Raw genomic sequence first — 72,089 nt, 5'->3', positions numbered from 1 at the left:
CATTTTCCAGTCAGCATTATTATAGGAAAGTGTTGGACTGCAATACTGTGAATTAACTTGGTGTCAAATAGAAGTGCCTGCACTAGATTGTATTACATTACTTAACACTCTGTCATATTGAGATGAGCAGATAAATCTTCTTAATACTCCCTTTTTACAGAAAAGCTGTTTATATTTCAGTCCAATGTCTGATTTGGGTGCTAACAACTGTAATAATTTGTGTGGATGGAGTTCCTGGAATTTGGTAGCTCTGTGAGTTGTCTGATTGTTGCATCTAAATGTAACACACTGAAAGCAGTTTTCTCTTTTAGTCACACTTTACTCATTAAATTAGCAGATTGTGTTTTCCACAGTACTGTTGTTCTCATTTGACTTACCTTGTCTTACAGTAATACTACTTAACTTTGTAGGATGTACCATTCTCTCATGAACATTCAATATTGGTTTCGGAGATTTGTCAATTTGGGAACCTATTAAGCACAAATACACATTCAGGACACTAAGAAAGTAACTCTGACATTCAACTGTTAAGATTGTGCTCTAACTTTCAGGTGTTCTCTGCTCATGCTGAACCATGATTATAGCGATGAATATGCCCATTTTTCTGGTTTGGTGTCTGTATTTTCTTTACAGGTTGGTGCCTGTATTTTTTTTATCACATTTGATTATTAAGCTTCATTTACTATGGCGAACTTGTGCTGTGCCACTCTGCCCAGAGATAGAGAGTTTTAATGCGGGTGGAAAAGACAAATTTCATCTCCAAAATTTGTCTGACATGGAAAAGAGGCAGGCTAGTGTACAGTTCTAGATCATTAGGCTGTGCACATGGATTAAATTTCTAATCTCTCTACAGGGTGTTATGAAGTGAGGGCATGGAACATTGTTCACGGTCAGTTGTCTGCCAGTTGGGAACATCAGTATTTTTAGAGATAAGTAGGGTATGTCCTAGCCCCAGGTTTCAACATCTTCCTTCCCTCACCATCAATATTGATAAATGAAGTGTTATAAAGTGCATGCACATCCACCTACATAGAAAAGTGGCACAAACTACAATTGCTTGCACCAAGAATGAGCCAGTTCAGGAAATTAAAAACGTCAGTTAACAATCCATACAATTACCAGTTTGAAACTTTGTTATTAATATGTGTGTTTTTCATTTATGTTACAGGACAAATGGCTTTAACATAATATTGCCTTACTATTCTTCCCATCTGCTTGTCATATTGTGATGGCAATATGTATATGTGTGCACAAATATTTCACTTTCCTGTCAGTAGCCTTCATATATTGTATTAAAGGTCATCAACAGAAGAATGGCAACAATAATACAATATCCCTTTTAGTTTTCAGATTTTCTTTTGAAGTTGGCAATGTGTCTCTAGAATTGATGCACCACCTGAGAGTCTTTAATAATAAAACTGTATCTGTACATGCCCATTTTTCCCTTCCTGCCTTTGCATGATGATTAGTTTTCACAATCATATACCTCTATATTCAAGATCCTTTGTTAATGCACATTGTTTTTTTTTTTTAATTTTAATTTTATGGTGGTTATAACAGCAAGATTTTACCAACATGATGATGTACTTTGTCACAGGGTACATGTTATGTCAATGACTTTTTAACATTTGATGGTACAATACTTCAGATTCCTTCAGCCTGTTCATGAATGAGATATGAATCAAACAGGCTTCAATTCCACACAGCAATAATTATGAAGCATATCACTTCATACTTCATTGGCATTTGTGTGACTGTAGATCAAGAGTACAAGTACACTGTTTCAGTGTTTGAAATGTTGATCACCCCCAGAAAAAATTCCTCTCACCAAGTTCCAAGTATTTTACTAGACAGCACCCTGGCTATTTAGTGTACCAATGTTTTTGGTGACCATAATGTGCTTCATACCAAATGAATTCGCAATTGCAAATAAGGACTACCATCAGCTGTAGAATGGAATGATGACAACAAAAATTTGTGCTGGACCAGAACTCGAACCCGGATTTCCCACTTATTGCAAGTGGTTGCCTTACCATTTGGCTATCCATGCATGACTCATGGTCAGACCCAGATTTCCATATGTCACCCACCATGTGTCTGTAACCGCTCACCATAAGCAGGAAATCCAGGTTCGAGTCCTGACCCGGCACAAACTTTCATTGTTTTCATTCCATTCTACAGCTGATGGTAATCCTTATTCGCAGCTGCAAGTTCATTTGATATGTTTCATTACTGATGTCACCACTGTGCCTAGGGCCTTTCCATCATCATCAGGATAACACAGGCATTGCAATATTGTATAATGTGCTTCAGTCACCACAAAGGAAACCATTGCCAAAATCCATAATATAATAATGTAAGACTGCTGAATAAAAATTAGTAAGATTGTTGGGATTTTAGACATCTCATCTTAGTCTGGGCACAATATCGTGCACAGAGAATTGGCTATGATGAAGCTGTGTGCAAGATGGGTGCCACGACTGCTCACAGTCAACCAAAAGTGCTCTGGCACATTCATTTCAGTACAATGTCTGACTATGTTTAGTGGCAATCTGTAGAACTTTTGCATCTACCAATTTGTGGCTGCGATGAAATCTGGGTCCGTAATTACACACTGGAGTCCAAATGGCAGTAGAACCATGGACAAAAGCTGGTGAAAGTGCACCAACGAAGACAAAGACCATTATTTCAGCTGGTAAGATGATGACCTCTGTTTTTTGGTTTCTCAAGGAATGATCTCCAAAAATTACTTGGTAAAAGGTGAAACCATAAGTAGATCATACTGTGCTTTGTTGTTCAATCTTTTGATACCTGCAGTGGCTGAAAAAAGACCAAGATTGAAATGAAAAAAGTAATCTTTCACCAGGATGTTGCATCACACCACACGACAGTGGCAACAATGGTGACAGTGCATGAACTGGGTTTTGAATTGGTTCATGATCCACTCTGTTCACAAGATGGAGCCCCAAATAACTTCTTCCCATTCACTAACTTGAATCTTTGGCTTTCTGGGATGAAATTTTCATCAAACGAGGAAGTGATAGTTGTAGTCAATGAATACTTTACAAAGTTTGACAAAGCCTATTTTTCCAGTGGGATGAAAAAACTGGAGGACAGGTGGACCAAGTGTATATCCATCAAAGGAGATTATGTTGAGAAGTAAAGTGAATTGCTTACCATACAAACATTTGTTTTTGTTCCCTACCAGACTTGCAACCATTACAATGGTTCTTGCACCAAAATTAACTATTGACCATGATAATTTTATCAACACCATTCAGCACATTTTGAAAAATTACTTTAACTACAAACTGAAATGTTAGTTTCATCATGAAAATGATTGAGAAATAGATGGTGACTAAACAGATCAGTTGACATATTATGTGGAGTCAGAATCTTTGTTTAGAGAAATCTGATGCATAACCCAACAAATTGTACAGTTAGGTATTAGGTGATGTTATTCTTCTACTAACAACCTCAGACTGCTGGTTAATGTATTTTAAATAAGTCCATACCTTTACTTGTGAAAAGAGTAAGTCAGATGATGTGTCCACCCAAGAGCATAAGTTGAAGGTTAATACACCAACTGTTTTTGTAAGGAAATATAAAGTAGTGCTGTATAAACTAACAGTGATGTATGTACATCATATACTACAGTAATCCATTCACCATTACACAAAATTGCCATACCATCAATGTTAATGACAATTATGGCTGCAAGTGGTGTTACAAACTGACTAAACCCAAGTGAACATGGAGAGCCAGTTGACTTGTAATGGTGCATTGGCCTAATTATCTGCATTCTGTCATAAATGGTCATGAAATTATTATTATGAACTAAAAGTCCACATTTGAAAGCTAATTAAAATTTACCCATCCAAGGAAAGTGCTTATAAGTCTTTTGTTTCCCTTGTTGTATGTTTCTGTTTGCCGGGTCCTTGGAACCACCAGAGTAAGTTATGAATAAAGATAATGATTGTGTAGAAGGAATGACTGAAGAAAGTTTGAAGAATTTCCTTTAGAGCTGTCACATTCAGCCTCTATAAACATTAGTACCGAAACATTTGCCATATTTTCTATGTTATGATTGTCAACTATCTGGTGGTATTAAATTTTTGAGCATAAGGGTATGGTCAAGAGCCTAATTCTCTGGCTAATGTTTTGTATTCCACTGCCGGAGACATCATCAGAGGCCTTAACAACTCAGAAAGCTGTTACAAACTCAAGCAAGCCCAACAGAGTTGGCTCTTTATATGTATCCATGCAGAAGTTGGTTCATGACACCATCAGACAGCTGTCTATGATCAGAAAGTTGCGCTAACAAGCACAGTGCTTGTAGTTTGGAAGAGTTGGTGCTCTTTGTTTTATTTAACACCAAGTCCCACAACTAGCATAATGTCAGTTCTTCTTTTCTGTTGAAACTGCTCCAGTACTTTTTAATTTCTACAGCCCTGTGTACTTCCTGGCGTAGTAATTATTAGATCTTGCCAAAACCCCAGTGTCAGAGAAAAGAATTTGATGGTTTCCCAGTCCTAGTGCATGATATCCTGTAGCTGATTTATCCATCTCACCAAGGTGACATATGCTTTTGTGTTTCTTAAGGTGGGTGTTAATGCTTCTTTGTAATTCCTCTGTATGCTTGGCCGCAAATGCAAGGGATTTTATATACCCCTGCTGTGGCAAGTGACAAATGTAGGTTCTTTGTAGTGTTCAAATATTTGTGATACTTTTTTGTTAGTTTAAACACTGTATAAATACCATGTTTACTGAGTACTTTCTTGTTGTGATGTATGAGAGTTTTTACAAATGGAAGGCAGCATTTCCCTTTAGTTAGTTATTTTTCATTAGGAGCTCTAGACCTTTTAGGGTGTGGTGCCATATTATCTGTTTGTCAGAGTAGCCATTTCTTCTGCAGACAGTCCTTACATGACCAAGGTCATCCACCAAGTAGTGCAGTTCACAGAATCTTTTAGCCTGGTTCAATAATGTTTTGGTCACTCTTCTTTTCTGCTTGGGATGGTGACTGGAATTCTTGTGCAGTATCATTCCATGTGAGTGGGCTTGCTGTATACTTTTTATTTTAAAGTTCTGTTACACTTTCTAATTGCTTGTACATCTGAAAATGAAATTTAATCATCTTTTTTTTATTCCAAAGTGAACTTTGCATTATAGAATAATTATTATGTAGAAAATTTAGAAATTCAGATATAACAAAAGTATCATCCACATACAGAAGTCAACATGAGGGTTTCTTCTTCATTGTTTGAAAGGCCTTTGCTAAAATCCTAACTGCTGCTCCAATGAGAAAAGAGTGGTGATTAAAACATTAGTGGACTGGGCTACTGGCTTCAGAAGAAACAGCTACTCTAAAAAAGAGATATACAGGGTAGCATATCCTAAAAACTCTAGTGCTTCTAATGAAACATAATCAAGTGAAGGGAAAGTTATCAGACCATTTACAAAAAATTTTGCATATCGCATCATAAAAGTCCTCAGAAAACACAGTATTGATACAGTACTTAAACCAACAAGAAAGAAGTGTGAATATTTGAACGTTGGAAAGGGCCTTCCTTTGCTGTTTGCATAAGCATATACAATCCCTTTAAATTGTGTCCAAGTGTACAAATCAACTATAAATAAGCATTAACACCCACCTTAAGGAACACAACAACAAATGTCACATTGGCAAGATGGATAAAGCAGCAGTAGTAGATCATGCAATAGGACCAGGAAATCATCAACTTTGTTTCTCTGACACAGGCACAGTCTAAAGAAATATCTGTAAATATAATCTTTGACAATTGTTAAGGGAGAGCAAAATTTCATTGTGGTGGTGAACTGGTATTTGAAAGAAGGAAAAGAGAGAGAAGAGAAATAATAGAAGATGTACTGGGGAAAGGAATGTAATAAATGAAGAAGGTAAATGGGAATACACACATGTAAACAATGAGATTAGCTGAAAGTAAAAAATGGCATAGCAGGAATAACTAGAGGAACATGGAGAAGCAGACATACCTATGGGTAACATAGCTACCACATATAAGCTAATTAAATAACCATTTGATGAAAAGAGAATGGCCTGTATCAGTATTAAGACCTCAATTGGTAAGCCAGTGTTAAGCAAAGACGGGATGGATGTAAGCTGGAAGGAATATATAAAAGGGATATACAAAGGAAACAAACTAAAAGGCAATATTATGGAAATAAAAAAGGAAGTACATGAAGATTATGTGAGAGATACAATACTGTGAGAAGAATTTGACAGAGCACTGAATGACACTGAAATAAGGCCACTGGAGTAAACCACATTGCCTCAGAATTACTGAGGTCCTTGAAAGAACATAACAGGATTTAACCATCAAATTTGGTACTCAAGATACATGAGAGAGGTGAAAGACAAACACTTCAAGAGGAATGTAATAATTCCAGTTCCAGAGGAGGCACGTGATACCAAATGTGAATATCATTGTATTACCTATCTGATGAATCATGGTTGTAAATTGCTGACATGAATTATTTGCAGGTGAATGAGAAAACTGGTAGAAGCTGACCTAAGGAAAGACCAGTTTGGATTTCAAAGAAAAGTAGGTACATGTGAGGAAATTCTGAGACTATGACTTATTTTAGGAAATAGACAGAAGGAAGGAAAAACTACATTTGGCTTATACCATTAGCAAATTTGAGCATGTTTTTGACAGTGTTGACTAGAATACCATCTTTGAAATTATGATAGTAGTAGGAGGAGAACAAGTACAGGGAGCAAAGAGATATATATATGCAACTTGTAAACTAACCAGAGTCAAAAAGTTGAAGGGCATGAAAGGGAAGCAGTCTCTGGGGAAGGAGTGAGACAGTGCTGTTGACTATGCTCAGTGATCTTTAATTTATACTTTTATCAAGAAGTAAAAGAAACTAATGCTCAGGAGAAGATATAAAAACTTATGCATTTGCTTATTATATTGCAGTTCTGTCAGAGACATCAAATAATTTTGTAGACCAGTTGGATGGCATGGTTAGTGTCTTACAGAGAGGTTATAAGATGAATGTCAAAAAAAGCAATGGAATGTAGTCGAATTAAATCAGGTGTCACTAAGGAAATTAGATAGTAAATGAGACCAGAAGTAGTAGACAAGTCTTGCTATTCTGGAAACACAATAACTGATGATGGCCAAAGTAGAGAGGATACAAAATGTAGGCTGCGAGTAGCAAAAAAAATAGTATTTTTAAAAATGAGAAATTTGTGAACATTAAAACACAAGTTTAAGAATCAGGAAGCCTCTGTTAGAAGTGCTTATCTGGACTCTAGCCCCCATAGGAAGAGAAACATGGATGATAAACAGTCCTGAAAAGAAGAGAATAGATGCTTTTGAGGTGTGTTGCTGCAGAATAATGCTAAAAATTAGATGGGCAAGGCAGAATATGAACGAGAAGATAATGAATTTTATTTTGTGAAAAGAAATTTATGGCATAATGTGACTACAAGAAAGGATTGGTTAATATGATACACCCTAAGGCATCGATGAATAGTTAATTTGGAAATGGGGCTGGGGGTAAAAATTATAGAGGGAGACCAAGGCTCTGCTACAGTCAGCACACTGAAATGGAAGTAGGTTGCTTTAGTTCTGCTGCTATGAAGAGGCTTTCACTGGATAGAATAGCATGGAGAGGTGCATGAAACAAATCTTTTGTTTCAAGAGCACAACAACAATACCAGTCTTTGCCTCAACTGACTTCAGAGCAGCTGATTGAAAGAACCTAGTTTCCCTGTCTTAACTAATAAAGTGTGCAGTTTGGAAATGATCAAATATCACCTCTACAACTATATACTGAACCTAAAGTCACCCATGTAATTCTGTAGTGTTGACATTTTGGAACTGATAATAACAATAACTGTATATTGCAGTAAATCCTTCTTGGTGAATTACCTTTAGAACTATATACTGAACCTAAAGTCAGTCTTGTAATTCTGTAGTGCTGATATTTTGAAAATGATAATAACAGTTGCATAGTATAATATGTCCTTCAATATGGACTGACACATTTCATACACACAGTTATGTATTTGAGTACATTATTTAATAGTCTTTCTTCTGTTTTTCTTAGGGAATAAACTGAGAGCAGTTGTCTCTGAGTATGTGGTAAGTCAAATAAAAATACTATTGTTCTGTATTATATTTATTTAAGAATACTTGATATATATTGTGGAAAGAGTTTGTAAAACTCTGAGGTTTTGTTCCTTATCATAAACAGTGGCAGCTTAGCCATTACACTATTAATAATAATGAGACATCTACATCTTATGTCTGAATTTGGCTACATTTCTATCAATAAGTTCTTTTTTCTGTCTAAGAAAACGTCTATATTTCGTTTGTCTAAAGCTGAAACATAAAATGTGTTTATCTTTCATTGTTTAATTATGAACAGAGCTGTACTGTAATTTTCTATAATATAAAAAAAATCCTGGTCAGTTCCAATTTTGAAGTCAATTTAGTACTAACAGACTCCTTTGTTGTCTGTGTTTTGTTAGATTAAATTAGATGTACTTTTTGTTCCAACTGATCCATAGTGAGGGGTTCCTTCAGAATTTAGAAAATGTCAGAAAAACAAGAATACACAATAAATATATAGAATGAAAAAGAAATATGCTAATGTACCTTCCACAGATTAAAACTGGAGAGATTGTCATGAATGTGGAATAAGTCAAAAAAATTGTAAACTTATTTTCATTTATGGAGTAATAAACACTAAATATAAAAATCATTTTACAATGGTTATTTACAATAATTGTATTATGGCACTGAATGTGTACAGAAGTCAGTATGTACTAATACTCACATTAATTTAATATTATTAGTAACACACAAGCACATGCCAGTTGGTTTTGGTAAGAAATTCATCAGTGTTGTAGTGGGTGGCCACGCCACCAAGAAATTCCTTAGGCTTCTCTTAAACTGAAAGTTACATGTAGTTAAAAACTGTATGGCTGCTGGCAAGTTATGGAAAATCTGTGTTTCTGATAATGGCCACCTTTTTCCACCAAAGTAAGTGACTTTAAATGTTTCTGAAGATTATTCTTATTTTTGGTTCTGATTCCATGAACTGAACTGTTTGTTTGAAAAATAGATACGTTTTCAATGACATTTTTCATTAATGAATAAATATATTGTGAAGCAGTATTTAACATCCCTAGTTCCTTAAAAAATGTTCTGCAGGATGTTCTAAAGTTCATGCCACAAACAATTGTTAATACATGTTTTTAAACCAGGTAAACAATCCCATATGACATTATGGAATGAAACTAAGCATAGTATGCCAGCTTTTGCTTTTTTGCACCCCAAGCATCTGAAAACATTTACATTGCAAACATAGATTTTTTTAGATGCTTCAGAAGTTCTGTGGTGTACTGCTCCCAGCTAAGTTTATTATGAAGCTGTAATACCAAGAATTTAACACTGTCCACTATTTCTATCTGTTTGTCATTGTATTTTACGTATATACTGGTGGGAAACTTCTTACAAGTTCTGAACTGCATGTAGTGTGTTCTCTAAAAGTTTCGGGGCGAAGAATTGCCTAGGAAACATTTATTAATCTCCATAACAATTTCATTAACCAATCTTTCTATGACTACATTTTATTTGCTATTTATTCCTATGTTTGTATCATCTGCAAACAAAACAAACTTGGAATCTGGTAATGTTACTAATGAAAGGTAGTCTGCCCCATTATCTGAGTTGAAAGTGCATCTGACTGTCATACAGCAAGCCTAGGTTAGATTCGCAGAGTGGTCAGAGATTTTCTCCATTTGGGGACTGGATATCTGGATATTGTGTTGCCCTCATTCTCATTTCAACATCGTAATCATGCTAGTCACCCAGAATGGCAACAACTGAAAAGACTTGCAACTTAGCAGCCGAACTTTCCCAGCTGGAGACTCCTGGCCATCAGTGCCATATGATCTTTTTCTCTAATGAAAAGTCATTATTATATACAAAAAAAGTAAGAGCCCTGACATGGAAGCTTGTTGAACGCCAAGTGTAATTAGTTTCCAGTTGCTTAATGCCTGATAGTATAAGACATATGTCTTTCCTAATGAAACCTTTTTTTCCTGTCAGAGATACTGTATTTGAACCATTTTGCTGGGTTTACTGAGACACTATAATATTCAAATCTACTTAAAAGTATATTGTGAATTACAGTGTCAGATGTTTTTGGTGGTTCTACATCTACATCTACATCCATACTCCGCAAGCCACCTGACGGTGTGTGGCGGAGGGTACCTTGGGTACCTCTATCGGTTCTCCCTTCTATTCCAGTCTCATATTGGTCGTGGAAAGAAGGATTGTCGGTATGCTTGTGTGTGGGCTCTAATCTCTCTGATTTTATCCTCATGGTCTCTTCGCGAGATATACGTAGGAGGAAGCAATATACTGCTTGACTCTTCGGTGAAGGTATGTTCTCGAAACTTCAACAAAAGCCCGTACTGAGCTACTAAGCGTCTCTCCTGCAGAGTATTCCACTGGAGTTTATCTATCATCTCCGTAATGCTTTCGCGATTACTAAATGATCCTGTAACGAAGCGCGCTGCTCTCCATTGGATCTTCTCTATCTCTTCTATCAACCCTATCTGGTACGGATCCCACACTGCTGAGCAGTATTCAAGCAGTGGGTGAACAAGCGTACTGTAACCTACTTCCTTTGTTTTCGGATTGCATTTCCTTAGGATTCTTCCAATGAATCTCAGTCTGGCATCTGCTTTACCAACAATCAACTTTATATGATCATTCCATTTTAAATCACTCCTAATGCGTACTCCCAGATAATTTATGGAATTAACTACTTCCAGTTGCTGACCTGCTATGTTGTACCTAAATGATAAGGGATCTATCTTTCTATGTCTTCGCAACACATTACACTTGTCTACATTGAGATTCAATTGCCATTCGCTGCACCATGTGTCAATTCGCTGCAGATCCTCCTGCATTTCAGGACAATTTTTCAATGTTACAACCTCTCGATATACCACAGCATCATCTGCAAAAAGCCTCAGTGAACTTCCGATGTCATCCACAAGGTCATTTATGTATACTGTAAATAGCAACGGTCCTACGACACTCCCCTGCGGCACACCTGAAATCACTCTTACTCCGGAAGACTTCTCTCCATTGAGAATGACATGCTGCGTTCTGTTATCTAGGAACTCTTCAATCCAATCACACAATTGGTCTGATACCCCACATGCTCTTCACGGAATATACCAGCAGCCTTTAATTTATTGTCAGATGAATTAAGTTCATTGTAGGTGCAGATAGCTTTCTCACTATCAGGGCTCTTTAGAAATATGAGAATGCTTGCAGAGGTGACATTGGATAGATTTGATGGTACTTCTTTATCTTCTTTCTTAAACAAAGGCTTAACTGCAGTATATTTCAACCATTAAGAAATTTTTCCACTGATAAAGAACTTGTTACACAGATTACTTAATGTTTACTAAACTGAGAAGCACAAACTCTAGTTAACTTTGTTCTATTGTATAATCAGCCTACTTTTCCTGTCTTATTAATAAATTAGCTTGATTGTTTATCAGTTATTTACTGATATTATCTGTCCAATTACAGTGGTGACGGACTGATAATTGATTAAATGCCACAGTGAAATTGCTGTAGAATACCACAGAAAAGTATGCAACTACTAAAGGAAAAGAAAAAAATTACCTGTGATCTACTATTTCATTATGCACTGTTTAGAACTCTATGGCAAAATCGTCAGAGAATAATTCGACAATTACTGTCTGTTTTATCCAATGATACGCTAGCACTTTGAAAATCCTGATCATAAGTGATGAGTAGGCCCTAGCTGCATCTGGTCCAGCCAAAAGTTGACCCCTTCCAGATTTACGACCACCTAAAAATGAACCTGCACAACATATGAGGTCCCTTCAACAAATTGGTCAGGTCTGTTTAAAGGTAAAAGTGTCTCTCATGATGGTTTATTCCTTGGTAATACTATACAGAGACATTAAAGCAATTGTCTTCAGTTATCCATGATTGTGTCGAAAATACAAATAGCCTATGCTGACTTTTGAGTCCCATAAAACGCACCTTAATTGAATACTGATTACACACCTTCATTGTGTTTAATACAAAATCAAGTCTGTGCTGTCACATTAAATGTCTCATACAGTCATAAAAATTGTGACATTGATGACTTGTCAATACATATTATACATAACTTGGATAAAATCTAAGCTATGTTTGCTGTCATGATGCCGAGCTCTCAAAGAAGTCAGCAGGATATAGAAATGACTGTCTTGTACTTGGTGTTTGTTTTAACTTGAGATAACTAAATACTCAAAATAAACAAAACACTGTACAAAAAAGTGTTGTAGGTGAAAGGTTAATATTAGTTAAGGAGACATCAGTGTATGCTAAAACTGGATACCTCCTAAACAGCCCCCATGCATGGGTAGGATCAACATTGTATTTTCAAATGGGAGACCCCCCTCATTTTTGTTGCATGTTCAGATTCTGTGTCAAAAAATACATATCGTTTACTCAAACCATTGTTTCCCACTCTTGACAGATGACACTGTAGTTGACAAATTTCAAGTATACCTGTTTTTACAGTTAATAACTAACATATTTGATTCTATAGTTCATTTATGATATAAATGTAAAGCTTAGTGTTATAACAGTTGATTTTGATGCTCAAACATTACTTGCATGTTGGAAATGTGATTGTACAGTACAAATAATATGGCTAGCCATTGGCAGTTCTGGCATATAAGGTACCTGTATGGTAACATAGTTTTGCAGTGAGTTCTCAAAACATCACAATGCTTGTTTTTTCATTGCTGCCCTTGAACCCCACCATCAGGATGGCTGATTTTGTGCATGTTTCCATCCAGCTCCCATAACTCTCACACTGGCTGCTACACAACTACTGGCACAACACAAACCACAACCATTGTCATAAGATAAAATGCCCATGAAGTGATCGTTACAGGTGCACCTGCCATGGAAATGCACCAAAATGAAGCACCCCAGTGGTGAGGGGTAAGGGGACTCACCAAATACAAGCACTCCAGTGGCGAGGAACAAGGCAACTCACTAATATCATACTTCCCAATGGAAACACAAACCCATTGCATGCACATTGTTGTCCTTGGATCACAATAGATGTAGATTCTAACCAGAAATTTACCATGTCTTACTGTACAATCAAATTTTGCAACACTAAAGTACATTTCAAACATAAATATCAACCAGTAAAACACAAAGGTTCACATTCATATTGTAAATGAACTGTAGAATCAAATGCGTAAGTTGATATTTGCAAAACAGGCACACTTGATATTTGTCAAATACAGTGCCATTTTCCATGATTGGGAAACAGTGGTTTGAGTAAACAGTATGTATTTTTTGGCATAGAATCTGAATATGCAATAAAAATGGGGGGCTCTCATTTGAAAATGTGAAGTTGAGTCCTACCCATGCAGGAGGGGGTGCCTAGGAGGTATTCAGTTGTAGCACAAACAGATGTCCCCTTTGCTAATATTGACTTGTTGCCTATAAGGTTTTTTTTTCATACAATGTGTCAGTTTTTGAGATATTTGTCTGAAGTTAAAATAAAGACCCTTATACAGATTGTCCAAAAATTTTAGGGTGATGGAGTGCCCTGAACAAAATATTTTTAGATACAGAACTAGTCATCAGTGATAAAGATTACAGACAATAGGAAGTCTTGAATGAGCAATACTGTGAGGAATGTGTTTGAAAACTGCTTTTGTTTTATAATAAATTTCCTGTTTTATTACCACTGTTTGCACTACCTCAAAAATCAATATATAATTGTTTTTAGTGTGTCAACTTTGGAACTGAACTTTGTCCAACCTGAAGGATTACACATTAAGTTTATCAGAATGTAGTACTAGGAATTCAAATTAATATATATAGTGAAAAATTTTCAAACAGGTGTTATCTTACTTAGAAAAATACCAATAGACAGCAACCTATGAGACAGTATACCATTCAAGCCAGAAAGAATTGGCCACAGTTCTCAAAAGAACTATTCACAGAGTAGAATTTGTGGCAAATGTGTTGGATAGTGTAGGAAGTGATTCATCACTAAGCACATGTCAACCTGCTTGTGAAATACACACTTCAAACAGTACATTGTGGAGACTACAGGTGGAGGACCAGTTACAACCATATGATGAAATACAAATATTTCGCATTTTAATCTCTATATTATGAAAAAGTTTTCACACCAAAGAGAAAATATTTTGAAACTGACTGCAGCATCATAATCAATATAAAAGATAAAAACATCAGTTTTCACACATACAATATATAGCTCCAGGTTATCCAGTAAAAGCACACACATTTATTTAATACAATACAATGAGACAATCATTAAAAACATTCTAAAAAACTTTAAACTGTATCGGTCTGATGACACCTGCTGAATGTAACTGATTTTTTAATGGAGTAGTCTGTTTCTTAATGTTGCTTAACATGAGCAAAAGTTAACCTGCATACTTTGGATGATGCAGGACTTAATTTTGTAACATTTTTTTATTATTTGCTTATGTACTCTCTGTCACAATTTTCATGTGCTTGGTACTTACATTTAGTGAGGGGTAAAATATGATCTTTCAGTGAATCATGCTAAGTCCACACTAATCTGCCACAGTTCACAGTCAGCAGTACAATATGTAGTGGTATCTGGATATTGTAAAACAGTTAAGATCCTTAGACGACAGTAAGGCTTCTGGCCCAGACGGTATCCCCGTAAGATTATCTGTTGACTATGCTACAAATATAGCACCATACTTATCCATCATCTATCAGAGATCATTGGAACAGTGGAATGTTCCACGGGACTGGAAGAAGGCCCAGGTCATAGCAATCTATTAAAAGGGTAGAAAATCAGATGCACATAATTTCTGGACAATTTCACTGACTCGATTTGTTGTAGAATCATGGAACATATTTTGTATTCAGACATAATGGCCTTTCTAGACTCTGATAAGCTCATCTGCAGAAACCAGCACGGTTTTAGGAAACAGTGGTCACACGAGACACAGCTGGCCCTCTTTGTGCACGATATACAACAGGCTCTAGATACCGTCTCACAGGTTGATGCCATATCATATTTCTCGACTTTCGAAAGGCGTTCGACTCAGTTACGCACTGACGCTTGGTCCAAAAAGTGCGCGCTTACAGTCTGTCCGATGATATATGAGATTGGATAGAAAGTTTTCTAACAGAGAGAGAGCAATATGTCGTCCTGAATGGGGTGACTTCAACAGAAACGAGCGTAACTTCAGGTGTACCCCATGGTAGCGTAATAGGTCCGCTGCTTTATACATTTTACCGTCCACCCCTGGTAGCTGAGTGGTCAGCGCGCTACGGTCGCAGGTTCGAATCCTGCCTCGGGCATGGATGTGTGTGATGTCCTTAGGTTAGTTAGGTTTAAGTAGTTCTAAGTTCTAGGGGACTGATGACCTAAGATGTTAAGTCCCATAGTGCTCAGAGCCATTTTTTGACAGATTGTCAATCCTAAGGGCCAGGGTTCGATTCGCGGCTGGGTCGGACGTTTTCTCCGCTCAGGGACTGGGTGTTGCCCTAATCATTATCATTTCATCCCCATCGATGCCCAAGTCGCCAAAGTGGCGTCAAATCGAAAGACTTGCACCAGGCGAGCGGTCTATGCGACGGGAGCTCATCGCCACACGCCTTTTTTTTTTTATTTTTTATTTTTTTTTTTACGTAAACGATCTGGTAGTATCAGACGAAAGTTGTGATTAAATCAACGAGGATTTGTAGAAAATAAATGTGTGGTGTAATGACTTAATATTAGTAAGTGTAACCTACTGCGTATAACAAGGCGAAAATCCCCATTAATGTACAAGTACAAGCGGTAGACCTAACATCCGTCAAGCATCTGGGTGTGACTATTCGAAAGGATCTCAAATGGAATGATTAGATTACACAAGTAATGGGCAAAGCGAACACTAGATTGCGATTTATTTGTAGAATCCTGAAGCGATGCAGTCGTTCAGCAAAGGAAATTGCTTACAATACGTTAGTTCGTCCAGTCTTAGAGTATTGTTCGTCTCTATAGGACCCTTACCAGTTGGGTCCGATTCAAGAGCTAGAAAAGGTCCAAAGAAGAGCGGCAAGATTCTTGACTGGTACATTTAGCCATCGCGAGAGCGTTACAAATCTCATAGAAAGTTTGAAGTGGGACACACTTGCAGATAGACGACGCGCTAAACGGAAGGAGCTGCTCACTAAATTCCGAAATCCGATCTTCGCCGAGGATGTAGAGCATATATTATTACCACCAGCTTTCAAATCGCCCAATGATCACCATTTGAAGATAAGGGAAATTAAAGCTCGTACTGAGGCGTTCAGACAGTCGATTTTCAATCGCACGATCCGCGAGCGGAACAGAGGGAGGGGGGGGGGGGGGATATGACTTTGGCGCGAATTGTGCCCTCCGCCACACCCCGCTTGGTGGCTAGCGGAGTATATATGTAGATGTAGACGGTGTTCCGCTCATATACCATCTAAGCTATTCAATTCATCAAATAATAGGAGCACTCCCACTGGAGTTAATTAAGTTAATTAAGGCATGTTCTTGTGAGTTTAGTACAACTCCAAGTTACTTGTGTAACCAGTCAATTATAACTGGGACATTTCCTGACTGGCTAAAAAAAGCAGATATTAAGCCTCTATTCAGGAAAGGGGATAAAAAGATACCATCAAACTACAGACCGATTTCACTTTTGCCAGCATTTTCAAATTTTTTAGAAAAAGTAATGTACAGGCAGCATCTCCACCATCTGACCACAAATAACATATTATCAAGAACACAGTTTGGATTTCTGAAGGGCTCTGATATCGAGAAGGCTATTTACACCTTCAGTGAAAATGTACTTAATTCATTAAATAACAAATTACAAGCAGCAGGTATTTTCTGTGATTTGTCAAAGGCATGTGTGAACCACAACATCCTTTAAATAAATTAGAATTCTATGGTGTCACGGGCAGTGCTGCAAAATGGCTCAAGTCATACCTCGCTAACAGGAAACAAAGGGTGTCAGTGCAAGAGTCTAGTGAATTAAGTCATCAGTCGTCATCAGAATGGGAAGAAATTATATGTGGTGTCCCACAAGGATCCATCTTAGGGTCATTGCTTTTTCTTGTGTACATTAATGATCTCTCATCAGTTACACTGCCAGAAGCAGAGTTCATTTTGTTTGCAGATGACACAAGTATTGCAATAAATAGTATGTCGAGTGTAGTTCTAGAAAGATCTGCTAATGATATTTTCATGGATATTAATAAATGGTTTGAAGCCAACTCACTGACATTAAACTTCGAAAAGACTCACTATATGCAATTCAGAACTTGTAAGAGGTTTCCACCCAGCATATGCATAAAGTATGAAGAAGAGCAGATAGAAGAGGTTGACAGTCTTAAATTCCTGGGATTACAACTTGATAATAAATTCAGTTGGGAGGAGCACACCACAGAACTGCAGAAACGCCTTAACAAATCTGTATTTGCAATTCGAGTGTTAGCTGATATAGGCGACATAAAAATGAAAATGCTTGCATACTTTGCCTACTTTCATTCCTTAATGTCATACGGTATAATATTTTGGGGTAACTCTTCAAGTCAAACAATAGTTTTCAGTGTATTATTTGTGGAGCAAATTCACGGATGTCCTGTAGAAACCTCTTCAAAGAACTGGGTATACTAACTTCTGCCTCTCAGTATACTCCTCAATGAAATTTGTCCTAAATAATATATATCTCTTTCCAACAAACAGCTCAGTTCATACATACAATACCAGGAACAAAAATGATCTGCATAAAGACTTAAAACACTTACTTTAGTTCAAAAAGGTGTCCACTACTCAGGAACACTTATCTTCAATAATTTTCCAGCAAACATAAAAAATTTAGTTACAAATAAAGATCAGTTTAAAAGGAGCCTGAAAGACTTACTAGTGACCAACTGCTTCTACTCCACTGACGAATTTTTTTAGTAGAAACAAATGATGAATTGTATATATTCATACTATTAGTATTGTTATTTCAGCTTAAAAAAAAAAATATTGACATGTTCCACATCCACGAGGATCCACGAGGATCTCCTGAGTACGGATCTATGGAACGAAAAATTAATCTAATCTAATCTGGAACACAACAGTTATCTGTAATGAAAAAGCCATTAGAAATCACTGACAGCACACTGTTGTGATCTAAAGTTTTTAGAAACTAAGCTGCAAGCCTTTTTCAGTGGTATTTCAGTGATATACCTCTCTGATCTTCTTTTTTAATAGAAATATTTTCTATACATCTATTGTATTTTTCCAGTAAGATGAATATGAATGAACAATACATTGTCCTCATAACTGTTTAGACACCATACTTAGCTATTTTAAGGTTCAGAAAATCTCTCACCTTATTTTCGAAAACTAAGTATCTATATCATCCCCATGGTTTTTTATTATTCTTTGTTTAACAGAGTTATTATTCATTGATCTGTCTCCTTTACAAATTTTATATTAACTAGCAAAGGACAGTTAATGTTGAGAAATGTATCAGTGATGATAAGGGTGTGATGGCAACTATGACAACAACTATTACAGGAAATGTTAAGAAAGTTGGGAAGAAACTTTTACTTAGCAAGAGTGACAGGATACAAGCTGCAGAGTATCTGAAGAGTCAACATTACATATTCAGTAATGAGAACGAAGATGTGGAGCACAAATGGAAATAAATTCAGAACCATCTTTCAATATGCCTTAGACAAGTATGTTCCAAGCAAGGTCTTAGGGGATAGGAAAGACCCACTGTGGTTTAATAGCCGTGTTAAAAAACTGCTCTGTAAACAAAGAGAGCTTAATCTTAGATCCAAGGGAAGTCAAAACTTAGATGACAAACAAAAGTTGAAAGAAACGAAAATGAGCACAAGGAGATCAATGAGAGAATTGTTCAACGACTTTGAAAGTAAAATTTTGTCAACCTATCTAGTAAAAAACTCTAAAACGTTTTGGTCTTACGTGAAATCAGTAAGTAGTTCAGAATCATCTATTCACTCACTTAAAGACCATACTGGCACTGAAATGGAAGATAACACAGAGAAAGCCGAAATACCGATTTCAGTCTTTCACCATGAAAGATCGTAACACAGTCCCTCCTTTCAGTCATCATACAAACGTCACAACGGCAGTTATTAAGATAACTAATCATGAAACTGAAAAGCAACTACGGTTGTTTCATAGTGGAAAGGTATCAGGACCAGATGACGTGTCTATAAGTTTCTACAAAGGTTATGCGAAAGAACTTGCTTCTAACGGCAGTTTATCGTAGATCACTTGAAAAACAAAGGGTACCTAACGATTGAAAAAAGTGCATGGCATTCCCATTTTCAACAAGGACCGCATGACAGATGCACACAATTATAGACCTCTACCATATACTTGCTGAGCAACCTTTACATGTTGAGCAAGTCAGTAATGCATTGGCCCACCCCTGGCCCTTATGCAAGTGGTTATGCTGCTTGCCACTGATTAATAGAATTGTTAGATGTCCTTCTGGGGAGATGTAGTGCCAAAGTTCTGTCCAATTGGTGCCTTAGGTCGTCAAAATCCCAAGTTGACTGGAGGGCTCTGCCCACAATGTTCCAAAAGTTCTCAGTTGGGGAGAGAGCTGGAGATCTATCTGGCGAAGGTAGTATTTGGTAAGCATGTGTGAGTAGAAACTGTTGCCGTGAGTGGGCGGGTACTATCGTCCTGAAATGTAAGCCCAGGATTGCTTGCCAAGGACGACAAGAAATCGGGCCGCGCGGGATTAGCCGAGCGGTCTGCGGCGCTGCAGTCATGGACTGTGCGGCTGGTCCCAGCAGAGGTTCGAGTCCTCCCTCGGGCATGGGTGTGTGTGTTTGTCCTTTGGATAATGTAGGTTAAGTAGTATGTAAGCTTAGGGTCTGATGACCTTAGCAGTTAAATCCCATAAGATTTCACACACATTTGAACAACAAATCGGGACATAAAAATATCGTATATGTACCGTTGTGCTGTAAGGGTGCCGCAGATGACAACCAAAGAAGTCCCGCTATGAAAAGAAATGGCACCCCAGACCATCCCTCCTTGTTGTCAGGCCGCATGGCGGGCGGCAGTCAGGTTGGCATCACTCAGCTATATGGCGTCTTCAGGCACGTCTTCACTGGTCATTATGACACAGTTCTAAGCAGGACTCCTTACTGAAGACGATTCCTCTCCAGTCAATGACATTCCAGGTGGATGACGTGTTCAAAGACGCACTGTACAAAGGTGGTACACTAACCTGACAGTTGCCCAACATATGGCCCAGCAATTAGGAGTGATAGTCTGGGTGCCATCTCTTCTCAAAGCAAAACTTCTTTTGTTGTATTCTGCGGCACCCTTACTGTACGGTGGTACGTCGATGGTATTGTATGCCCCATTTTGTTGCCCTTCATGACAAGCTATCATGGGTTTTCATTTCAGCAAGGTAATTCACCCCCCCCCCCACACCCCCCCCCCACCCCTCCGCTCACGGTGAGAGTTTCTACTGCTTCTCTTCGTGCTTGTGTGTGTGTGAGTTCTTAAGGGACCAAACTGCAGAGGTCATCGGTCCCTAGACTTACACAGTACTGAAACTAATTTAAACTAACCTATGCTAGGAACAACACACGCACCCATGCCCGAGGGAGGACTCGAACCTTCGTCCTTGCCAAACCCGACTATGATCAGCATTGTGGATGGCTCTGTGCCCAACCGAGAACATTTGGAGCATTATGGGCAGGACCCTCCAACCGTCTTGAGATTATGATGATCTAACGCGACAGCTGGACAGAATTTGGCACCATATCCCTCGGAAGGACATACAGAAGATCTATCAGTCAGTGCCAAGCTGAATGACTGTCACATAAAAGTCATATATGGACTGACGCATTTTTGACTTGCTTAACTTGTGAATCTCCTTCTCGTGAAGAAAGCATGCAAATTTTCTGAAACTGCAATCATTTGTTTGTCTGTACATGTAGATCACATATTCCAATTTCCGTGTCATCCAGATAATTCCTTCATGGTGGTTCTTTTTTTTCTTTTCTTTTCTTCATAGTCTGTGTATAAATGATCTGTTAGAAGGTGCTGGATGCTCTTTAAGACCTGACGTGATTGTCTGTAACAAAGACAAAGTAGCAATGCCAGAAGAGAGTATCGATTTGCTCAATGACCTGTAGATCATTGATGAATAATGTACTTTCTGTCAGGTGACCCTAAACTTAAATAAATGTAACATATTACGTACAAATATGAAAAGAAAGCCACTACTATACAACTACATTATTGATGTTAAACTGATGGAATAGTATCTACCGTAAAATATCTAGGAGTAACTACGCAGAGCGACATTAAGTGGAATAACCATACAAAATAATAAGAAAAACAGATGCCAGATTGAGAGTCACTGGAATAATCTTAATAAAATGTAACTCATCCACGAAGTAAGTGGCTTAAAAGGCATTTGTTTAAGCGAGTCTTGAGTATTGTTCATCAATATGGGTTTCTTACTAGGTAGAACAGATAGGAGAGAGAGAGAGAGAGAGGGAGAGATAGATCCAACTAAAAGTGTTTCTTTTTATCACAGTATCGTTTAGCTAGCAAGAGAGCCTTACTGAGATGGTGAACGAACTCCATTGGCAGATGTTACAAGAGAAGTTTAATATTGAAATTTCGAAAGGCACTTTCCAGGAAACATTTCACGTGCTACTTCTTCCCAGATACGTCTTGCGTAATGACTATGATGAGAGAATTCGAGAAATTAGAGCTAATACAGAGGCTTACCAACAATCATTCTTCCCACGCACCATTTGCTAATGGAACAGATAAGGGGGGGGGTCAGTTAGATCCAAAAGTACCCTCTGTCATACACCGTTAACTAGCTTGCGGAGTATAATACAGATGTAGAGAACATTATTTACACTGTAGTAGGGTTGTAAAAAGATTCCATTGCGTTAAATATTTATTTATACTTTCTGATCCAGAAGCACCACATTTTCAAGTTACTATTGGTATCTGCAGATAATTGATACATCCTCAGAATGCATGATGACAGCCTGATATTTATTTAACAATTTAATAATCTAGTCTGCATTTTGTCATATTTCCTCCATCAGTATATGCTATTTATATACGTTAGTTATCATTCCATATATAACACTTCGGATGTTACAACTCCTCCCTCATATTCTGTACTTCATTCATTTTGCAAGGGTGGCCAAATGAGTAGATTTCAGATTGTAAATAATTTAGGGTAAAGGAGACCACTTACCAGATAGCAGAAACACGGAGTTATGGACAGGTACATGAAAAAGAAAATGAAAAATTTTCTGTCTTTTGGAAGAAATCCTTTGATGTAAACACACATCACACACACACACTAGGAAACCTGTGCACATCCGCCAAAACCTTCCTTATTAGTTGAAGTGCCAGATTATAAATCGAAAATCGTAAGATTCAATCCTCAGTTAGTCTTCTCCTCTTACTTATTACGTCTTTCACTACAGAAAGAATATATGAAAATTGCCATTTTTTAAACCATGAATCAGAGTACAGTAATTGTTCAACTGCAGGTCACCCATAACTAACTGGCAAGTGAGTTTTCAGATCACAGGAAGGCAAGAGTTTGCTAACTCCAATAGTACCATGCATAGTAAAGTATAGCGGTGATCAAAACAATATTTGGATTAAGGATAGCTTTACTTTACAGCTCAGCAAAGAATGATTACTACAGCTAAATATTATAGATAGATGCACTCCAGCTCAGCAAATAATCAACAGAACAGGCTATTAACGTTTTGCTTGACATTTCTTCTATAGGTGCATGTTTTGTTAGGCGCAGTATTTTACTTCATTCAATAAGGGGTACCTTTCTGCTTGCAATAATTACTTCACAGACTTCATCAAATATTTCTCAACTTTGCTCTGCTGTAGAGAACCTGTAAAAAAAAAAAAATTCTTTCATCTAATGGAGAATTCAGTGTATGTGATAATTCCTGCTGAAACAGCATGTACACTGTGACACAAATAGATCTAGTCATCCCTCTTCTTTAACAGATAAAATTAGGATCTTACTTGTGTGATACAAATTTTGGTGGTTTTCTTGTTTATTAAATCCACTTAAAAATATCCTGGTTTTTCGTTTCACTGTAATTATCATTTTCAAATATGTGAATGTCGACTTTTCCGGCGTAGACTCCTGATGGAGGTTTCTCGGGACCGACCGGGGTGACTGAGCGGTTCTAGGCGCTACAGTCTGGAATAGCGCGACCGCTACGCTCGCAGGTTCGAATCCTGCTTAGGGCATGGATGTTTGTGATGTCCTTAGGTTAGTTAGTTTTAAGTAGTTCCAAGTTCTAGGGGACTGATGACCTCAGAAGTAAAGTCCCATAGTGCTCAGAGCCATTTTGAGGTTTCTCGGGTCTCCAGCCGGGTGGTATCGTTGGTATATCGCGATGTTTCGGGGAGTGTTATACTACGCATCTTCTGGCGAAGTGTGGAGAGTCGCGGAGAGCGGGGTATTTATACACGCTGTCTCCCCCCTCCACTAGCCGTCGGGGGGCTGCAGTGGTCTGGCCGTGGGCGCGCGGTCGTGGGGGTAGCTGCCGTCCCCGGCGGCCACGTTCGGCTCTCGGTGTGGGCATTTGTCTGCTTCTGCGGCGGATGATATTGGCGGGCGCGCTCCGGACGGACTGCCGCTATTGCAAGGTTCCACGCAATACTTAATTGGTGTCCTTCATCCCTGTTGACCAGGTTGTCGTGAATCCTTATTTCTAGGGCTTCTTTAATATACATATCAAAGAAAGTTTTGCATCAACGCAGTTCCCACAAATCCTGAAGATAGTCATTGACTGTGGATATCTTATCACAGATGCAGTCCCTTCGACTGTTCAGAGATGTCACTAAACCCACACAAAGATGTAAACAACCATGCATGAGCAGCGCCTATTAGACGGAAGGAGATCGACAGCCAATCGGTTCCAGTCATTCCACCAGCAAGGAGGGACACGGCTCGTGTTGTCTGCAGTTCAACCATGCCTAGACGGTCAATACCGCGGTTCGTACGCGTCCGCATTGTTACTTTGTGCCAGGAAGAGCTCTCAACAAGGGAAGTGTCCAGAAGTCTCAGAGTGAACCAAAGCGATGTTGTTCGGACATGGAGGAGATACAGAAAGACAGGAACTGTCGATGACATGTCTCGCTCAGACCGCCTAAGGGCTACTACTGCAGTGGATGATCGCTACCTAGGGATTATGGGTCGGAGGAACCCTGACTGCAACACCACCATGTTAAATAAAGCTTTCCGTGCAGCCACAGGACGTCATGTTACGACTCAAACTGTGCGCAATAGGCTGCATGATGCGCAACTTCACTCCTGATATCCATGGCGAGGTCCATCCTTGCAACCACGACACCATGCAGCGCGGTATAGTTGGTCCCAACAACATGCCAAATGAACCGCTCGGGATTGGCATTACGTTCTCTTCAGCGATGGGTGTCGCATATGCTTTCAACCAAACAATCGCTGGAGACGTGTTTGGAGGCAACCCGGTCAGGCTGAACGCCTTAGACACTCTGTCCAGCGAGTGCAACATGGTGGAGGTTCCCTGCTGTTTTCGGGTGGCATTATGTAGGGCCGACGTACGCCGCTGTTGGTAATGGAAGGCGTTGTAACGGCTGTACGATACATGAATGGCTTCCTCCGACCGATAGTGCAACCATATCGGCAGCATATTGTCGAGGCATTCGTCTTCATGGATGACAATTCACGCCCCCATTGTGCACATCCTGTGAATGACTTCCTTCAGGATAACGACATCGCTCGACTAGAGTGGCCAGCATGTTCTCCAGGCATGAACGCTATCGAACATGCATGTGATAGATTGGGATAGATTGAAAAGCGCTGTTTATGGACGACGTGACCCAGCAACCACCAACTACACCGAATCACCGTTGAGGAGTGGGACAATCTGGACCAACAGTGCCTTGATGAACTTGTGGAGAGTGTGCCAAGACGAATATAGGCATGCATCAACGCAAAGAGGACGTGCTATTAGGTATTAGGGGTACTGGTGTGTACAGCAATCTGGACCACCACCTCTGAAGGCCTCAATGTATGGTGGTACAACATGCAATGTGTGGTTATCACGAGCAATATAAAGAGCGAAAATGATGTTTAAGTTGATCTCCGTTCCAATTTTCACGGACATGGATCCCCCTGAGGTTCAATGTTCGGTGAGTTGCTAGCAAACAATCTATAAATACTTAAATTGCCGCACTAAAAGAAGAACTTGGCACTCTACTAAAGGTTGAACATAAGATGGCGACAACAACAGAAGTTCTTGGAAATACCCCAATGAAGTGTGACTAATTAACGTCAATTAACGTTGTTCGTGTGGCGAAATTGTATCGAAAGGTATTAGATAATGTTGAGCAACACATAGATTGTATCATTACATTTGATATGCTCTGGTAAGTTACTGAATATATGAGTACTCATGTATTTGACTCCTTTTTGTACTAATGTTAAGCTTCTATAGTTCTTATACGGATTATTTTTGGTTCTGGTATTATAATCATGTTTTGCACTATTTTGTGTAAAAAGAGACATGTTGGAAATGACAAAGGACATCAGTGAGGATATGTACTGAGAAGTAGTAATTAGAATACCAAGTTTCTTAAAGAGGTCTCTGCATGATGATCTATGACTGACACCAGATATAATTCTAATGACTCGTTTCTGAATTTTGAAAATGTTTTCTTTGGAAGAGGAGTTCCCCCAAAAGATGATTCCGTAACTCAGTAGTGAATGGAAGTAGGCCGAATAAACTAACTTCTTCATTTTTATATCACCTGTTTCTGCTATCATGCGTACTGAAAATGCAGGTGAACTAAGGCTTTTCATTAAGTCTAGAGTGTGAGTTTTACAATTTAGGTTGTGGTCAATTTGTAGCCCTAAAGATATGACGCTGTTGACTACATTATACTTATGGGGTCGGGTAGGCCTATTCTCTGTGAGGTGCTAAACTGTATGTACTGGGTCTTGTCAAAATTCAGTGACAATCCATTTGCTGTGAAACACCCATTGATACTTACAAATATTTCATAAGCTGATTGCTCAGTGAGATCATGGGTATTGTTTTTTATACCAATACTTGTATCCTCTACCAATAAGACATAATTTGCATTTTGTGACACTGCATATGGAAGGTCATTAATATATAATGAGAACAAAAAGGGACCTGGAACTGCAGACCTTATCGTCTGATTGTGAAACATTCTGCAACGGTAGCGAGGTAAAAGTTCAAATGTGTTGTAGCGACTGACTGCTCTATAACAGGACCTTGCTGGCATTACAGCACATGCTGAAGTTTACGAAACAAGAGCGTTTTAACATGTAGCAACGAGGTTATTTGCCTGGACAAAGACAGTGAAATTCCTGGTATAGGGCCTAGTATATAGTAAAACAGTGAATGATAGTAAACCTGATTTTCTCACTCAGTAACTTTCAAATGAACGTACGCTTAATTTCGTCTACGAGTGATGTAAACAAAAACTCCGCAATTATTAGAAGATACGATAAGTGTAGACCTATTTACGATAAAAACAGTCCTCCCAAGCGACTAACTGGAGGTGATACACTTAGCAATGGAAGTAAATTGAGACAAGACATTCTGGATTTTGGATAGTAAAACGAATTGCTATCTTCTGTTGAGATAGTCGAGGGAGGGAATTAGCAGAAGCACTACGATATTAGAATTGACTGAAAGCTACGGGTTTTGTTCAACCATGTCCGTGTATGACAGGAAGTTTTGAAAGACTATGATGATAGAAATCAGGTAAGCTACTGCAAAATCAGTGCATATTATAGTAATAGTTGTGGTGAAAATGACGTAGGCCTACGCATATAAAAACGAGCTTAGAGAAACCACTCGAAAACTGAAGAAAGTCTTAAATAAAATTTAAGAAATCGTAAAGTTCTAGCGATACAGCTACATGTACAGTTTGCTATGAAGTGCATGGCAGAGGGTACGATAACTATTTCACAAAATCAATGCAAGTGTTAGAGAAGAATTGCCTCCTAACAGACGTATTCTTGAGTGTAAAGATTTAAGTTTCAAAGTGATGAAAGTAGATGAAGGCAGCAACACGTTCTTGAATATCCTTGACAGATATGGTATCTCACAATGGGTAAGAAGTGCAATGACAATAACAAAATAATACTCTTCAACTATTGACCATATGCTAATGACATAAACCAATAAAACACTTAACAGTTGAAAACAATGGGGTGTCAGACCATTTTGGTCAAATTGCAAAACTTATAATTTGTCCACAGAAACAAACAAAAGTCTGTATTTACAAAAGGATGTATTGTATATCAAAACGGTGCAAGTTTGCAGTGCAAATGACCAACCAGATGTGACAGTAAGATATTCAGGAACACATGCAAAAAAGTTAAGAAATAGATGATAATATTCAGACTAAAATTTGAGGAGACATTTACTAAAATAGTTCATTCAGTTTAGGAACTTAGAAGAAAGAACTTGGTAACAATGGTGTCAGAAAATCTTCTGAAACACTCAGTAAATTAAGGTCTATCAAAGATAATATGAGTGAGCCAGCCTTCTTACAATTTTTTCACAGATAAGAGGAGTGCTGGTGAAAGAAGAAACCGGTAGCGGAAAGCCATGAGAGTTTTGTAGAAATCAGAAATAAATTTTTTTAAGAGACTGTAAATAGTTAGTTTAGTAATGCAGCAACCAAACTGAAAGAGAAGCTTCCAAAAATACACCAAACACAAATAACAGTGTACTTTACACAATATTGCTGCTGCCCCATCCCTGAGGAAGAAACCAGTGAGATCACACAAAATTTTAAAGGAAAATTTCAAGGGATGGAGATGAAGTTCCAATGAATCATCTAAATGACTACATTAGCAGCATAAAAGCACCCCCGACTGACACTGTAAATGGGTCATTCACATCTAGTTGCTTCCTTGAAATATCCAAAGCCTGTAAAAACTCATCCCATCCAAAAAAAAGGCGACACAAAAAATAAAGTGAATTACAGATCGGTTTTACTCCTGACTTCCTTTTTTTAAATAATAGAAAGGGTTATGAAAAACAACATCATCTGTTATTTAAATAAATACCATCTTCTGTGCAAAGAGCTGTTTGGTTTCAGGACTGGAAAGAGAACAGACACTCCTGTGCAAAAGTTACTAAAATACCAGTGATTTTAGAAGCCTTGAATAAAGGAGAATATGTGATAGGTATTTTCTTTGGCCTCACAAAAGTATTTGGCACAGTTGGGGAAGTAATTCTATATAAACATGAGGCACAGGGAATAAGTGGACTTGTAAACAAAAGTTTAGTTTTTACCTATCAAAAAGAGTGCAAATGCTACAAATCTCACAGATTTCAAGGGGTTCAAAATAAATAGTAAAACATGTTTCAGATCCAGAGTATTTGGACACTGAAGTCCCTCCATGGAGTGTGTTAGATCAAATATCGTTTCTTATTTACATTAATAATATCCAGCTGGGGACCACTCAAGGTGAAACAGCTATCTAATAATTACACATTGGACACCAGAAACATTAAAAATAAAAGTTGACAAGGCACTTATGGCGGTCTGCATCTGGTCAACCAACTATTAGGTAACTCCAGAATGAGTAATGTATTAGGTAACTTCTAATATAAAAAAGGTTAATAAAATGAACTTCTATAAAAGTAAAAAGTATGTATGTCATTTAGCACTTAAAATGGTTTGAATATATCAGAGAAATGGGAAAAAGAATTAGCACTGCTTGCTATGTACTATAAATGTTGATCGCCCTGTGCATTGGCTCGTGCCTAAGGACAACATACTTTGCACATGTAGATTCTGTCACCCACATGAAAAAATTTGTACATACTGCAAAAAAGGACCATCAGAATAATGAAGAAGAGTCACAAAAGAATCCACTGTATCGAGATATTAAAAACGGATATTATGGCAGTTCCAAGTGAATGCTCCTTCCAAACTACAGTTTTCATACAGAAAAACAGTGAGAAATATGTAGCAAACAACTCCATATATGAGCAGCTAGCCAAATACAAGGGTATATGTGCCTCTATCATTAATGTATTATGATATCCTGTTTCTTCCATAATTCTTATCAGCTAGAAAATTATGTACATGTATGTATAACGATTGCATTCATACATATTTATATACCAATGACTGAATAAGTAAACAAATATTTTTAAATGTGTGTGAATGAGTACTTTCTATATTAAAGTAAAACTGCCTAAATACACCGTTGAGCCAAAATATTCTGACCAACTTAAAACCTTTTTGGTCCACTTCTGGAACGCAATTCAGCAGTGATTCTGCATGCTATGGATTCGACAAGCTCTTGATAGGTTTCCATAGGTTTTTGGCACCAAGTGCATATGCACATGTCACACATTTCCTGTAGTTTGTTGCCGGCCGGTGTGGCCGAGCGGTTCTAGGCGCTACAGTCTGGAACCGAGTGACCGCTACGGTCGCAGGTTCGAATCCTGCCTCGGGCATGGATGTGTGTGATGTCCTTATGTTAGTTTGGTTTAAATAGTGCTAAGTTCTAGGGGACTGATGACCTCATATGTTAAGTCCCATAGTGCTCAGAACCATTTGAACGATATTTGTAATTTGTGGGCGGTTGGTTTGTGGGCGCGGAGCTGACGCCTGATAGCGTCCCAATTGGGTTTCATCGGATTCAGAGAAGCGTGGCTAAGATATCAACGTGAGTTCACGGTCATGTTCCTCGAACCATTGCAGCACGATTCTGAAGACATCAAGCATAAGGGGTTACAGATGGTCTCCCAATTAACGTCCACGTAGTACACAGCTGTCATGGTACCAATGGAAGCCCACGTGAATGTCCCCCGTAGCACAATGCTGCTCCCACTGATGTGCGGCCATGGCGTGCTGCATGTTTCGAGCAGCAACTCGCCTTGATGACGGCGTTTCTGGACACTACCACCTTCCTGGTTGAACAGTTAATGAGACTCATTCGACGAGGCGACATGGCTCCTTTGATTTGTGGTCCAATCTCGATGATCCCACCCCCACTGTAATCATAATTTATGATGTTTTTGGTCAACAGGGGAACACGTAAGAGTTCTCTGCTGCAAAACACCATGTTCAACAATGTGCGCTGAGCAGTCGCTCCAAAACACTTGTGCCTGCGTCAGCACAGTATTCCTTCATGAGATCTGCCACAGATTCCGCCTGTCTTGCTTTAGAGAGCGGGCAAGCCTCTGATCCCTAAGTTCTGTGATGAGGTATGGACGTCCAACTTCTTACCCCCTGCTCTTTGTTTCAGCATTCTTTAAGCACATTCCATAGTTGGTCACTACAGCAGCACGCAAACAGCCGACCAGCCTCGCCGTTTCCTCCCAGGCACTGGGCCACAACAATCTGACATTTGTCAACGTCACTTAAGTCGGCGAATTTCCGCATTTGCGCCACTTATCATCTGTAGAATGATTCCCCATTCGTCCCTGCTCTGCTCATATACCTCTCTATCCGCTTCACATGCCCTCAGCACCACTATGCAGCATATGGTCGGCAGTGATCATAATGCTTTGCCTCATCAGTGTATTTGTAGTGCCGCGCCCCCCACCCCCTAGCTTTCAGGAAAAGGAGATATTGTGCAGTGAGGTGTTTTTTTTTTCAAGAAAATGATTTAAAAGTCGGTGTTACGTAGGCTTTTAACTGGGTTGTAACTATAACGTTTTTATGGCTACTTACACGTCGCCATTCGTCTTCCAAAATATTAAAAATATTCCATACCTCCAGATTTAATCCTCAGCCCTTCCTCTGCCCTTATAAACTATCGCATGAGCGTTTTTCCTGTACTTGTAATTTAACGGTAGGCTCGATATAGGTTGACACACAAATAATTTTTCAACTTGTTTTCGACAGTAGCAGTCAGCAAGTTTTCGATTTCGTGATACCTTAAATCAGTCACTAATTTCACGACACGGACGCTACAAACATGACCTCTTTCGCTTAATTTGTCTCGTTCACGTTCGTTTCTTGCTCCACTCCTGTATACAAATAAAGGGGATGCAACTCCTGTCACACTGAAAATTAAATTTCGCGCACGTCGAACACTTTTTGCCGTCGTTTTTAGTTCATTCACGTCCAGGGTCGATTCGAGAACATTTTCTCACACAAACGACAGTGGTAAGTAGCAGTACTACGTTGACATCCTCCTGTAACATACCGGTGGCTCTATAAGTCTCTGACTCTTATTCGAGTGCTAAACATTGTAATCCATCACCGTTAATGTAGATGATTGTCTCCTTGTGATCAAATACTCGGAGCACTCGCACCAAATCTTTGTAAGAGATGCCAGGGTCATCCCAGTGAATTCCATCATAGAAGTGTGTTAACCACACTCCACTTCTACATGTTCCTTGAATGGTTTTGGCGATGCAGCTCTTGATGCAAATGTTCCTATTTTTCGCTGCAGCCTGGAACCACAAGACCGCTACGGTCGCAGGTTCGAATCCTGCTTCGGGCATGAATGTTTGTAATGTCCTTAGGTTAGTTAGGTTTAACTAGTTCTAAGTTCTAGGGGACTAATGACCTCAGCAGTTCAGTCCCATAGTGCTCAGAGCCATTTTTTGTTCCTATTTTTCCATCACTTTGTGTGAATGCTATTAATGTACAGTCTTTAATTATGAATCACCTGCGTTCATCATAGTAAAATTCTTGAATGTCAGCTATGATCCTCCCACCTTGGGGTAACATCGTGATCTGCCTTAGAGCTAGCAGAGCGCCTATTAATTTGTACAACTCGTGGCACTACACCAGTGAGCAGGCAGTAGTTAACAACATGATCATGCTGAACTAGAGCATAAGCTGCTGTGTGATCTGGGAAGTTTGTTGAAGATTCAAATTCAATCCGTACATCTACAGGCCCTGTTTTAATTATCTCATTCTGTTTTGAACAGTCAGTCACGATTATTGGTGCTAGCTTCTTGAAACTCTGTGGACTGAGTAGGCATCCTCCATTTTCAACACCCTCGTAGTGAGATGCTCGGAATCTCGCATATATGTCAAATGGCAGACTGTATACATTGCTGTCCCACTGTGGATGTAGATTCTCGTATGTGTAGTATTCGGAATTCAGGTAGACTCTGGCGTTATTTAACTTGCAGTGGTCAAATTCAGTGAGGCCTTTAATACATCCCCACACTTTTGAGTTTGAAATGCAATCATGATGAATCGAGGTGCTTCCAACTGCACTGATGTTTTAATAGTCCAAGTATATGTTGATGCTGTAGGTAAGAATGGGTATTCAAAAAGTTCCCATGATCAGAAGGTTAGTGGTAGATAGGTGTCAGCATTCAGAACTTTTAAGAGCTTCAAGCATTCCTCATCAGCAACAGTGATGTGAGGCGTTTTCCATACTATACTATTAGTCTTGATTTGAACATTCTCTGCAGCTGTTTGGAAGAATGAATTCGCGTCATTTGCACTCTGCACCAAAATAAGCTCCTGTTTAGCGCTCGTAATAATTCTCTGCATGTCCTCAAAATAACCCATAAGCATTTTTAGTGGCACACACGCAGTAAATCGGCTGTATCCCCCCTCACCATCCAGTGCATCTATGAAGGAGGAGGAGGAGGAGGAGACTAGTGTTTAACGTCCCGTCGACAACGAGGTCATTAGAGACGGAGCGCAAGCTCGGGTGAGGGAAGGAGGGGGAAGGAAATCGGCCGTGCCCTTTCAAAGGAACCATCCCGGCATTTGCCTGAAGCGATTTAGGGAAATCACGGAAAACCTAAATCAGGATGGCCGGAGACGGGATTGAACCGTCGTCCTCCCGAATGCGAGTCCAGTGTGCTAACCACTGCGCCACCTCGCTCGGTTGTGCATCTATGAACCACCCAGCATTTTACAAGCTGTTTGAATCAGAGCCTGAGTCTGAAACATATGTCTCAAGGGTCGACGTTATGCCGACATTGTGTGTGCGGTCGATTTCGATGCAGTTAAGTTCATAACATATCTCTTGAAACAAGAATATTAGAGCATTTCGCGTGAGCTTCGAGAGCGTTACCATAGTGCCATCAGCTTTCTTAAATGTTCAGTCCAGATACAGGAAGCTCTTGCAAGGCAGTGTTACGGCGTCCTGAATCTGGATAACAATCCTAATTTCATCATTTTTGTTAAATGTGCTTGAAGCGTAGGGTTTGTGTGAGTGGTATTCGTGACGTATAATTCGATCATCAACTCTATTGACTGAGTTACATTGAGCGATATCATTTTGCGGTTTGAAATCTGCTGAAATCAGGAATTCGTAATTAAGGCGTGTTATCACCTTGCGCTTCCGCAATGCACTGACGGGTTGTGAGCTCGGTGTGCTAGCTTTATACCTTACTCCCATCTCGCCTTAGGTGCAAGTGTACAATGATCTCTTCTCCTCAAAAGTTAACAGGATAGGTAATCCAATGTCTGAACTGTCACCGGGAGATATACAGGGTGAGTCACCTAACGTTACCGCTGGATATATTTCGTAAACCACATCAAATACTGACGAATCGATTCCACAGACCGAACGTGAGGAGAGGGGCTAGTGTAATTGGTTAATACAAACCATAAAAAAATGCACGGAAGTATGTTTTTTAACACAAACCTAAGTTTTTTTAAATGGAACCCCGTTAGTTTTATTAGCAACTCTGAACATATAAACAAATACGTGATCAGTGCCGTTTGTTGCACTGTAAAATGTTAATTACATCCGGAGATATTGTAACCTAAAGTTGACGCTTGAGTACCACTCCGCTGTTCGATCGTGTGTATCGGGGAGCACCGAATTACGTAGGGATCAAAAGGGCGTTTCATAGGACGTGGAGGACGCATAAATTGGCCATCCCGTTCTCCTGATCTTACACCTCTGGACTTCCTTCTGTGGGGTACGTTAAAGGAGAATGTGTACCGTGATGTGCCTACAACCGCAGAGGATATGAAACAACGTATTGTGGCAGCCTGCGGCGACATTACACCAGATGTACTGCGGCGTGTACGACATTCATTACGCCAGAGATTGTAATTGTGTGAAGCAAATGATGGCCACCACACTCAACATCTATTGGCCTGAAATGTCGGGACACACTCTATTCCACTCCGTAATTGAAAACGGAAACCACGTGTGTACGTGTACCTCACTCTTCATGGTAATGTACATGTGCGTCAGTGAAAAAGACCAATAAAAAGGTGTTAGCATTTGGACGTAATGTGCTGTTCCAGTCCCTTCTGTACCTAAGGTCCATCACCGTTCACTTTGGATCCCTACGTAATTCGGTGCTCCCCGATACACACGATCGAACAGCGGAGGAGTGGTACTCAAGCGTCAACTTTAGGTTACAATATCTCCGGATATAATTAACATTTTACAATGCAACAAACGGCACTGATTACGTATTTGTTTATATGTTCAGATGTGCTAACAAAACTAACGGGGTTCCATTTAAAAAAACTTAGGTTTGTGTTAAAAAAATACTTCCGTGGATTTTTTTATGGCTGTATTAACCAATTACACTTGCCCCTCTCCTCACCTTCGGTCTGTGGAATCGATTCGTCAGTATTTGATGTGGTTTACGAAATATATCCAACGGTAATGTTAGGTGACTCACCCTGTATAGCGCTTGTGGGGGCTTGAACTATTTTATACCCAGTACCGACTGTAGGGAAGAATCCGTAAATTGAGTGAATCAACGTATCGTTGAGGCATGAGTTTGTGGCAATATTGCACTTATCCTGGATTGTGGTGACTGAAGTATATCTACAGCTTGATCCGATGCGTAAAATTTACTGGCGTCCTTCACCAAACCACGATCCTTTGCAAAACCTAGCAGTGGACCCTCTGAATCTCTCTGTCTGAAGTCGATCGTAGCACTGTCTGTCCGTATTTCAGATTTAAGGGTATTAATGTTTGCCTATAGTTCAATACCTTTCCCCGACTGTTTTAAGACTTCCTTTAAATCATCAATATCGTAGGCACCAGATTGTATTTGTAGAATCTCCTTCAGACGGTCAGTTTCAAGATGCAGTTTATTGTTGCTCTTTGCGATATTTGGAATGCTGTTATACGTCTCCAGACCAATCAGCGCTCTTTTAAAGTCAGAGTGTACGACATTGTATCTAAACCTCAAATGATGGGCGTGCGTTCAATGATGGCTCTATTATATTTGTGGATGTTCGCACATCTGCTCTGACGAGGAGGAGAGGAGAAAGCGCGCATTCCAGACTTCTCACCGCTCAGTCTAAATATAGCGTGCATTCCAGAGGTTTGCTGATGCAGGCGAAGGCTAATTTGCCATGGCTGTGATGAGGAACATAACGCAGAGATGCCCACACAGGTATGTGTTAAAGTCCTGATACCGCTAAAAATTGTAGAAGATACGTCTTTTTCTGGTGAAGTAGCGTTGTAATTCTTCAGGCGGCTGTAAATCCCCAAATTAATCGAAATATTGTACTGTATTTGCACTTTTCTCTACATACGCCACCCTGGGCCCCAGCGACATCTATATTTACAATTCCGCACTCATTAATCCACCACATGGTCTTAGGTCATGCATCCCGCATAAAGACGCCACGGAATCCTGGAATGTGAAGTTTTTCTTTAACAATATTAACCACATCTTTATTCGTGAGCACTCGATCAGGTAGGATAACTGACGGATTCTTGTTTTATTTATGAAGAGACCTAGTCCTTTCCCGTATGGTTTCCAGTAGAGACCCTTTCCGGCAGCTGCTATTTCCATGCCCTGATTATGTCTTCTGGCTTTCTCTAGTTGCGCCTGTGCATTCTGTACGTTTTTGACCGGTTTGGCTACAGCTGCAGCCCCACCTGTAAGTGAACGTACCACCGACAGAGCTGCAAGTGCTCGAACGAGGAACGGAATAATTCCACCTGATGTCTTTGGTAGTGGTAGGACCCTAGGTGGTTTAACTGCAGTCTTCTTCTTGTTCTTCTTCCCTCCCTTCAACACACGTTTAGCTGCACGCATCGAAGTGAGAATACAATTTTTCAAACAACCGGGTTTCTTCTTCTTCTCCCCCAAAGCTGTTCACGCTGCATTCATAATTCGTATGAAATTCATCTCCCCCAGGCCCAACTTATTTTTTCCTCACATAGTTTCATCAACTAGGAATGCAGCAATGCGCTGACCTATTCCGAGATCTTTTGTTCGTCTTATTTGCTTGGCTTGATCGGCTAATATTCGGTCGGCAACGTGGCGTGCTGGGAGATTTTTATTTGCAGTGTATGCGAGGTCGTGTTCAAGGCAGGCTTCATCTAGTAGGTTAATACCTTTATCTCCGCGTGCCAGCCGTTTCTGAAGCTTTGGCCCACAGAAGTTATATCCCGGAACGCGCAATTCAACAGGCAATTTGTCGAGAATACCACCTCCACCTCTTATTATGGTGTGCCTCCTATCATGCATGATACGCTACTGATGAGATAGAGGTCTACGTTCCCTGTTATATACTAACTAGTCAGCGTCAATCCAACTGTTTTCTGATTATGTAAATCCTAACCATTTAACTAGCACTCTATTCCCGCGACGTCTTATCACGCGTTCGTTGAGAAATACATCTGGTTCAGAACCCTTCTGCAATTCCTCCGTCTAAAAGCATCCTGCAATTTCTTCACCCTTGCCGTCCTTTAAGATATTTGTCCTATGGTTCGTTGTCTGCACTTTGGGTACTGTGAATATCTCAGCGGACCAGTTTGGTACGTACGATTTCTCGAACGCTGTCTTCTGTTTTGAAATACGTACTAAGTCGCCTACATTGAACCTCTGTTTGCGCGGGTCGAGCATTTTAATGCGGAAATATAGTGTGTCCATGAGTGAATTATCACGAACATCGATCGGTCTCACTTTTATTGTACTATGTTTGGTTCGATTATACCGTCCAATTATCTGTGAGATGATATCTAGCCACTTGTACGAACCGCAAAGATTAAAACGCATCCACATTTGAGCTATGACTGTTCTGTTCAAACGCTCCTTGTTGCTAGCTTTCAGGTGGGTAAACGTGCAATAGTGGTGTATCCCATACCGCTCCACCACTGTCTTGAAATGTTCATTGTAAAACTCACCACCATGATAGGTTTGAAGACTGTCTGGGCATCGATTCGTTCCTTTCCGCAGCAAACGCTCAAACACTACAGCAACATCTCTACCCGGTTTAGTTTTCACAGGTAATGTCCATGCCAATTTAGAGTATGTATCAATAACCATTAAAATGTATTTGAATCCATTATTCTCATGTGAATATTGACTAATATCTACAAGATCGGCTTGCCAAAAGTCATCCAGCCCTTTAATCATAACATGCCTGTGAAGGTATGTTTTGCGTGCTGGCTTGTGCAATTCTCGAACTACCGTCTCCATACTTATTCGATGATACCTCTCCCTCGAAGCTCAGAGATTATCGAAACAACGTCATTCGAATGAGCTGTATTGCCCGCAGCAGCCGAAGCCTTCAACAGTCGAAGTCTGTCTATTAGTTCATCTGGCTTATCGTGATATATACACTGCGGGAGTTGATTGCTCAGGCCTTTATGCTGAAAGTCTACACCCTCACTGACACTTTTAGCTTGCTCATTGAGTAAAGGTTTTATAATGGTAGTGTATTTAGAGTTTTCAGGCTTTTTCAGTGCTCCGTCGGGATTTTTGTACAGATCAGTCAAGTTAATTATTTCCCGATAGACTTTGCGATCATCGGCTGAGTATTTTAAGTTTTTTGATGGCCTTAGGAAGATTAGGTTCATTAAGCCAGGTGGTCTTTTAAACTCTGTATCCCCGTTGCGTATTGTGCTATCGGATAAAGTTATAGTTTGAGAGCCCTGCTGACACCAAATGTTCTATCTATCTTAACGGTCGGATACTGGTTGGTGAATTCTGCGATTGGGTCATTATTATGCAAAACTATCTTGGTGATAGATTCGGTAACAGGTTTAAAGGTTTCATTTAGTGTTTGCTCGCGATCTACACTCCTGGAAATGGAAAAAAGAACACATTGACACCGGTGTGTCAGACCCACCATACTTGCTCCGGACATTGCGAGAGGGCTGTACAAGCAATGATCACACGCACGGCACAGCGGACACACCAGGAACCGCGGTGTTGGCCGTCGAATGGCGCTAGCTGCGCAGCATTTGTGCACCGCCGCCGTCAGTGTCAGCCAGTTTGCCGTGGTATACGGAGCTCCATCGCAGTCTTTAACACTGGTAGCATGCCGCGACAGCGTGGACGTGAACCGTATGTGCAGTTGACGGACTTTGAGCGAGGGCGTATACTGGGCATGCGGGAGGCCGGGTGGACGTACCGCCGAATTGCTCAACACGTGGGGCGTGAGGTCTCCTTAGTACATCGATGTTGTCGCCAGTGGTCGGCGAAAGGTGCACGTGCCCGTCGACCTGGGACCGGACCGCAGCGACGCACGGATGCACGCCAAGACCGTAGGATCCTACGCAGTGCCGTAGGGGACCGCACCGCCACTTCCCAGCAAATTAGGGACACTGTTGCTCCTGGGGTATCGGCGAGGACCATTCGCAACCGTCTCCATGAAGCTGGGCTACGGTCCCGCACACCGTTAGGCCGTCTTCCGCTCACGCCCCAACATCGTGCAGACCGCCTCCAGTGGTGTCGCGACAGGCGTGAATGGAGGGACGAATGGAGACGTGTCGTCTTCAGCGATGAGAGTCGCTTCTGCCTTGGTGCCAATGATGGTCGTATGCGTGTTTGGCGCCGTGCAGGTGAGCGCCACAGTCAGGACTGCATACGACCGAGGCACACAGGGCCAACACCCGGCATCATGGTGTGGGGAGCGATCTCCTACACTGGCCGTACACCACTGGTGATCGTCGAGGGGACACTGAATAGTGCACGGTACATCCAAACCGTCATCGAACCCATCGTTCTACCATTCCTAGACCGGCAAGGGAACTTGCTGTTCCAACAGGACAATGCACGTCCGCATGTATCCCGTGCCACCCAACGTGCTCTAGAAGGTGTAAGTCAACTACCCTGGCCAGCAAGATCTCCGGATCTGTCCCCCATTGAGCATGTTTGGGACTGGATGAAGCGTCGTCTCACGCGGTCTGCACGTCCAGCACGAACGCTGGTCCAACTGAGGCGCCAGGTGGAAATGGCATGGCAAGCCGTTCCACAGGACTACATCCAGCATCTCTACGATCGTCTCCATGGGAGAATAGCAGCCTGCATTGCTGCGAAAGGTGGATATACACTGTACTAGTGCCGACATTGTGCATGCTCTGTTGCCTGTGTCTATGTGCCTGTGGTTCTGTCAGTGTGATCATGTGATGTATCTGACCCCAGGAATGTGTCAATAAAGTTTCCCCTTCCTGGGACAATGAATTCACGGTGTTCTTATTTCAATTTCCAGGAGTGTATCTTAAATCGCAAAAATTTTATAAAATTATTTCATCGATGTCAGTTACTCCTAAATTAATTTCACGATTTCTTTTCGGTAACATGTACTTCATGTTCATTCAGTGGTGAAAATGGACCTGCTTTTTGTTTTTATTCATATTATTAGGCTTACAATGTCCATATTACCATGCTTTTCACAGTCCAATATCGCCACTCTTGACGCCATGAAAAATTTCTAATTATAAATGGAAGAGATCAAGTTGTGTATGTTCTATGTAAAGGCTCTCTGCTGTTTCACTCCAGACTAAACTACGGGCGACGGACTTTTTCCGCTGACACCAACGTCCGCAAGAATGGCTTACGCTATTTCGGACGCGGAAACCTTGAAGCAAGAACTAGAATGCCATATGTCTGTATTCAAGCAGACTAGCTGCACAGCGAAACAGATCCGTTGTGCTTTGGTGTTTGGACCTTCCACGGAACCTATAGAAGATGAATGCATAACGTTTGCCTTCCTATCATAAACTATGGCGACACAAGTTATGGGATAGCCATATACACACATACAGAAGGCGGTCGTATCGCCTACACAACGTATAAAAGGGAAGTATATTGGCGGCGCTGTCATCTGTACTCAGGTATTTCGTGTAATAAGGTTACCGACGTGACTGGGACGGTACGACAGGCTTTGAATGCGGAATGGAAACTAGAGCTAGACGCTTGGGACATTCCATTTCTGAAATCGTTATGGAGCTGAGTATTCCTCAGGTGATTCATGTGAAAAAGTTTCCGAGGTGGCTGTGGCCGCACGACGGGAATTAACAGACTCTGAACGTGGAACTGTAATTGGAGCTGGACTCATGGGAATTTCATTTCGGAAATCGTTACGGAATTCAGTATTCCTACATCAGCAGTATCTAGAATGTGCAGAGAAAACCAAATTTCAGGCATTAAGTCTCACCATGGACAGAGTAGCGGCTTTTGCGTAGTTTTGTCCGTGTTGGCGGACAAGCAACACAGCGTCAAATAACCTCAGAAATCAACCTGAGACGTACGACGAACATATAACAGTGTGGTGACATTAGGCGTTAATGGGCTCTGTCAGCGGATGACCGGCACGAATGCCTTTGCTAACTGCACGATATCGCCTGCAGCGCCTCTCCTGGCCCCGTGACCATATGGGTTGGATCTTAGACGACTGGTACACAGTAGCCTGTTCATATAAGTCCCGATTTCAATTGGTAAGAGCTGATGGTAGGGTTTGAGTGTCTTGTAGACACCAGAGTATGGACCTAATTGGTCAACAAGGCACTGAGCAAGGTGATGGTGGTTCTGTATTGGTATGGGTTATGTTTACATGGAATGAACCGACAGTTGATTGAAAATCATTACGTTCGGCTTCTTGCAGACCATTTGCACCCATTTATGAATTTCATGTTCATGAAAAACGATGGAAATTTTATGGACGACAAAGGCTACATCACCGGCCACAATTTTTTGCGATTAGTTTGAGAAAAATTCAGGACAATTCGAGCGAATGATTCGGCAGCCAGATCACCCATCCAGTATGAATTGGACGTAATTGAAAAGTCAGTTGTGAAGAAAATCCTGCACCGGAACTACGTTAACAGTTATGAACGACTATAGAGGCAGCATGTCCCAATAGTTTTGCAGGGTACTTCGAACGACTATTTCAGGCTATGCCACGTCAAGGTACGGAAATACACCCGGTGAAAGGAGGGTCCGACACGACATTAGGAGTTATCTCATGAGTCCTGTCACCACAGTGTATGATGTGAGCGTGTCTTCAAAGACAAGAAGGGTTTTCAAAGAGTAAAACGTTAGACTAGAATTTCGTGCGAAATCCAAGGTTAGGCTGATGCTCTATTGAAGTCAAGCAACCTTCATTCCAAAGATACCTTTGAACCCCACAGCACTTGAATAGTCGTGGTCCTGTTGGAGGTGGTATGCAATTGCCTCCTCCGACTTTTGAATTGTCTTACCCAGCCAGCTACAGGGAAATCTAAAGTTAAACGTGGATTTCCAAACACGTCCCGATTCGTCACTTTTCACAGCAACAAAGATTCCATTCGAGAAAGAAGTGATAAGTGATAGATAAAACTAATGTGAATGACTGGACATAGAACACGAGACATTTGGATTTGGAATATGGCACTTTTCCACTTTTAATTTAATTTTGTTTTAGTATGTATTTAGCTCTGATTACAGTATGTCAAACATTGTCTGCTTTTGTAGTAAGACAAATAAATCACAAACAGACATTTATCTTTAAATCAGAAATATCTTTATCTCTGCAACTAAATGTTATTGACTGATATTCAATATTTGCCTTATAATATTTGCGTAAGTACTTTAATATTACTTACATTCATGAAAACACATGAAATATTTTAAGTTTAACACTATTTCAAAACAACTTAATGGTCATCAGAAGCTGTAATTTCTCTTTCTGTAGATTCTTTTTTTTGTATCTGGAACCCACAAATCCAGAACCTATGCAGCGTTTCATGTGGTACTGTGCTTCTTGTTCAGGCACGTTCAGATTTATTTGTTGAAGTAGTCTTACATCTTGACCTTCAAAACACTTTTCCAATTGTCTTGAGAGGGTTTCTAATATTTTCAGTATATTAAATCCTCCTGAGGCAAGTCTTGCTTTACGTTCCTCTTCTTCGGCTTCAGCCAGAGCGGTCTTCCGTTTCATAGTTGCTCTTGCCTGAATCATTTCTCTGAATGAGTAGAATTAATCATCAAATGGCGTTTTACATTCCTTTCAGTTATCTCAATAAAACAGGATCCAGTACATTCTCGTGCCTTAATATCTAGTTTTTGTGTCATTCCTGTATGTGCTAAATACAGATACGTAGGTGAGCCACATTATACATTAGGTCATGTTTCTCCTCCATCTCCAAACGAATGCACCAAGTAACCAAATAATTTGCTGTATGTTCACTTACATGTTCTGGATGGTCCTTCAGGAAACACAGCATTTCAGAAATCTTTATGAACTTTTCATATTTCGCAAATTGTTCTTTCAAACGTTTTCCTTGTTCCTCTTCAGACAAAACTTCTCGTTTTGGTTTAGGAGCTGTGTTTATTACGGTTCTGACGAATCCTGGTTTACCTATGGCATCAACGTTCCATGGATAGAAGAGCTAGTTTCAGCTTATGCAAATTTTCTTTCTCATTCCTTTCACTTTAGTCAATTTTTTATTTTCTGTGTTTTATTTTCATTTGTTGTTCTACCATTTCCAGTTTATTCCTTCTATCGTCTTTGCTCTTCCATGCGTTCTATTCGTGCATGATATCTCCATCGGAATAACGATGACGTGTCAATATTAATATGTGTATCATCCTCAAAGTCAGATATTTCAATGTCTTTCCATTTACTGTAGTCCACCATGTTCACTTCAGCTGATTAACAACATATGGATACGCCTGAAAACAACTGCACTTCAGCATTTTATATTTCCATGGGATCTATACCTCTCGCTCATTTCTGTGAAACCATGCATCAAACAGTGCCATTTCCATATTTTACAAAACGCATTTTTGTCTGTAGGTCTCGACTAGATTACGGTAATTTTATCCCGAAAAATATCCTAAAGATTGGTTTCTTCAACGGATGGCTCCATCTACACAGGGGATAGGGGGCTGCAGCGATGGCTTCTGGCCCACACACTTTTGGTTTTCCGCGGCATATAAAGGAGCTGCCGTTTACGGTATTAATCAGTTCTGGCGAGACGTAGCAAACAGTGTTCTGACTTGAAGATGGCGGCCAGGGGGACCCATGAAATATCGTGTCAAGATGATTGCATAATAAGGCAGCATAACCGACAAGAATATTAACAGAACAAGAAGATATGTTGTGTTCATGCCCGACGTCAAGTGTCGTGATATTGGAGATTGAAAGGAAAACTGTAGTTTCAGGATGGATGTTTAAAAAAGGAGAGACAGATGAAAAGTATAAAGTACTGATACGTCAGAAAATATCACAGGAACGTACCATAGCTGCAGAGTAACGAGTCATTATTATTCTTGCTGCTTATTACAGCATTATAAACATTTTCGTAAAGACACATTGAAGCAAATAGTATCACTTATTTTCGCTTTTGACGCTATCAGTCTTTCAAAATATTTTATAGTGCGATATATTATGCTTCCTGTGTCGAAATGAAGCTGTAGGCTAAGGAAAGGTACGTCCACATTAAGTTGTAAAGAACTAATCAGAATACGTTGCGGTGTGTACTGCACAAAAAAATTAAGGGACTGATATCATTCTTACTTACACGTTATATAAGATTTTATCAACGCTCATTTCATATAAGGCAGTTCCGTGTTTCCAGTGCTCCACATAATCTCCCAACAAAGCTTCCACAGCCCTTCGCCCTTCCTCCCACACCTGCTTGACAACTGAATTCGCCCTGAGATATGTCCCTCCTGACAGGTACAATCCATTCGTCCCTATCTTTTCTCACATCACAGCTCTCTTCCCACAGTAGACTCTTCTTTTCTTTCCATAATCTTGATCTGGCTCTTATGCAAGTCACATCTATTCCAAATATATTCTCTCCTACCACCAACCCTCCAACATTACACATCTCCACATACCAATCCTCGAGCTTCAGTCACACTCCTCTCAGCAGCACTTAACCCTGTTAACAGCAGTTTATTCTTTCCTGATACAGTGTTCAGAGTTTCTGGAGTAAAATGAAGGATTCCGTCTTTATTAGAAGGAATGCCATCAGAATTTGTGTTTTAAAAGATACCTATCGGTTTTTAACATTATTGTGATAGAACAGTCCTCTTTAATACTAGCAATACCAAAGAATTTTTGGTAACGCCCATTGCCAATGGTGGGTGGGCAATCGGAGGGAGTACTTTATAGCAACCATCAAAAGTTTGGAAAAAGTATAATTAGTTATTTGTTGTTTACTTACGTGGACAACGTACTTTTTAAAGACATAATGGTTTGTAAGTAGGGTACAGAAACTGAAAGTATCTTTCAGCACGCTCTTATTTATATCAACTCTCTTTCAATCTACTACCGATGCGGGGGTTACTTTAGGCCTACAGTAAAAAATTTAGGAAATAAATTTCGTTAATTGTTATTGTCTTCGTCTTGCAACATACTCCATGAATAGATATTCATATATAAGTAAGTAAGGCATAAAGTACCCCGACCACTTGGTTATCTGAGGGTTAGTTAAATGAACAAGTAAATCTTTTTGATTAATGGAGACCACTTACTGAAGAACAGAAGCGTTGAGTTCTTGAAAGAAAGAAAAATTACTAGATTCTGGAGTTATGCTTTGACAAGATAGAGTGAAATGCACATAGGAAACTCACATGTCCCTGTGGCATACCAAGGTACAAGACTTGCCTATTCCATAGATCCAGCACCTCCTACTCCAGTCCTGTCACACGCTTATCCTTCCTGATCATAGTATATGCCAACTGTGAAAGCAGCTGTGTCATATACCGACTCTGCAGCAAACACTGCACAATTTTTAAGGTCGGTATGACTACGAGCTAGCTGCCCACCAGGACGAATGGCCACTGCTAAACTGTTGCTTAGAACAAAGTTGAACACCTGGTGGCACAACATGCTGATGAGCACAGCGTGATGAATTTCAATGGCTGCTTCACAACTCTGGCCACTAGGATATTTCCCTTCGCCACCAGCTTCTATAAATCGTGCAGATGGGAGCTATCCTTCAACACAACTTCTGTTCCCGTTATTTTCCTGGCCTCAGTCTCTGGTAACCCACTGTCCCCACACCCTCCATCCAAAACTTCTTCCTTCGTCCATCCTTTCACCCCCGTCCCAGTTTTACGTCCCCACATCGCCTTCAGTGAGCATCGCTTCCCACCGGCCTCTACCGTCATACATTACATGCCCAGCCCATATACTTGCCATCCTTCCGTGGCACATTTTTAACAGTCAAACTGCGTGCTTCCCTCTGAGACACCAGTCAGCGACCTAGAAGAAAACTACAGAGAACGGGCATTTAAAGCTGACTGCAGAACGATCCTACTGTTGCCAACATATAATTCGCGTAAGACCACGAATATAAGATACAAGAAATTAAGGGTCATACTGAGGCCCATAGACAGTCGTTTCCATCGCTGTATAAGAACAGAAAAAGAAACCATAGGTTGCGGTACATGGTAACCTCCAGTTCGCACCTCGGAGTATGTATGTAGATGTAGATAAAGGTATCATGTTCCTTGTGAAGCCGCCGAACTTGTAAGTAGTTAACCCTAATTGTTCATCCCCTTTTGTATGTCGTTTGTGAAACAGAGATTCGTCTTCGAACCTGTAAATCATGTTGCGTATTAGATCGGGATAAATACACAGAAGTTCTCCTTCGACAAGAAAAAAGGCATGTGCAATCTACAACGTTGGAAATTTATGATAGGCTGTATGATAATTTACTTATTTCTGGTGAAAATGCTGAGTTTATTCAAACCGAAAACCCAAGACAAAAGCGAATTCCATGATCATGATGGCTCTGTCATTACTATTGCTATAAGTATCGCAAACAGCGAACTTAGAACTGTCAGGACGCTAAATATTCCTGCAGAATTAAACAGCAAGAACTTCATTGGGTAATTATTAAATGTGGCAAATAAAAGGTACTGAATTCGAAAAGTTGTTTAATTGACAGAAGATTGTGGTACAAAGGGACTGGGTCTGTCCGAATGTTTGCTACGTCCGATATTACATTCTTGTGAGAGTTTACGTAATCCTTCTAAATACCTACATGTCATGTGTGCAATGAGCCAGAGCATTTTTGAGAAAACTGCCTAAATCGAGTTTTCATTCTATGAAATATTCTGCAATAGCGGATAAGACTAGAGTGGCAGGGAATGGCCCCCTCCTGTAACGCAACGGGTAACACCGAGAACACTGCCAATGAGTCCACTGGACAAACCCTTATTTAGGATGAAAAAAAAATTCGCACTAGACGAGATATCGGACAACGCTGAAAAGAATGAAACGGTTAAAAATCAGTTTAAAAATACTTACCAGGAAAAAAGCTAACAGAGTGCATCAAATTTCTGTTCCTCATCAATATAATGTAAGAAAAGTGCCGTAAGAAAGTATCAGGGCGACGAGATGGGAGAAACGGAAAATGAATCTATTTGAAGCGAATCCGAACAAGACAATTAAATGCAGGAATAAGAAGGAACAGGAAAACTTCCAAATAGCTTGCAATGGGCGATATGACAATGCTGACTCTACTCATGCGTCATGTCTGTGGAATAACAAATGAAACGAGGATGAGGATTTTGGGGAATTTCATAAAAGCCAATGACGTGGACATTGCTTTCCTTCAAGAAATAGCTTGCTAAGAGATGAACCTGCTGCCGCAATACAATCTATAGAACAAAATTCGTCTCTAGCGTCTGGGGCTGCCGAATCTTAACCAAAATGGGACTAGAATCAGAGAACTTAGAAAAGCAGCAGGATGGACGTGTCGTCAAAGCCAAACCATACGAAACTAAAATATTGTACTTTTATGTCCCATCAATATCAGATAACAGAGGTAGCAGATGAAAGTTTCTTAGTGAAACAATCCCGAACTTTCTGAGGCATACAGAGGGTGATGTTAGAATGGGGGAACAATTTAGTTGTCTTGTAAAGTAAGCAGGCACAATAGGATCAACCCCTACACAACATGATTAGAGGACTAAATCTGACCGATGTCATAGATCGAGCAGTCATCGCGGTATCCCACTGGATGCCTTCGGTTGAACGAAATTTTATAACTCATACCACGTTCATTTACAGAATACGACTAAGAGGAAGTGTTTGGCGTTAAACTGTGAAAGAACACGGCTAACTCTTACATAATAATTCAGAATCAATAGCTTAGGAAGTAAGAGGCGCCTTAATAGTGAACAGCAGTAGAAACGTAATTTTTATTCAAAAAAATCAATACGTTAATGTGCTGGCACTCTAAAAATGTGTTATACAGCTAAATAATACCCACAGAGCGAAAATGTAATGCTCAAATAAAGAAATACTTAGAATGGTCCAGGGGGAAAGGGGTGCTACTCCGTATAACCACATACCAGTTAACTAAACAATCAAATGAGGGTGGATTAGGCTGAATAGACTGTGAGGAAAAAAGCACAGCAACTCTTAGTTACAAATCTCGAAAGCCCCTTGAAACGACCACCGAGACAATCGTATGTATTGGAATTCGCATGACGAATTACCAGAAGATGTAGAGCTTATCGACGGATACCAAAATATATAACTCACACTCTCAAAATCGCAACGAGAATTCTGTAAAAACTCCTAAATGAAAAGAACTCCATTACGAAAAGAATTACGGGAGAACTGCAGAATGAAACAGTACACACACCACTCGCCCAAATCAAACACAATTATATTAACTGAAAGATAGCGTAGTCTAAAGTTTCGGATGCGTCTGTAAGTTCAATGCTGCACTCCTCCTTAAAGGATCTGTTTCTGGCGGCGACACCAAGTGAGATTCATGTTAAATTCGCATTGCGAACACTGTGGTTTGACTGACACAGTGCTTCTCTGAACAATAGGCTTTTCAAAAATCCTAAGCTAATGGAAGTGGATTAAAATGAAATGTACAATGTTATTAACAACAACACGGCTTAAATTAACGCCAGAAAAACGATGTATGCAGATCTCAAAATGTCCCCGCTTCAAAGACGAGCACACGAGAACAGTCACGTGGTTTATATATTCCTATAGAAACTACTTCATCAGCTATGGAAGTGAATCTGTAACTGAATTCAAACAGTACTTAAACCAAGGAAGGGACAACATAGTCAACAGCATCTGGAAAAAGAAAGAAATTGGCCCGTTCATACAATTTTTGTAAATACCAGGAATATTAAAAATATTTAACAGGAAAACCCAAAACTTACGTTTCAGAGGAAGAAGTTTCGAGTTTATGTTCAAGTACAATTGAATTCCATAATTTCGAATAAAATAAGAACATACTTGTAATACTTGTAAATCTTTGTAGGCTCCACAAATGAATTAATAACACGCACTTAATAAGAAGAATCAATTTAATTAAGGAAAATATAGATATAGCTGAAGGAAGCTAGCTGATGAAGGCATAATCTGGAGAGGGAAAGGCTGGGCTGTAGGGGTGGATGGAGGCCCGAAAAAAAAGTAAATGAAGAAATAAAGTGATATTGTGCGAAGGTGGAGACCGTGAGGTCGCGGAACTGAAGCAAGATCAGACACTGGAATTTTCCATTTTGCGTTTACGTTAGCCTTCAGGTCTCATAATGTAAACTTGCACCAGGAACAACACGTGGTTTAGATTCCAAATTAAACTGTAGTCTTTATCCAGTGGCATTACTGGGGTAGGTTGAGGGCGCACAAGTCTCAGAAGTAGAGTCCAACCGAGGAAACTTGCGAAGAGCCAGCTGAACATACCTGTTGAGGGACTCACAGCCAATCAAGGACATACGTATTTACTTTTGTCCTTACAAACATAACAGAACGCGAAGTCAATTTGTGTTCGTGTTAAATGATAGCGACGTTACTAGTGACATTTTGGAGAGTGAAGGAAAGGCTGTAAGGGCAGAATTGAAGTCTAAATGTAGGAAATAAAGTAAAGAACAGTTCAAAAAGAAAGGACAGTGACAAGTGTGCTAGTGAATGCTAATAGGCCGGGTTGAGGCTCATTTTTATTTACACAGCAGGAAATACTGCAGTCGGCCGCAAGTTTATTTGAAATGGTTTTATTGTACAATAATTATTTCCCGCTTGAGCCCATTTTCAAATGGTAGCATTGACTTCTTTGCAAGTTTTGCATTTGTGTCTTAAAACATAACAAAATTTTTGTAATTGTATAGTTTAAAAAAGGTTTTATATCTGCGTCCTAAAGTATAATGAAGTTTTTGTGATTATGTAGTTCTGCGCTTATATGATCTGTACATTGTACTTACTTCATAAAAAGCCATCTTTTACGCATTGTGATACATAGGTTTAATTTTCTTTTACAGTCGTGTATTTAATTCAGTTCAATGATCAGCATGGATTGTAAAAGAAAATTGAGCCCACGTCGTAGAATATGTATACTGATCAGCATGGATTGTAAAACGAAATGCGGTGTTCTCTAACCAAAATGGATAAAATAACGTCATTTTTAATTATTTTTGGCGACTCTAAAGAAGTCACGATAGTCTTTGGGTGATATAGAGAAATTAATAAAGCATACGTGAAAGTGAAACGAATCACGAAGTTAGTTTCCTAAATTATTTTGAAGACTGTTTGTCGACAAAAGGATGTTATCAACTCATTGTGTACTAATGAAGAAATGTTTTCTTTCAACACTAAAAAACTAACAGAAATGAAGACATGTTTTTTTATCTGTTACTTCCGTCTCTTCTTGGTAGAGCAACTTCATAAATATAAGTGAAACGAACAAAACTGAATGTGGTCTACGCCATCGGTGTAGTTCATTAACCGGTTGTCAGCTTGCAAGGCCATTAAATGATTGATAATAGTCTTCTAAGTCGAGCACCAGTTAACGATATAGATTAATACTGTAGAAAATACACAATTTAGTGTGCTTCATTTATAATTAGGCATTTATCATGCTGAATGAAGACGCCATCAAGAGTGGTGATACTGGACAGTAAAAACAATGCTATAAACGGAGACTGGATGCCGAATAACATCATTAAAAACGAAAAGAAGAACCAAACGCAGTTGCACTGTCACCACTGAAGGAGTATGCGGTATATGTTACTAAAAAGAAATGACGAATTTAACTTAAAAGTAACTGATATCGAGGAAATGTTTTTATAAAATTTTTCTGATTGAAGAATTTTTGTTTTAAAATTGAAGTTAATGGGTTTTCTTACAAACACAGAACTAGATGAAGACAACATGCGTGAAAGGGGGCTGAAGCCGACGCCAATAATGACGGTTTGGAAGAGTAAAAGGTAGGATATAAGTGAAGGTTAGAGGAATAAAATGCGAAGAAAAAAAAAAGATATCTTGCATTTGTTATTGACAGGCAAAAGATCAGCTTAACGCTCGTAATTCGTTTTAACGGATTAGAAAGTACCATATAGTCCCTCTGGTCTATATCATAATGAAAAAAAGAATTCATGGAGGTGAATTACGTAAGAAGCCAGGATGTTATAAAAGCAGGATCTGTGTGTGTGTGTGTGTTTTCCTTTTTCTTTTTAAATCAAGAAATGTCTCCATCTAATCCCGAAGATATTGAAGGCTAGGCGTTGGGTTTTTTAACTGACGAAGTTTATGTGACTCAATATTTGGCATTTTTTACAATAATTAATATTGGAGTGTAGCCTCATGCGAAACGTTATGCGTTTCTCAGGTGAAACATGGTATACACGCGGAACTGCAGAATAAGTAATCAGTCAGCTGCTGTATTAATAGCACAGTCAGTGTTAGTACTCATCTAGTACACATGACGATAAAAACGAGTCTTTACTCCCCTGAAGCTAATGTGAAATATCCGCCGTCTGAAGTCTGTAGATTCGTGTCATCGTATTTAACGTGCAGTTACTTTGTAAATAGTTTTTCTTTTAGAACTGCACTTCATCTGATTTGGGTCATTTCCTTATCACAATTCGAAAATTCGAAAGACATTTTTTTATTATTTTCTATTATGTAGATGTCAAAACGTATTATAATACGTAGAGAGTATGAGTAATATTGACACACTGTTCTAGCTTACGCTGAACCAGTAACAATTTTATGAAAAGTCGATTTCTGACTTCTGTTAATCCAGAGTTTCTCTTAAATTTGTCAACAGGGGGCTCAGATATTATATACTGTCGATTTCTTCCTTTGTTATCTTATGCTATGTTTAGTATACATTATAAATCATGAGTACTATAACAGATTGAAGTACGAGGCTCCTGCTATGGGTAACGGTAATTTCCCAGATGGAGAAGCAGTTGCTTTTTGATAAATCGATGATTTACTTCTGCTGACTCGTAGCGTTTCTCAGAATCGGCAATTGCTTCCGTAGATTTAAGCCTGTAATGCTATTTATTTCCTTCCCATCACCGAATAATTTCCACTCTCATGAGGAACTGATATGATACATTTTCAGCTCGAGTCTTCCATTAATAGTCTTGTTCTAAAGATAGACTTTTTTGACGAAGCCGTTCTATAGCTGGTACAGGACTATAACGTGCTAAACAAATTAACAAACTGAGAGTAGTACCTAATTCAACGAAATATGTTCATACTAAGTTTTAAAATAGCTGAGAAGTTTCGGGTATTTCGTTATAATTAGCTGGCCGCAGAGGTCGAGCGGTTCTAGGCGCTTCAATTCGGAGCCGCGCTGCTGCTACGGTCCCATGTTTGGATCCTACCTCGGGCATGGATGTTTGTGATGTCCTTACGTTAGTTTGGTTTAAGTAGTTCTAAGTCTAGGGGACTGATGACCTCAGATGTTAAGTCCCATAGTGTTTAGAGCCATCTGAACCATTTGAGCTTTATAATTAGATACGATAGTTTCAGATGCAAAAGAAATTTTCTGTGGAAAACGGTGTTACATTTTACAGACGAGCGAAAAATATAATAAGGAGAGCTACTTCCAACATAGCTTTAGTTTTCTGTTTTATATTCGGCCAACTAAGTTACATCTGCCTGTATCTGTGCACTCAAAAGCATCTGCAGTGTAAGATCAAATGCATACACCAACATTGTATCTCAGTTCCTCAGGCAAGAATATTCCTACAGGCAGTGAACAAATACAACATATAATTGGTAGCAACTGATTATCAGTTTTTACCTCTAACTTAGTATAAAGAGGTAAAAAATTGCCTCAGATTTCATTTAGAATGACAAACGCTAAAGACAAGAAAACTGTTCTTAAACAGCTGGTTTTGAGCTATTTTAGGTTCATAACAAGAGATAAATAGTATTCTATAAATGATTTGGAATCAATAAATTACGAAACCTCAAGTATTCGACTCTTGGTAAGGAGTTTCCCTATAACTTTTGCTACCGAGGTCAGTCTTAGTGGTTTCCAGAACTATGTCAAAGATCTCAGTAGTAGGAAGCTATGATTAACAGCTACATGTTTTGCTCAACGAATATTTGATATGAACCCTGTTACACAATAGAAGTCTACAAAAATCAGGCGTAGTAATTGCTGCTCATGTAATGAGTCAGCGACAAAGATGTGACGAAATATGTGTTCATTTTCTTACGGAACTGGTTTCCATTTTCAACAATCAATATTGTTTGAAAGCAATATCACGAAAGAGGATGTAAACCTCCTGAATGATGAATGGTGCGCAGCTGAACGGAGTGCCTGTTGGCATAGAGGGTAAAATATGTCACCAGCTACCTTTACGAGTTTTCTGCAGTTTTTTTATTACTAGTAGTATAAAATATAACGTTCCGTAGCACCAGTCACGATATGCGATGTACATATACTCCACCGACAAGAATATTACCATACCTTTTATCACTACGTCGTTGTTATCAAACATCTGCCGTGCGCCACCAGTAGGAAATCTGCTGTTCTTCCAAAACTTTACTTTATTCGACATTGTTGTTATTTTATTAACATTTTTGTGTCTATCTTTACGCAGTAAATCGTTTAGTAGCATACCTGGAGACTGTATGAAATGTGAATGCAAAATTCCGACTTGGAGTAACAGTAATGACTCAGCTGCATCTGTGGATGGTGCATAACAACGCATTGGTTGGAGAGACCGGTCCCACTCATTTTTGTCTCATTTTACACCACTCTGGGTGCGTCGGTTAAACAGTGCTCTGCCACTACAGTCTTCTCAGGTTGTAAGTAATCTGTGTTTACAGAAAACCAACGCATGCTGACATGTATCCACATGTGGTGAGTACCACATCCTGAGGAGTTGATGTATAAGCGCTTACATTACTTCGGACGCGGAATCCTTGATACAAAAACCAGAACGTTTGAAATGTGTATTCAAGCAGACTATCTACACTGAGAACAGATATGCTATTCTTTGGTGACTGGCCATTAGTCGGAGCCAGTGGAAATCTCCTGTAGAGTGTTTGCTTTCCTATCATTTACTGGGAGATATCTTCAAAGACAGGAATTATTTTGGAAAGGTAAAATATTAAAAGAGGTTCCGTTCGTGAGTCATCGTTAGACTCGGTTATAGATGATCAATGTAAGATTCCGAAGACATCCGTTATGTTGTGTAGACAATTTTCAAAGATATAGTTAAACATCAGTTACGTCTGTTTCTGATTCAAATGTCTTATTACGAAGGCAGACAGTGTAGGACATATTAAAGGAAGAATTTAAAAACAATAATAAAATAAAATTAAAAAGAAAATACAAACAATTTTCAAGTGAGAACACTATTTGCTGCATCTCGCCGGAACTGATTCCTACCGTAAATGGCAGCTCTTTTGTATGCTGCGGAAAATCAACACTGTGTGGACCAAAAGCCGTCGCTGCTACCCTCTGTGGGAGACTTCCAATGATGAGAATGATGCACATCCCAGTATTGATACGACATCATTATTCCGTTGCAGACATCAGGGACGAATAGAACACTTGCAAGAGAAAAGACGATACAGGCAAGAAACTGAAAAACCCAGAACAACAAATGAACGAACGAACGTAATAGGAATTGGGCAGAAAATATGGATAAGCTGAAACCAGTTCTTCTATCTATGGAACGTTGATACCATAGGAAAACGATGATTCGGTAAAACCGTAATAAACATAGCTCCAAAACCGTAACGAGAAGTTTTGTCTGAAGAGGAACAAGGAAAACGTTTGAAAGAACATATTGCGAAATATGAAAAGTTCATGAAGAATTCTGGAATGCTGCGATGGTATAATGACAGCAAGCGTTTCCTGAAGGACCGTTCAGAATTTGTAAGTGAATATACAGCAAATGTTTTGGTTACTTGATACATTAATTTGGAGATGGACGAGAAACATGACCTAATGAAGCGTGTGGGTCATCAATGTACTTTCATTTAGTATACGCTAGAATGGACACAAAAACTTTATATTCAGGCACGAGAATGTGCTGGATCCTTCTTCAGCAAAATTGACTTTACTGTAAGAAATATAAAACACCATTTGATGATGAGCTCTACTCATTCATAGAAAGGAGCTCCACTCATTCATAGAAAGGATTCAGGCAAGAGCAACTGCGAAAACTAAGGCCGCTTTGGCTGTAGCCAAAGAAGAAGAAGGTAAAGCAAGACTTGCCTGAGGAGGCTTTCATGTACTGCAAGTCCTAGAAAGCCTCCCACCACAACTGAAAAAGTGTTTTGAAGATCAGGATGTAGGACTACTTCAACAAATAAATCTGAAGATGCCTGAACGATACGCACAGTACCACATGAAACGCTGCATAGTTTCAGGATGTGTGGGTTCAAGATGCAAAAAGGAAAGAATCTACAAAAAAAGATACTACAGCTTCTGATGATCAAGAAGGTGTATAGTAACAGTGTTGAACTTAAAATGTTTCATGCATTTTCATCTATTTATTTAATATCACATCATTTATCCAAATTGTATAATTTACGTATTGAAAATCAGTTAGTAGTATCTGAAAAAACTTTTGTAGTTTGCGAAATTTCTTTTTGACATTTTTCGAAGATGAAGCTATAAGTAAATTTTCTCTTTTTTGCTTCATATGTCTTACTACGAAGCCAGACATTTTTTGACATATTAAAATCAGAATTCAAAATAATACTAAAACAAAATAAAATTAAAAGTGGGAAAGTGCCAGACTACGAATCTAAATGTGTCGCATTCGATCACCGATCAGTCTCAGGAATTTTATCTGTTACTCATCACTTCTTTCATGAATGGCAGTTTGTTGCTGTGAAACACGCCGAGTCAGAGCGTGGTTCGGAATCCACGACTGTATGGCCTCCTATAGCTGGCTGTTAAGTTTGTTCAAAGGCTGGAGGAAGACAAACGGCCATGTCTAATAAAATACTGTGGCGTTCAAAGGAATCTTCGGAATGATTATTGCTTTACTTACTTAGTCATCTTTAACCGTACCTGACCATGACCGGCAGACAAAACTTTCTTTTAATATTCAATCGTTTCGAAACCCTTCGTGTAGTTGAAGTTACACTCCCAGAATATGGTAGAAATACAAACGATCTGCATTCGCTTTCTACGTATTCGTTACGTGTCAACACTGATCACTAACCGAGACATGGAATGATGCATAATGAGACACACGTTTTTGGGACCGGTATCCATATTCCATGATTTGACGTCCACCATCCACAGATGAAGCTGAGTAATTGCTATTACTTCAAATTGGAATTTTGCATTTACGTTTCATACAGTCTCAAGATACTCTATTGCATACCACTTATGACGTAATGATAGAGACAAATCAAAGCTATTTCATTTAAAAAATTTAATAAAGTAAACATTAAGTAAACTAATGTTTTGGAAGAACAGCAGCTTTCCAACTGGTCGCTTATGGCAGTTATGTGGTAACAGCGACTTGAAACAAAGAAAATGATGCTCACATTAAGATTCCTGTCAGGAGCAGTTCATCGTTCACCCAGACTGATGCAATGGAGTAATTTATTTTATTCTGAATTAACGGACGTCAGTAATCGACTTTTCATAGATCTGTTACTGCTTCAACTGCGCAGCTGAGCAATGTATCTCATAGTCTCTACGTATTATAACACGTTTGACAGATACATAATAGTAAATAAACAAATAATCGTTTCTGTGTTAACAATTTGTGGTAAAAATACTCTCGAAATAACAAGAAGTATATTTCGATACGAAAAACTATTTAAATGCATATTATATACGATGACACAAACCTAGGGACTTTAAACGGCGTTTATTTCACATTAACTTCAATGGAGTAAAGGGTGGCTCTTATCTTTGTGTGTACTAGATGAAAACTAACTCTTATTCTGCAATAAATATACAGCAACCAGAGGAAACTGTTTGATTACTTATTCTGCAGTCGATCTAAATGCACAGCAACCAGACGAAACTGCCTGATTACTTATTCTCCAGTCCATCTAAATGAAACAGGTAGTTCCACGTTTACACCGTGTTTCAGTTCAGAAACGTATATCTTTCCGAATTTCGCTATCTCCATCAGTGATTAATTGTTGTAAGAAATGTAAAATGTTTGTTAGTCAAAAATGCAAACGCATAACCCTTATTTACACCAGGATTAAAGGTAAATGTGTGTTGAGTAAGATGAAACAGAATTCCTTCTTTTATAACGTCCTTTCGCCGACAACAGCTGGGCCTGCGGCAGCTCTATTTTTCTAACTTCGTTTTAAGCCTCCCACCTTTCTTTATAGCCTTCCTTTCAGTCTCAAAAAACGTCATTCTTGGTGTCGGCTTCGTCCGCCATTAGAGGATGTTGTCTTCAACTTCTTCTGTGTTTATAAGGAAACTCATCCTCAGTATTAAAACAAAAATATCTTAAATCGCAAAAATTTTATAAAATTATTTCATCGATATCAGTTACTCTTAAAATAATTTCAGGATTTATTTCACTAACATGTACTTCATTCAGTGGCGGAAATGGAACTGATTTTTTTTCTTCTTTTAGTTTTTATTCATATTATTAGGCTTACAACCACCCTATTAGCACTCTTTTCATCGTCCAATATCGCCACTCTTGACGCCATGGAAAATTCCTAGTTATAAATGGAAGAAATCAAGTTGTGTATGTTTCACGTAAAGGCTCTCTGCTGTTTCACGCCAGACTAAACTTGGGGCGACGGACCTCTTCCGATGACACCAACTTCCACAAGAAGGGCTTACACTATTTCGGACGCAGAAACCTTGGCACAAGAACTGGATCACCGTAAGTCTGTATTCAAGCGGACTAAGTACACTGAGAAATAGATGAGTTGTGCTTTGGAGTTTGGACCTTCGTCGGAACCTGTAGAAGACGAATGCAGAACGTTTGCTTTCCTGTCAGAAACTGTGGTGAAAAAAGTCATGGGATAGTCATATACACATATACAGACGGCTGTCGTTTCGCATACACACGCTATAAAAGGGCAATATATTGGCTTAGCTGTCATATGTACGCAGCTGATTCATGCGATAAGGTTTTCGACGTGATTGTGGCCGTACGACGTGAATAAACGGGCTTTGAACGCGCAATGACAACTGGAGCTAAATGCATGGGACATTTAGTAAATCGTTATGGACTTCAGTATTGCGACATCAACAGGGTCAAGAATGTGTCGAGAATACCAAATTTCAGGCATTATGTCTCACCTTGGACAGAGCAGTGGCCGACGGCCTTCACTTAACGACCGAGAGCAGCGGCTTTTGCGTAAATTTGTCAGTGTTGACAGACAAGCAGAAATCAATCGGAGACTACGACGAACGTATCCGTTTCGACAGTTCGGCGGCATTTCGTTCAAATGGTTGAAATGGCTCTGAGCACTATGGGACTCAACTGCTGAGGTCATTAGTCCCCTAGAACTTAGAACTAGTTAAACCTAACTAACCTAAGGACATCACAAACATCCATTCCCGAGGCAGGATTCGAACCTGCGACCGTAGCGGTCTTGCGGTTCCAGACTGCAGCGCCTTTAACCGCACGGCCACTTCGGCCGGCGCGGCATTTCGTGTTGGTGGGCTATGGCAGAAGATGACAGCACTATATCGCATGCAGCGCCTGTCCTGGCCTCGTGACCATGTAGGTTTGACCTTAGACATCTGGTAAACCGTGGGCCGTTCAGATGAGTCCCGATTTCATTTGGTGAGAGCTGAGTGGGTTTCGAGTATGATGCAGACCCCCGAGACCGTGGACGAAAGTGGTCAACAAGGCACTGTGCAAGGTGATGGTGGTTCCAGAATAGTGTGAGCTCTATTTACATGGAATGAACCGATCATTGACTGGAAATGGTCATGTTCGGCTCTTTGGAGACCATTTGCTGCTATTTATAATCGTCGTGTTCCCAAAAAAGATGGAATATTTATGGATGACAATGGCCATATCCTCACGATTGTTCGCGATTGGTTTGAAGAACATACAGGACAATTCGAGCGAATGATTTGACACCCAGATTGTCCATGCTATATGTATGCGAAGTAATCGAGGGGTAATTTCATGAACAAGTTCCTGCATCGGGGACCCGTTGGCAATTATGGACGGTTATAGAGGCAGCATGGCCGAATATTTCTGCAGGGGACTTTCAACGACTAGTTGAGTCCATGCCATGTCGAGTTGCTGCACTACACCGTTCGAATGGAGGGTACGACCTAATGTTAGGAGCTGGCCCATGAATCCTGTTACATCAATGTATCCTGGGAGCGTGTCTCCAAAGACAAGAATGATTTGCAAAGCGTAAAATGTTAGACTTGTGTTTTATCCGCCATCCAAGATTAGGCTGATGCTCTATCGATGTCAAGCAGTCATTTTTCCGAAGTTACCTTTGAACCCCATAGTGCTTTACTAGACGTGGTCCTATTGGAGGTTGTATGCCGTTCCCTTCCTCCGACTTTTGAATCGTCTTACCCAGGCAGCTACAGGGGAACCTACAGTTAAGCGTGGATTTCGAAAGACGCCACGACTCGTCAATTTTCACATAAACAAACATTGTCAGATGTGAAAGAGGTAGTAAGTGGCAGATAAAACCCCTACGACTGACCGGAGAGACATCTGCATTTGGAAGCTGTCACTTTTCCACTTTTAATTTCATTTTGTTTTAGTATTTTTTAAGCTCTGATTTCAGTTTTTCAAACATTTTCTACCTTTGTAGTAAGACAAATAAGTCACGAAGAGACATTTACATTTAGCTTTATCTTCGAAAATTAACTGTATGAAATCATAAATTTCTTCATTTCTGCAACTACATGCTATTGGCTGATATTCAATATTTACCTTATAATATTTGTACAAGTACTTTAATATTACATACATTCATGAAAAAACATGAAATATTTTAAGGTCAACACTATTTCAAAACAACTTATTGGTCATCAAAGCTGTATTTTCTTTTTCTGTAGATTCTTTCTTTTTTGCATCTGGAGCCCACAAATCCAGAACCTATGCAGCGTTTCATGTGGTACTGTGCTTCTTGTTCAGGAATGTTCAGATTTCTTTGTTGAAGTTACATCCTGATCTTCAAAACACTTTTTCAATTGTCTTGAGGGGGTTTCTGATACTTCCAGTAGATCAAATACTCCTGAAGCAAGTCTTGCTTTACGTTCTTCTTCTTCGGCTTTAGCCAGAGTGGCCTTCAGCTTCGCAGTTGCTCTTCCCTGAATGAATGAATAGAGCTAATGATCAAATGGTGTTTTACATTCCCTTCAGTAATCTCGATTTGCTAACGCAGGATCCAGTACATTCTCGTGCTTCAACATCTAGTCATTCGTGAAGGAAGTGATAAGTTTCAGATAAAACTCCTGAGACCGACCAGTGATCGAACCCGCTCATATACATCTGTAGCCTGGCACTTTCTCACTTTTAACTTTGTTTCAGTATTTTTTTTAGGTTTTGATTTTAATATCTCAAACATCGTCTGCTTTGTAGGTAAGACATATCAAGCTAAAGACAGAATTTTTTTGTGTCGTTCTAGTATGTGCTGAATACAAATACGTTGGTGAGCCAAATGCTTCATTAGGCCATGTTTCTCCTCCATCTCCAAATGCATGCACGAAATAAAGAAATAATTTGGTGTGTATTCACTTACAAGTTAAGGATGGTCCTTCAGGAACGCTTGCTGTCATTATTCCGTTGCAGCATTTCAGAATTCTTCATGAAGTTTTCATATTTCGCTATATCTTCTTTCAAACGTTTTCCTTGTTCCTCTTCAGACAAAACTTCTCGTTTTGGTTTTGGAGCTGTGTTTATTACTGATCTGACGAATCCAGATTTACCTATGGTATCAGCGTTCCATGGATAGAAGAGCTAGTTTCATTTTATCCAAATTTTCTGTCCGATTCCTTTCACTTTAGTTAATTTTTTATTTTCTTTGTTTTATATTCATTTGTTGTTTAACCATTTTCAGTTTCTTCCTTCTATAGTTTTTGCTCTTCCATGCGTTCTATTCGTGCCTGATGTCTCCATCGGAATAATGATGACGTATCAGTATTAGGGTGTGTATCATCCTCGTCGTCAGTTATTTCAATGTCTTTCCATTTGCTGTAGTCCATCACATTCACTTCACCTCATTTGCAACATATATATTTACACGTGGAAACAACTGCACTTCAGCATTTTATATTTACATGGTATCTATCCCTCTCGTTCATTTCTGTAAAAGCATACATCAAACACTACCATTTTCATAATTTACAAAACGTATTTTTTACTGTAGGTCTCGATTAGATTACGGTGATTTTATTTCGTACAATATTCCAAAGATTCGTTGCTTCGCCGAATGGCTCCATCTACACAGGGGATAGGGGGAAGCAGCGACGGCTTCTGGTCCACACACTGTTTGTTTTCCGCGGCATGTAAAGGTGCTGCCGTTTACGGTATTAATCAGTTCCGGCAAAAGGTAGCAAACAGCGTTCTTACTTGAAGATGTCGGCCAGATGGATTCCGTCTTTATTATAAGGAATACTATCTACATCTACATGACTACTCTGCAATTCACTTTTAAGTGCTTGGCAGTGGATTCATCGAACCACAATCATACTATCTCTCTACCATTCCACTCCCGAACAGCGCGCGGGAAAAACGATCACCTAAACCTTTCTGTTCGAGCTCTGATTTCTCTTATTTTATTTTGATGATCATTCCTACCTATGTAGGTTGGGCTCAACAAAATATTTTCGCATTCGGAAGAGAAAATTGGTGACTGAAATTTCGTAAATAGATCTCGCCGCGACGAAAAACGTCTTTGCTGTAATGACTTCCATCCCAACTCGCGTATCATATCTGCCACACTCTCTCCCCTAGTACTTGATAATACAAAACGAGCTACCCTTTTTTGCACCCTTTCGATGTCCTCCGTCAATCCCACCTGGTAAGGATCCCACACCACGCAGCAATATTCTAACAGAGGACGAACGAGTGTAGTGTAAGCCGTCTCTTTAGTGGACTTGTTGCATCTACTAAGTGTCCTGCCAATGAAACGCAACCTTTGGCTCGCCTTCCCCACAATATTATCTATGTGGTCTTTTCAACTGAAGTTGTTCGTAATTTTAACACCCAGGTACTTAGTTGAATTGACAGCCTTGAGAATTGTACTATTTATCAAGTAATCGATTTCCAACGAATTTCTTTTGGAACTCATGTGGATCACCTCACACTTTTCGTTATTTGGCGTCAACTGCCACCTGCCACACCATACAGCAATCTTTTCTTAATCACTTTGCAACTGATACTGGTCTTCGGATGACCTTACTAGACGATAAATTACAGCATCATCTGCGAACAGCCTAAGAGAACTGCTCAGATTGTCACCCAGGTCATTTATATAGATCAGGAACAGCAGAGGTCCCAGGACGCTTCCCTGGGGAACACCTGATATCACTTCAGTTTTACTCGATGATTTGCCGTCTATTACTACGAACTGCGACCTTCCTGACAGGAAATCACGAATCCAGTCGCACAACTGAGACGATACCCCATAGGCCCGCAGCTTGATTAGAAGTCGCTTGTGAGGAACGGAGTCAAGAGCTTTCCGGAAATGTAGAAATACGGAATCAACTTGAGATCCCCTGTCGATAGCAGCCATTACTTCGTGCGAATAAAGAGCTAGCTGCGTTGCACAAGAACGATGTTTTCTGAAACCATGCTGATTACGTATCAATAGATCGTTCCCTTCGAGGTGATTCATAATGTTTGAATACAGTATATGCTCCAAGACCCTAATGCAAACCGACGTTAATGATATAGGTCTGTAGTTAGATGGATTACTCCTACTACCCTTCTTAAACACTGGTGCGACCTGCGCAATTTTCCAATCTGTAGGTACAGATCTATCGGTGAGCGAGCGGTTGTATATGATTGCTAAGTAGGGAGCTATTGTATCAGCGTAATTTGCACACCATCAGAATTTGTGTTTTAAAAGATATCCACCAGTTTTTAACAGTACTGTGATAGACCAGTCCTCTTTAGTACTAGCAATACCAACACATTTTCGGTAACTCCCATTAGCAACGATGGGTGGGGGATCGGGGGGAGCACTTCATGCCATCCATGAAAAGACTGAAAAAAAACAATGGGAGGTCATCAGAAGGCTGTACGGCGGAGCTCCGCGATTTGCAGCTGTCGGGGAGATCATCCGCGGACGGCTCACCTGACACACGTGACCTAGCCCCCTCGGACTTCCACTCTTTTGGGCCATTAAAAGATGCCATTCCTGGAAGACATTTTGAGGAAAATGAGGAGGTGATTCACACAGTGAGGTACTGGCTCCGCCACCAGGACAATTATTGATACCGACAGGGCATACACGTCCTTGTTTCACGCTGGAGGAAGGCCATAGAACGGGACGAAGATTACGTGGAAAAATAGGTTGTGTAGATAAAACACCATTGTTTCGTGTGTGTGATTCTCATTATGTTCAGTAAAGAATTGTTGAAAAAAAATGTGGTGCATTACTTTCTGGGCAACCCTCGTAATTGAGGGCACCGCCAGACTATGGGGAAAAGTTAGTTAACTGCAAAATTCCACCGAGAAACAGTTTCATGTATCACTAGTATACCATCAGAGTCGTCAACACGGAATCAGGTAAAAAGTGTGTGACTGATTTGCAAACATCTTGGTCGGATTTTAGTTCTTCACAAGATTAGCATGGTACTTTTGAAAAAAAGAGATGTCTATGATGTTTTAAAGTCAAGGAAACGTTATCAGCGGTTTCCTACAAATATTGAATTGCGTGTGAAATCCACTTTCTCATATTCTTCTTGATTAAAAAAAAAACGGAAAGTAAATTTGTTCTGAGTTAGCGTCGTAAAAGGTGTAAAGGTGGGATCAGTTTAGGGCATGTGTAAAAACTTTCATAAGTAAATACTGAATTTGAAGTTTTCAGTACATGAGACATAGAGTCCACTGTTTCTGACGTACGAAAATAAATCAAACAAAATTTTGCGTAAGTACACTACTTAGGAGGCCTCCAAATTTCGTAGAGGATAGTAAATCACTAAAGTTGCAATAAATTCGACTGAAACAAAGAAAGATCTCAACAAAAATCTGAAAATAAATGTGTGTTTCACCTTACATGATTAAGTTATTTATACGAATAAAACTCCGACCACCCTTGTTACGTGTTGTAGAGAACAATGACGATTGTTTAAGTATTTCAAGTATTTCTAGATCTTTCCAATACCAAATAATTGCCGTTGGTTGGACATGAACTGTCGAGTCACAGATCGTCAGCCGGCGACGCTGACCACTACACTACACTGCGTGCTCTACATCTTGAGGTAATATAATTGCTCCCAGCAAAAGAAAATTGGCTTGTTAGCTTAGTTTGCAAACGATATTCACAGCTGGTTTTTCTTTTCCTAGTGGCCGTGACGATCTCAATCGGTTTAACAATCTCAGTAAAACATCCAGAAATGAATATATGCATTCCAAAACAGGAAATTAAGGTTAAGAAGACAGGCTGATGTTGACTGCTGGAAGTAATGAAGTCATTACCTATGTCAATGTCACTTTGAACTACTGCTCCATTTGGTCCAAAAAATACAAGATCTTTTTTTCAAAATTAATGTGATGACGGTAATGTCAATAACAACAGTAGAAGAAGCAGGGATTTTGTTTTCATTGCGGCTGATGCCAACGTCCATAAGGTGATTTTGCAAAGTAAACGGAAAGTTATAAAGTGGAGGTCGGATACCTCTACAGAAGAAAAAAAAATTATGATTGGAAAGAGGAAGATGCGCCATTACCATTGAGTGGATGAAATTTTACTTCTAGTCGGTAATTGTCGAAGTGTGTTTAGGCTACATTAGGAAATGGCTTAGTTAAGTGCACAATGATATTAAATGGTGACTTATTCCTTCATCACTGTGTGTTATAACAATTTCATATTAGTAAAAGGAAAAGAAAATGTGGTTGTACAGTATTAATCTATTTAGTTGATCGGTTTTCGGCTTGAGAAGCTATCACAAATCTATAGCTCTCATCTTCAAAGAGGAAACAGTAGTGGCAGAAACATTTTTTTTTCCTCTCACCCTTACCAGTACTATTTCTGCTTTAGACACGATGGTCTTTTACAGTTTGATGATGGATTTGCAAGTCGCAACTGGTTAACCAAATTAGTTTATGCTGTAGAACAATAATATTTTTGAGCTTTGAAATGACGTATAGAAAACCTTTTTACAAATGGAATCACGGCCGTGAGGCTCCAAATTTACAAATAACAAAAGACACGCAACTGCTCGAAAAATCCTCTCAGGGAGGTTAAAAAAAAAAAAAAAAAAAAAAGGAACCGGAGGTGTAGGTGGTCGTGTCCTGTCCCATGAAGTAGCCAGTCCTCATTAATTTTGTTATAGCACGCCACGATATCCAGTAAACAAACTTAGTCTTAGTGAATTGTAAGCGGCTGGCCGGCTGCTGTGGCCGAGCGGTTCTAGGTGCGACTGCTACGGTCGCAGGTTCGAATCCTGCCCCGGGCATGGATGTGTGTGATGTCCTTAGGTTAGTTAGGTTTAAGCAGTTCTAAGTTCTAGGCGACTGATGACCTCTGATGTTGAGTCCCATGAACCATATGATTTGTAAGCGGCTGCAGAGCAGTAATGGGTTAGAATACATGTCGAATGATTCCGATGGTCGTGGATTTCATGTCACACTGCGTCTCCACCATGTATAGGCTGAAAAAGGTGCCACACGCATGGAGATACGTTTTGTTACTACAGTAGCTCAGGAATGTAATTTTGTAGATGGGTGAATATGTTATACGGTCTAAGTAGGTACTACAATTAACTCATGACAGAATTTTCTACATGTCGGCAGTAGAGACCAACACTGCCATAAAACTGCGGCATTAATTCTTTGCCTCCCGCACATCTTGTGTAACACATGCTTTCTTCCGAAAAAACAATATCTGCTAGCACGTTACACTGGACTCGCATTCGGGAGGACGACGGTTCAATCCCGACTCCAGCCATCCTGATTTAGGTTTTCCGTGATTTCCCTAAATCGTTTCAGGCAAATGCCGGGAAGGTTCCTTTGAAAGGGCACGGCCGATTTCCTTCCCTATCCTTCCCTAACCCGAGCTTCTGCTCCGTCTCTAATAACCTCGTTGTCGACGGGACGTTAAAAAAACGGTAACTAACTAACTGTTCGCACGTTAGAAGCATGCTACAGCTATCATCCTATATTAATTTTACTAGTCAAACAGTGACCGCTTCCGACCTTCACTGTAGTTTAATCTACAACCAGTTCCTGTTCTAAAAATAATATAACAACAGATGCCTGACAGATATTGTAATTCCTGTAATGACAAGTTACCGTGAGGAAATTGAAATCCCGGCCTTAGTCACAATCAGACATTGAAATAAATATCATGGCGACAAGTGAAAATTTGTATCGGACCAGGGCTCAAACCCGGATTTAGGTAGACAGTCGCGTTAACGCTTTGGCTATGCGATCGCACTTCGCGTCCAAACCCAATTCCCTTCTGAAATGATAATTAAATCAAGACCCTACGCTTTCGACAGGCGTTGATGTACATCAACGGCGACAGTTGAAAATATGTGCCCCGATCGGCACTCGAACGCGGGATCTCCTGCTTACATGGCAGACGCTCTATCCATCTGAGCCACTGAAAGACAAAGTGTCAGACATTTAAATTTATGCGTCTGAAGGCATTTTGGTAGCAGTTTTATTCCGTTTCCGAGCAACAACTGGAATGAGCAACCGCAGTTGGCTGGTTTAAAATCCCGGGACAACAGAAGTAATCACAGTTGGCAATTGGCAACCGCGGCGGAAGTTTGCACTCCGTGCGCCACGGCAGAACACCAGCAGCTGCGGAACGCTACGTGTCGGTTTGGATGCACTGCCGAGCTTTCCACAATTTCTGGATACTGACTATTTAATACTGTTGTTATAAACGTCGTAATTTCTTGAATTTTCATTTGTTTCGTGTTTTCTGTGATTTCGAATTAATGCTCAGTGAATATCGTTGGTGTGTTGACAACCTACTCTTAACGTCTGTCCTCCGTCTCTTCGTAACGAGTTTTTTTGGATTTATTACAGTGCTTTACAGCGTCTGTTTAAGATTGTTATTAAAAATATTGTGGTTTTTAGTTTTCTTTCATTTCGTGTCAGTTGCTACATAAAACTTACGTTCAGTGAACACCTGCGTGCTGTTTTCTTTCTCGTATTTCTTACGCCCGCCTGCAACTGAGAAATTAGCTGCGCAACTCACCGAAAGATAAGTTTTTACTGATTATTCCTTTATAATATTTTAAGTGAGTTGTAGTGCTTTTTAGTTTACTGTAAATATTGCTTTACATTATTTTAAGTGTATTGTAGTGCTTTTTAGTTTACTGTAAAAGTAGAGTCATGTGTGACAAATTTAGATGTTGTAGTAGTTTACTTAGTGTGGCAGGTACTTGTCAGTAGTGTTACTTGGTATTTCACGTGACTGATTGTAGCGGGGAAGCCAATTAAGTGTCAGATGAGGCTCTTCCATGGAGTTGTAGATTATGTAATCGAGACAAGAAAATCACGGAACAGGGAAGAAAGATTTGTGCCCTTCAAGAAGAATTAGAAATGGCGTATTTTGAATTAGATAACAAATGTTTTCTTAGGTGACTGTCTATGTTAAGTATTTTGAAAGAAGCGTATTTGCGCCATCACTTGCACAGTTATACATCTATTTTCTACCGGTTCCTATTATATTAAAAGAACTCTAAGGTACAAAAGGGAGACGAATTTAAAATATACGCAAACGACATAAAAATTGTAGGAATTAAAAAGAAGTGTTTAAAAACCTTCGTACTCACACAATATACACCAATGGTAGAAAAATATATTTCCGTCAAATGCGACACAGCCAAATGTAGAACATACAGAACTGCCATAAGAGTCTTTGTGAATATAATCCATATAAACGTGCCGTACATTAGCACAATTGCAGTAATGTACACTTGGTGAGAACTTCGCACTTAATAAATGACATGTTATAATTTTCAAAGGTACAAGTACATTAAGGTGACAAAAGTCATCGGATAGCTATATGCTCGTGTACAGATGGCAGTGGTATCGCTACACAAGGTATGAAACGGCAGCGCATTGACGGATCTGTCATTTGTAGTCAGGTGATTCATGTGAAAAGGTTTCAGACGTGATTATGGCCTCACGACGGAAATTAACAGACTTTAAACGCGAATGATGGACCTAGAAGCATGGGACATTCCATTTCGAAGATCGTTGGGGAATTCAATATGTCGAGAAATCATATTATCATGAGTGTGCCGAGAATAACAAATTTCAGACATTATTTCTCACCACGGACAACGCAATGGAAGGCGACCGCCATTTAACGACCGAGAGCAGCGGCGTTTGCGTAGCACTGTCAGTGCTAACAGACCAGCAACACTGAGTGAAATTACCGCACAAATCAGTGTGGGACGTACGCCGAACATATCCGTTAAAACAATGTGGAGAAACCTGGTGTTAATGTGCTATGACAAAAGACGACCGATGCGATTGCCTTTTCTAACAGCACGACGTCGCCCACAATGCCTCCCCTAGGCTTGTGACCATATCGGTTCGACCCTAGGCAACTGGAAAACCGTGACCTGGTTAGATGAGTCCCGATTTCAGTTGCTGTGGCGCAGACCCCACTAACAAGGGGAGGCCACAACGTTTGGAAAGCGGATTGACTGCAAACTGTTCGGTTAGAGGGTGAGCTACCCTCTGTAATAAAAAAACGGACTGAGCGGATCAACGAACACACTAAACGGCTGTCATCGGAAGTCCGCAACGAAGAAATCAACGAACATTGTAGAACAAAAATGAGACTAAAAAATATGGTTAGCGTTCAAGCCGCTGGATCGCTGGATCGAGTCCCGTTCGTCAGTTGGTTTTTTATTTTCAACATAGTCATTTTCTTTACTATTTATATCACAGTTAATATAATGGGAAAATACGTGTAATAGGATGAAGTTTTATTAACTTTACAATGTTATTTGGCAATCTACAAGTTTTTGTTATCACAAATAATATAATATTCATAGCTATCGACTAGTAAACGACCAAACGCATAAAGTGATACTGAAAATATATGTGTGTCCGTGTCTTCAAAATTGTTCGTATTTAATCGAAGGAGAACGAGAAATTGCTTCTCGTGAAGACGCTATTAAAATACAGGGTGATCAAAAAGTCAGTATAAATTTGAAAACTGAATAAATCACGGAATAATGTAGATAGAGAGGTACAAATTGACACACATGCTTGGAATGATATGGGGTTTTATTAGAAAAAAAAATACAAAAGTTAAAAAAATGTCCGACAGATGGCGCTTCATCTGATCAGAATAGCAACAATTAGCATAAAAAAGTAATACAAAGCAAAGATGATGTTCTTTACAGGAACAAAACCAGAATCACGCATTTCCTCGAAGAAAAAAGGCCCGATAACGGAAATCGTAGAGGGAGTCCAAGAGATGAATACACCAAGCAGATTCAGAAGGATGTAAGTTGCAGTAGGTACTGGGAGATGAAGAAGCTTGCACAGGATAGAGTAGCGTGGAGAGCTGCATCAAACCAGTCTCAGGACTGAAGACCACAACAACAACAACGGTAGATGTGGTAAATCCAACCAATACCGTGACTTTCTCGTCGTACAATGGAGTTTCCACGACAGTTCTAGGATTTTCGGTAGCCCACATTCTGCCGTTGTGGGCGTTGACAGACCCTCGGAGCGTGAAATGAGCTTCGTCGCTCCACAACACGTTACTCAACCAATCGTCATCTTCCGCCATCTTTTGAAACGCCCACATCACAAATGCCCTCCGCTTCACTAAATTGCCAGTTAACAGTTCATGATGCCGATGGATTTTATACGGATAGCATCGGGGGGTGCGCCTAAGTCCCAACCAAACAGTAGTGTATGGAATGCCGTTGCGACGTGCGACTGCACGAGCGGTGACTTCGCCGTGCGTAGACGAACCCGCTACAGCCTCCATTTCTTCTTGATCTGTCTCAGCAGCATTACACCTTGTGCTCGGTCGGCCACTACGGGGTCTATCGTCTAAACAACCCGTGGCTTCGAACTTCCAAATCATTCTCTCCACAGCTGCATTTGTCAACGGACCTTTACCCGTTCGAATCCCCTTCCTATGGCGATAGGATCGTAACGCTGAACTAGCACATTCCCCACTCTGATAATACAGCTTCACTAAAAGCCCCTTTTCAGGTAACGTCACCATGCTGCGACTGCTGGCGCATCTGATTCTCTCTCTCATTACAGCTCCTTTTATACACGATTGTCATGCGCAGTCACTGACGTTTTGCTGTCCAGCGCCATCTGTCAGACATTTTGTGAACTTTGTTTTTTTTGTTTCTTCTAATAAAACCCCATGTCATTCCAAGCATGTGTGTCAATTTTTACCTCCCAATCTACATTATTCCGTGGTTTATTAAGTTTTCAAATTTATACTAACTTTTTGATCACCCGGTACATTCGATGCTCCATGACAAATCATCAGCGCCGATATTTAAGTAAATACTGCGTTATGCATGGTTTGCTTCCAAATTATCGGCTGAATGGGAGGTTTTTAAAAATGTTGAAGAGGTTTGTTTTTCCACAGAAAATCTCAAAAGACCTTGCGTATGCGGAAACATAGCATTTATTCAATACAGCTGGCGCCGTTTAACTTTGTTTTCCATGAAACTTCCTGGCAGATTAAAACTGTGTGCCCGACTGAGACTCGAACTCGGGACCTTTGCGTTTCGCGGGCAAGTGCTCTACCATCTGTGCTACTGAAGCACGACTCACGCCCGGTACTCACAGCTTTACTTCTGCCAGTATCTCGTCTCCTACCTTCCAAACTTTACAGAAGCTCTCCTGCGTTTTCCATGTTTTTACGAAAAATACCATCCTGCAACTTGTACTCGTAATGTTGAAAGCGAAGATTAATTGTACATCTTTCGAAAGCCGTCTGTGTCGGTCAGAATTTGGAGGTAACAAGTCATTTCGAGCTCCTTCCAGGTATAAGGGATTTCTCAAATCACGGACAAGCATACATTTTCAGTATCACTTTATGCGTTTGGTCGTTTACTAATCGATAGTTATGAATATTATATTATTTGTGATAATAAAAAATTTTAGACTGCCAAATAACATTGTAAATTTAATAAAATTTCATCCGATTACACGTATTTTTTGCTTTATATCAATTGTAATGTATATAGTAAAGGAAATGACTGTGTTGAAAAACAAAAAGAAACTCACGAACGGGTCTCGATCCAGCGATTACGGGGATTGGACGCTAACCACTTTTTTTTTTAGTTGTTCTCGTTCTGTTCGATTTTGTTCGTTGCTTTCGTTCGGTGCGGATGTCCCGTAACACTCGTCCAAGTTCAGTGTTGAGCCGTTGACTTCATTTTTTATTACAAAGAGCAGTTAACCCTCTAACCGAACACGCTGGGCTGCCGTGCCGGCTCCATTCGGCTGCCACCGCTTAAAGGTAAAAGTGGCCACGCACAGGTATATATTTGACGACCGAAATTATCTTGCGGTTTTCTCAATAACGCTTGAGAAGTACGCGCTACTGCTTACTCATTTTGTTGTCCTCATGGAGTACTACAAGTGTACGAAGTTTGCAGTAAATCCGCGTTCCAAACATCGTGACCTCCCTTGTAAGCCATGGACCCAATAGGTCAACAAGATACTGTGCAAAGCTGGTGGTGGCTCCATTATGGTGTGGGCTGTGTTTACATGGATTTAAAAAATGGTTCAAATGGCTCTGAACACTATGGGACTTAACTTCTGAGGTTATCAGTCCCCTAGAACTTAGAACTACTTCGGATTCGAACCTGCGACCGTAGCGGTCGCTCGTCTCCATACTGTAGCACCTAGAAGCGCTCGGCCACTCTGGCCGGCTTACATGGGTTTGATTGGGCCCGCTGGTCTAAGTACTGTTCGACTACTTGGAGACAATTTGCATTATTTCATAAACATCATATTCCCAAACAACGATCTCATGTAACTGGGCCACAGTTGTTCGCGACTGGTTTGAAGAACAGTCTGGGCAATTCGAGCGGAAAAATTGGCCACACAGATCGCCCGACATGAATCCAATCGAACATTTATGGGACATAACCGAGAGGTCAGTTCGCGCACAAAATCCTGTGCCGGTGACATTCTCGCAATTATGGGCTGCTATAGTGACAGCATGGCTCAATATTTCTGAAAGTTTTATCCAGCAACCTGTTGAGTCCATGCCACGTCACGTTGCTGCACTATTCTGGGCAAAAGGAGGTCCGACACGAGTTTAGGAGGCATCCCTTGACTTTTTCCATCTCAAGCAGTATGTGGTCGTCAAAGATATCAGCTGAAACAAATACAAAGTGTGGATAATTAACAGGATAAAAATGATTTTTGCTCTAGTCAAGG

Source organism: Schistocerca serialis, chromosome 3 (genome assembly GCF_023864345.2).
Source record: "Schistocerca serialis cubense isolate TAMUIC-IGC-003099 chromosome 3, iqSchSeri2.2, whole genome shotgun sequence".
NCBI lineage: Eukaryota > Metazoa > Arthropoda > Insecta > Orthoptera > Acrididae > Schistocerca > Schistocerca serialis.
This window is presented reverse-complemented; position numbering follows the sequence as displayed.